The sequence below is a fragment of the Dysidea avara genome, chromosome 11, assembly GCF_963678975.1.
Source record: "Dysidea avara chromosome 11, odDysAvar1.4, whole genome shotgun sequence".
Lineage (NCBI taxonomy): Eukaryota > Metazoa > Porifera > Demospongiae > Dictyoceratida > Dysideidae > Dysidea > Dysidea avara.
In genome coordinates this window covers 19,631,893-19,686,247 of record NC_089282.1, presented here as the reverse complement: position 1 = coordinate 19,686,247, position 54,355 = coordinate 19,631,893, and the positions used below count along the sequence as shown (strand labels likewise).

Here is a 54,355-nt window from a genome sequence, read left to right as displayed (position 1 = left end):
CGATTTACTCAAATAGAGCAGTCAGGATCTAGATACTCTAATAGAGCAGTCACAGTATTCTTCAGAGGAGCAGTGTAGCAAGCTATGTAAATAAGGAGATCCAGTTGGTGAGGGGCAGCTATTGTCATTGTCAGCATGTAATGACCTTTTTTCTTTCTTCAACTTACAATTATAGGTTGAGGTTGTAATTCAGAGTGGAACCCTCCTTGCCCCTGGGGCCCCTCTTTTACTCTTTGCCCTGGGCCCCCTAATTTCTCTGGGCAGCCCTGTTCCTAATGTATAGGCTTGAATCTATTAGCTCCTATAGTTTAAAGTTTATTTTTGCAACATCATACAAATATCTATTTCTAAAACATATACAAGTGTTACATAAAATGCTTCACGTTCATGTATTAAGGTAGATGCTGTTTATGTAGTCATGAATTCATATAGCTACACCATCATTAAACTCTAAAAATCAGAATCGAAGCTTTATAAATCACGATTTTTGAAGAGAAGACATTTAGTATAAAAGTACTGCTTTTGAGCAGTGCCCCTGACAACCATACGTATGTTATTATGTCTTTACATGGATAAAAGTGATTATACAATGATTTAAAATTCACAAATTTCCTTGCTATATATGCATCATTCTCCTATACACTGGTATATTCAATGGTGTGAACAGGTATTAATTGCTGCTCAACAAAATAGCAAATGCAAATAAGATTGGATTTTTGTTAACCTTTAGTTATACCAGTTAGTCTGATGTGTAGTGGTTTGAAACATTTCCTTCAATAACAGGTGAGAGAATGTTGTACGTGTCAAGGTGAGACATTATGTTACTATATATTACATGTTCCATGAGTTTGCTACAAATAGAAGTCAAGAACACAGGTCTGTAATTAGAAGGATTCTTTCTGTCACCTTTCTTGAATATTGGACACACAATTTCATTCTTCCAATCTGTTGGCACAATACCTTGGTGTAAAGAAGCAGAGAACAGGAGTTGAAGGCATGGTGAAACTAATTCAGCTAATAATTTCAATAATTTCGGTGGGATTAGCTATAGCAGTGATGGTCACTATAAAACAGGCACTACTTATAAATCCACTGTGGCAGAAATTAGTTAGTAGTGACCTTCAATATAGTTTGTTAGCTATATATTTTGTGCCTAATATTTAACTGGCAGTTAAAGTTGACAATAAATATACCGCTCAATCTATATTATTTGCGAAAGAATAATATGCGGAGGGTGCTAGGAAATTAATGGATACCGGTAATAGATTCATGAACTATTTCGGTGTCAGTGGAATTTTTGGAATTCCAAACCCAGAGGTTGTAGTGAGTCTGTTCCGGCCAGCCCTTCTAAATCATCATCAAAATGGCAAAACCGCGACGTTTAGAAGGCATTAATGCAACAGGTAAACTTAACTAGCTAAGTTACAATGCTGTATAGCTACAGCATGCAGTGCCGAGCCGGTAGCCGCGGCTATCATGGCAAGTATCACGACATTCATGAGCGTACAGTGAGTCGAGCTACCTACGTATCGGAGGCAGGAGTCATCGTAGTCTCATAGACATAAAAACCCGGCCGAGTAAAAACTATTGCGCTCCCCTCTAATGTCTAGTCTGCCTTAGATCACGTGTGTAATAATGGCGTCTCTCGCTTGTTGACGGTCTGTCTTCGAAACAGATCATTTACTGCAATATCAAAAGTTGCTATAAACCGAAGTAGTCTAAAATTAAATTTTACATAACGTCAAGTTTAATATTAGATCTTATGAGTAGCTAATGTGCTAAAACAGCTTCCATGCCATCATACAGTATGATAGTAACTGCATAGTAGGGACCACAAAGGAGTAGGCGTGGCCCACGAAATAATATCACCCAAAAACAGCCTCAATTTTCCTTGACGACGATGAGGTAGTATTGGTTAGGTAAAACTAAGCCCAAACAAGCTTTCAGATCGACCCAAAATGCTTTCAACAAGTCGCTATGGAATTTGTTAAAAATCTTATTCATCGGAATTTTCTACTGATTGAGTAAGTAACTGACTGATGCCTTCAGACAAGCACAACTCGGTAATGGCTAAGGCTACGGGCTTGATTTTTTCACTGTTCGACATCACTTCTGCCCGACAGGTGCCTTTTGGCATATCACAGTACGTACAATGCATTCTTCATAGACTTACCAGTGTCCTTCTTTGTGTCCCATTCATCTTTGCTGACAGCAAAAGGTGTCGATTTGGCGATAGCACATGATGGCTTCCCTTTGTAATGGAAATTGTCCGTATTTTTCATAGTGGCTATTAGTCTTGTGCAGCCAGACCACTATTTCAGCACTGGGGCTTATCGATTGGAGATTATACGTTCCCGCACTGAAAAGGGTCTGGTATACCTCCAATAGGCCAGTTGTGACAGCACCCTGTAGAAATTTGAGGTGTCGATAGGCTGATTGCTCGACTAGTCTCCAATTATTAGCACTGGTGACTTTAAACGTGTTTGAATCAGTCAAAAGTCTCGAAGTGTTAAATGAGGTGCTGTCACAACTGGCCTATTGGTAGTGTACCAGACCCTTTTCAGAGCAGGCGTTTATAATCTCCAATCGATAAGCCCCAGTGCTGAAATAGTGGTCTGGCTGCGCGAGACTAAGTGGCTATTTGATTGCAGAGGTGCTTTTCAATCAGTTCTTGATTCGTACTGCTGTGTAACGGATTGAATGTAGCCTACAACGATGCGTAATGAATACTTCACTTTTCAGACAATAATATAATTGGGGCCTGCGGCACGATTTCTTTCTTTTGTATGCATGGATTGCAGAGGTGCTTTTCGACAATTCTTGATTCGAAATGCTGTGTACGGGTTGAACATAGCTGACAATGAAGTGTAATGGATACTTCACTTTTCAGATGATAATTGATATTGCTGGGGCACGCGGTGCCATTTCAGATGTGGTATACGTGGGTTCACCAGTCATAATAAAATTATTTACAAAAAAAGTTAACAAACAAGTACACGAAAAACATTTGGAATTTTCAACTAGAGAAGGGACCATGCATAGCACATCGATAAAAAGTACTGAAACAATTAAGTTGGAGTAGTCCATGATAGTAAATCACCGTAAAACAATAAGAAGTGTTATATCCCTACTATGCATTTCCAATAATGTATCTTGAGCACAGTAGGGATATAACACTTCTTATTGTTTTACGGTTATTTAATATCATGGACTACTCCAACTTGTTCCAGTACTTTTTATTGATGTGCTATGTATGGTCCCTACTCTAGTTGAAAATTCCAAATTTTTTCGTGTACTTGTTTTGGTGTAGGTAAACCAGTTGGTTGAAAAACATGTCGATTGCCATCATTTCCTGTCTAGCTATGTAAAATACATGTAGCTATTTTATACAAACCAAAAAGCAGTCATTAACGTAAGTGACCTATTATCGAATGGTACCTATTATGTCAAACATTGGAAATCACGTAACGTATTCAAAAGTTTACGATGTTATATATATGGAGAATTCCACTATTCTTAATGAGTTTTCATCTTAGAATTTATGTGTGGACATCACAGCTGTCTTGATACTTATCACAACCAACAAAAAAAATGAAGGAAAGGAACAAAACATTCACTGTGAAAGAAATACAACTTAAGTGTGACTTTGGCGGCAGAAATGGCTGACTTTTTATCATTTCCCTGAGTGAAATATGTATCCACGAACAGTTACATTGTAAAAGTAACTAGTTACATTGTAAAAGTAACTTCAGTTACGTTGTAAAAGTAACTAGTTATATATTACATATTACTTGTAACTAAACTATTTAGTTACAGTTACATATCATCCACAAAATAAACTAACTATAATGATATTGCATATTATATTACTTTGTGTCCACAGCCTTAAGCTGTCATGCATGAAACTACCACCTTATCACGTGACATGATTGCGTTGTTGAACAATGTGCAAATCTCGGTTATAAGTAAGAAGCTGGTGAATAAGCTTCATTCAGTAGGCTTCATTATTTCGTTGTGGATAGGTATTACTAAGTGGATTACTAACGAGATTAGAAACTTTGTTACTTGTAGTAATAATATTACATAATATTAGACTCGTTACAGTAACTTCATTGCTTTGGTAACAAGTTACATTTGCAAGTAAATAACTTGAGTTATATTACCTGTTTTTGACATCATATTTCATTATAATACTTTATTACCACAAAAGTAAAATTATTGCATAATGCATACTTATGTAATGCGTTACTCCCAACACTGTCCATGAAGACTGTACAGAAGGGATTGTTGTAAACAAGGATGATAAGACTGTGTTATTGTTCATGATGTGCTGATTTTATACTGTATGCATTTCAGTACGTATAATACTAAACAATTCACCGTTGTAACTCACAACTGCATGCTTGTAAAACTATACTCAGTTACAGTATGATGGTACTTCAGTTAACACATTGATTTAATAATTAAGAGTATGTAGGTTGCACTGAGGTCACCAGAGTAGAAAAGGTGCAAAATGTTTGATAATTGATCAATGGAGAAAACTAACAGGCATTCGATAATAGGTACTGGTGTTCAATAATTCGTATTATACAGAGTGCAGAAATCCGCTCATAACACAGACACTAATCGGATACTATTATTGCTCAAACTTACAGGAGGCATTCTATGAGAAAGGCACTACCTCCTGGTGAAAGTTGATGCTAAAGTAAAGTGTACCTCATTCATAATTGGTCACTTACACTACCACCCATAATCTCTATAGCACTTTATACAAAAAATTAAAGCCCTTGAAATGCTTTATACAGTTCCACCCAAAGTAGTGCTTAAACATTATCATAGTAGCATTTATTTACTGCTAATTACAACATAAAATGCACCCCATACAATTCCTGTTGGAGAATTATTACTCTGGTAGGAAAACTCACTAAAAGGCAAGCTGTTAGCCTCAACTGAATTTGCTAAACTTTAGGCCTGCGCTGATTATGCCAGCATAATTTGGGACATAATAGGTAGCCAAAGCATTGAACACCACAATAGGCACAATTTTTGTGTGTAGGTTATCAGAGAAGTTGAAACTCTACATATTTTTGGGATATTGTGCAAACACAGTAAAAATCAGATTTGCAGCTACTTGTGAAGGAAAGATTGATATACTCTAATAGAACAGTCAATGCATGTTGAAATTACTCCAAGATGTATTAGGTACTCTAATAGAGCAGTCAAGGGGAAAATTTATATGAGCATATTTGGAGCACAATTGGAACAAAACAAGGGAAATTTTGGAGTGTTGCTCAAAAGCATAATAGGAAATTTCAAAAGCATAATACAGTAGGCTCAGGCCTACTACACTTGGCATCATTCTACGTGTCAGCACTTGCTGGTTACAAATCCACCCAAAGTAAGTGCCTAACTTGATCATTATACCAACTTGATCATTATACCAAGTTACACAGTAAAACATATGAAAAATGTGGTGTAGTATTTGTGTAAAAAATATACAGTATATTTTCTATGGTGTATGGTGTAATTTTTGGTGAAGGTGAATGTGAGTGAAGCTCAGGTGCTGAAATTATAATGAGTTGCTCAATAGGGGTGGTAAATATTTATGAGGGAAGTGGAATATTTATGAGGTGGCATAAATAAATTAGAACTGCACACTGATAAATTTTTTATATGGCGATGAATATTTGTGAGGGCAGTCTAATGAATTAAAAGGCTGCACGATTAATTTTTGATTAGGTACATTCAATGTTAATTTTGGTGAGGGCTATTAAATTTGGTCCCATGAATGTGGTATATAGCTAATATCTGGCATACATAAAGCAACTGAAGTAGCCTGTGGTGATTGCTTAGTTAGAGAATTTTGTACTGAATGAATCCAGTTTCCAGCACACTTGCTACATGAGACACACATATTTCAAGGATACCGTAGTGATTCGTCACTGATTACGTTTTACTTTGGACTACAATTTTATTATTAGATGCACTTTGTATTCACCTTTAGGTGATGATCGTCCCTCCCTAAAGGATTTGCACAATCATGTAGTACAAGGAGTTGCAAGCAAATGGAGAGATCTTGGTGTTCAACTACTAGATCCTGACAGTGAAAATAGGTTATTATTGAACGAAATCACCCACAAGATGTTATTGAATGTTGCAAATGTGTACTTCGAAAATGGTTGGACACAAAATCAGATGCTAGTTGGAACCAATTACTAGAAGCACTCAGAAGTCCTTCTTTGCAGTTAAACTATTTAAGTGATGAAATTGAGCACAAATTTAAGGAGAAATGTAAGAAAAGTTTTTGAAAGCTTTGTGTATTCTCCCTTGATTAGCACATAAGAAGTTTAGTGTATTAAATATAAATCAAAACAGCCAAGCTGTAAAAAAGAGTGCGGCCCTCAAAAAGGCATGGATTTAAAAAGATGTGAAATCCAAGGTAAATGGCAAAAAATGGCTGTGATGGTAGGTTAATGACAAAAATTTTAATTACAACAATTCAGGTGGATTTGGTGCCAAATCCTAGTGGAGGCAACGCAAATTCACCTGAATTGTCGTAATTAAATTTTTTGCCATTAACCTACCATCACAGCCATTTCTTGGCTGCCACTGCCACCTTTGATTTCACATCTTTGGTCTTTTTGAGGGCCGCACTCTTTTTTTACAGCTTGGCTGTATTGGTCACTTCTTTTTGTGTTGTAATCCACAAGGCCAGCCATAAACTGGCTTTGGCACTGCCTTTTTTTATTTACTGCAGGAATTGTGGAACAAAGGAAGAAATTTTGTGTACAGCTTTTTGTCTGATTAAAAATACTTGTATATTTAATAATGAATGATAATCACATGCTGTAAGTAATAAGGTGACTTATACATAACTGAACTGTAGCTGAAACTCTCAATGTTTGTAGCTGAACTCTTTTCAGTGTTACTTGTTTCTAGCTGAATTCTCTACATGATGATTTGTTTCCAACACACATTTTTACAAGGTGATTTGTTTGTAGCTGATCCCTATAGGGTAACTTGTATGTAGGTGATGCAACAGGTTTGTAGCTGAATTCTCTACAGGGTGATTTGTTTGCAGTTGAACTCTCTACATGGTGGTTTCTTTGTAGCTGAACTCTCTACAAGGTGACTTCTTCTAGTTGAACTCTCTACAGGGTGATCTTTTCGTAGCTGAACTTTCAACAGGGTGATTTGTTTGCAGCTGAACTCTCTACATGATGGTTTCTTTGTAGCTGAACTCTCTACAAGGTAACTTCTTCTAGCTGTAGCTGAACTTTCTACATGATTGTTTCTTTGTAGCTGAACTCTCTACAAGGTAACTTCTTCTAGCTGATCTTTCTACAGGGAAATTTGTTTGTAGCTGAACTATCTGCAGGGTGATTTGTTTGTGCCTAAACTCTCTACAAGGTGATGTCTTCTAGCTGATCTTTCTACTGGATGACTTGTATCTAGCTCATCTATCTACAGGGTGATTTGTTTCTAGATGAAATCTCTAGAGTGCAATCTGTTAAGTTTGTAGCTGAGCTCTCTCTTGTTTCTAGCTGATCTCTCTATACAGTTATAACTTGTTTGTATAGCTGAACTCTTTAAAGCGTGGTTTTTTGATTGGTTGCAGAACTCTCTACACGGTGACTTGTTTGTGGCTGAACTCTTTACAGAGTGACTTACTTGTAGCTGAACATTGTAGTTTATCTCTATAGGGTAGCTAACTTGTTTATTATATGAATTTTCTACTGGATAGTTTCTTTTTAGCTGAACTCTCTACAGGGTGACTTGTTTATAGCTGATCTCTCTTTAGTGTGACTTGTAATGTTCTGAATCTCTACAGTGATATATTTGTAGCTGAATTGTCTATAAGATTAACTGTTTGTAGCTGAACTCCCTACAGAATAACTTGTAATGTAATACAATTCTATAATGGAGTAAGTTATAAATGTAGCTGAATGCTCTATTAGCTTCTATTAGAATATCTCGATCTCACATTTGCTACATGTAGTAAATGTGAGATCGAGAATCATAACTCAGTGGATCATAACTCAGTTGGCTTTGGAATCATAACTCAGTGGTTTGTAATCCGATTCTTCTGTACTACTACAAGGACTTTCTATGATGATTATTCCAGCTACACACCGATTATTAGCTCATTGCTCTAAGCAGTTTGCCTGGTAGGTGTGAAAATTAATTTTTTATTCATAAAAATTGATCGCGTAATTGTGGCACAGGTTGGGTTTTGTGTCATATCTCGATAGCCTTTATCTGGATTCATTTCAACCCACAAAAAGGCACTCCTACGATAGTTACTCCATCTACATAGCATGACAGACCTTCGACCTTATTTTACACAAATAATCGGTTGTAACTCCGTGATGTTCTTTGGATTCCTACCAAACTTCATACTGAGATTTGCCTTAATGAATCCTTTAAGTATACGTAATTTCACCTTGATCGGAGTACGCATTTGCATTTTATGGCAGATTTTGTAAAGTGTGTGAAAAGAAGAAACAGAAGTAGAAGAAAAAACGAAGAAAAAGATCCCAAACTTTGGCCGCTTGCATCTGGGAAATGGCTCGAGCGATTTTCTTCAAATTTGGAATGTGGACTCCCCTACCTAGCCGGCACTTCTATTGCAAATGTGGTTTAAATCGGATAAAAGATCACAGAGCTACAAAGGTATGAAAATTGTGTTTCTTTTTCCTGTTGATATACTCATGGTGTGGTGTGCCGGCTTCTTGGACTGCATGACACACTACTGTGTGTCTTGATCAGAACTCAAAACACATGCATGTTTCTTAATTAAAAAGTAATAGAAATAAGTTGGGGTGCACTGCAAGCCCACAATATTTATTATTGGTTGTAGTGCATGCTAGTTAATGCTACAAGTTATGTTAATTTCAGTCTGCAAAAGTTCGACTTCATTTTCAATGTATTAAGTGTGTTTCATACTAACTATTATCTATTGCTTTGTCCAATTCAAGGATCGAGGGTACTAGCTAGTGTATACTCATTCACCCACTACAGAAATTAAATATTAGATCAAACTGCTTGATATCAACTATTATCATCTTGAATTCTGAAAACCATTACACTCTCATGCATAGTATAATAAGGCCTTGCAGCTGTATGTACCAGATATCTTATTTCCTTCATTATCACTGCTACAGTAGTACCAGTATTTAAAAAAAATTTAAAAATGAAGTAGGGATCTATGCTAAAAAAGTAGTGGAACACTGAAGAGATGATTGATGGTATTACAGCATAGCTTGGTGGGAAAGTCTCTACTTTGGCATTGAGTAAAATTACAGTGTATAGTTAATGTGCCAAAGTAGGGACTTTCCCATCGAGCTATGCTGTAATACCATCATTCATCTCTTCAGTGTGTCACTACTTTTTATTGCATAGATCCCTACTTTATTTTTAAATTAACAATTTTTCTTAAAGTACTAGTTTGTTTAGTTTTTGTTGTTGTAGCACAGCTAGTTGCAGTGTAACTTGTGAGCTAGCTATTAAGTTCCTGTGCAGCTTATTAAAGTACGTACTGTGCCAACATTGGAAGCACATAGGCTTGTAGCAGTGTGCATAGCTTACCTTTAATCATAGTAGCAATGGCGCTCAGATTTAGGACCTGTCTCAGTACGATGGTCCGCGTTCTATTCACCCGGTCTGAAAGTTGTTCGAAGGAACAGGCCCTTTCAGTTGTCTGGAACTTAGTCTCGACTAACAGGTTGAAGTAATACAATTTCCATCGAGTACTATCCAATCACTCACTTGATCTCGCCGTCCAGCATTGAGTGGCTGAGTCAGTGTGTTCAGAGGAGCAAGCCGCCAAGTATCAGTCCGTCTATTAAGTAACAAATCTCTTCGTCAATAGCAGTCCAGGCATTGGCAAAAGTTGAAATGATAACTCAGCAGCCTTAATGTTTCACGTGCAACACTTGAAATATAAGTGCCTCACTCTTTCAGCAGCATACCGTTTAGTAAAAAACTTTGGCAGTAAGAAACTTTGGTGAATTTGGCGAATAGCATTCAATTCGCCAAAGATTTTTTCGCCAATTATTAGATGACCACAAACAATAATAATAATAATTTAGATGATCACATGAGCACATTGAGTATCTAGAGCTTGAGATTAGGGTTAGCTCATACCACCACGCAATAAAGATCGAGTGGACTTTGGAGATCGGGCATATGTCCCACAGTTGTAAGCTTGTACTCCTTTTTCCAGCTGGCTTCCCATTCGCACGTCAGCTAGTTCATTGTCTCGCGATGGCTCGTGATGGATTTGGCCAAATACTTTGATATACGTGATAACCTCTGCTACTGGAGTTCACTGAAAAAGTAAATACAGTCACACTTGGAATCGCAGGACATAGCGAAGCATACCTTTGCTAGCACATCATTAGATTAGTAGCTACAAAGTACTACTAAAACAACAACGCTAGCTACCTATACACTTACTACACTACTTAACTGATGAGTTGACACCTTGTCGTTATCCTTTAATACGCACTGTACAGTAAAAACATTGGCTGTAAAACTTTGGCGAATATTATTTCATTCGCCAAAGTTTTTTCCACCAATTTTTTCAACAGAGGGGTTTCGTCACACTTTTTTACCGCCAAAGTTTTTTACTATATGGTAAGCACTTTCTGAACTAATTTTGTGGTGTCTACAGAAAAGTGTTGATATGGGAAATTAATGCCTCAGTATGGTTTTGATGCTTGAAGAAGAAGACCACCAACCTGATTGAAGATAAAAGGCGTACAGGGCGTACACTTGTTGGAACCCCAAAAGGCACATCCCACCAATGAGTTTGTTATTGTGGCATAAAATGGTGACCATGCACTGCTTTGTTTGGGCTCTAGGCTTGCAACTATGGTCAGTGAGTGAGTGAAGCGAGTGAGGTGAGTGAGTGAGTGAGGTGAGTGAGTGAGAATTTCATGTTTTGGAGTTTTTTTAAAATTTCTATATCCGGTCACCGGTAAGTTTTTTCTTGTCTTTAATACTGTATTTCATGTTAGATGGACTAATATTATTCCGTAAAGGTGATTTTCATGATGTAAGATGTCTCTAGGATGATTTTTTTAAAGGCGGCATTTTAGACGGTGCACATCATTTTCGGGGAGATCCCTACTTAAACAGTACTACTGTATTGTTTGATAATTTTTTTGTCTGAGATTTAAGGACAAGAGAAAGTGCAATGCTCACTTAAGTGTAGGTCAAACACCTATTCTGTTGTTTTACATGCACTGTTTAAAGCAAATGGAAAACAAAATACAACATTGTAACTCTTCAATGCACCACATAAAAAATCACTTGTACATACATAATGTAATATAATTATATACTTTGCTATCTAGTACACAATTGCTAGGAGTATACAAGATACTGTACCTATTCTGCACGTAATGACTATAGTCTTTTTTGTGTGTTCAGCAGCCTCTTCATCTGAGAATAACAAACATGTTGTCGGTAAACTGACAAGTCTGAACAAAATTGAAGCAGAATTTGCAAAGATGACCACTAAAATCAAGCAAGCATTGCAGAAATACAACATAACTGTTGCTTTGCTGATTGAACAGCTTTGTGCTGTTTCTGCTGTTAATAGTAAAAAGGTACCAATATTAGATGAAGAAACTTTAAAAAAAATAAAATCTATTGATGAACTTTGGAGAAAACTAAGAAACTTTTGGAACATTTTTGATTATGATTTATTGATATTAGTCATTGATTTATGTGAATGTTCAGAAGCTCAAGAAATACTTGATAGCTTTCTAGCAAAAATTGATCTTTCTGCATTAGAAGATATTGGTCTAGTGCTTCACTACAAGATATACGAGGAAAAATTAACGCTACCTATTTTGAGGATAAAAGTCAATGCAGAAAAGTGCACACTTGATGTCAAGAAAAAAGTGAAACAAATTGTGTCTAAAAATTTTGATTTGCAGGAGTATGCACTTTATCTCAGAGGTATCAAAGAGGGCTGTTTTCAATTCATTTACCGCCTATCAGAGGAGTTGATGTCGTATTTGTTAGAGTTCAAAGTCACCAGTAGTATCATGTCTGATTTTGCAAGACACAAATATCATCTCCCTTCAGATTGATAATATGATACTAAATGTGCAGCATAAAATATCCAATGAGGTAGGTGATCACTTTCATGGCTTATATGTGTGCTTTAAATCCTATGGTATAAATCACATTGCTTCTGTACAAAGATGCATATTATAGCATGTAGAGAAATATGCACTTATATACCACAGCAGCATTACTATTATCATGTTTACATGTACTGTATATTGAAAATCGACAAAGATACACAAATGCATGCACTAAACTAAATTTTGCTGCATCAATCAAGACTTACTGTAGTGAGTTGCGTGACCAGGAAAACTAAAAAACACACACCCACAATAATGTGCATGACCACTACCATGACTTATTTATGTGTAGGGACTGTATTGTCCAAGCACTAGAATTATAATCAGTTTATTATCAGTCTTATCGCAAGATCTCAAATAAGCATAGGTTCACTTTATCATTCTTATTATCTCGGTGCTATCATCGTCATATTGTCATTGAATATATAACTGCTGTTTGTGGATTACTACTAGCACAGAAATTTTCTAGTACTGGCCTGCCTTCAACCCTAGCGGATTTTATTTACCAAGCAGACTATAACTTAAACATGTGGCCAGAGCACAACAGTACAGTAGTAGTGTCCTGTATAATTATATCTACTCAAAAACAGCCAAGCTGTAAAAAAAGGTGCGGCCCCTAAAAAGGCCAAGGTGAAAAAAGATGTGAAATCCAAGGTGGCGGCCAAGAAATGGCTGTGATGGTAGGTTAATGGTAAAAATTTTAATAACAACAATTCAGGTGAATTTGGTGCCGCTTTAGGGGCCGCACCTTTTTATACAGCTTGGCTGTTTTTGATTAGATATCACTTCTTTTTGTATTTGTATGCCCCAAAGCTGGCCATAGGCTGGCTTTGGGGCTTTTTTAACCTATCCTATTTCTATACCACAGGAAGAATAAAAAGACAGAGCAGATTTTTAATACTTCAACTGTTTTTGATTTTATCAGTAATTATATAAATATATTTATTACATGTCTATTATTCCCTACTGGATAACTTGTTCGCAGCTGATCTTTCTACTAAGGGAATTGAAATGTAGCTAAACTCTCTACAGGTTGATTGTTTGTAGCTGCACTCTCTACAGGGTGATTTGTTTGTAGAAGAACTCTCTACAGGATAGTTTCTTTGTCACTGAACTCTCTACAAGGTGACTTGTTTCTAGCTGGCTCTCTACAAGATGACTTCCTCTAGCTGATTTCTGTACAAGGTGACTTGTATCTAGCTGAACTATCTACAGGATGATCTGTTTGTAACTGAAATCTCTACAGGGTGACTTGCTCCTAGCTGATCTCTCTATAGGGTAACTTATTTCTAGCTGAACTCTCTACAGAGTGGGTTCTTTGTAGCTGAACTATCTACAAGATCACTTCTTCTAGCTGATCTCTCTATAGGGTGAGCTGATCTCTCTGTAGGGTGACTTTTATCTAGCTGAACACTCTACAGGGTGATTTGTTTGTAGCTGAACTCTCTACAGGGTAATTTATTTGCAGCTGAACTCTATGCAGGATGATTTGTTTGTAGCTGAACTCTCTACAGGGTGATCTGATCTCTCTACAGGGGGTGATTTGTTTGTAACTGATATCTCTACGGGTAGATTTGTTTGTAAGTGAACTCTCTACAAGGTGATTTGTTTGTAGCTGATTTCTCTACAGGGTAATTTGTTTGTAGCTTAACTCTCTACAAAGTGATTTGTTTGTAGCTGAACTCTCTACAGGGTGATGTGTTTCTAGCTGATCTCTCTACAGGGTGATTTTTTTTGGTAGCTGATCTCTCTACAGGGTGATTGTTTGTAGCTGATCTCTCTACAGGGTGATTTGGTTGTAGCTGATCTCTCTACAGTGGGTGATTTGTTTGTAGCTGAACTCACTGCAAGGTATTTTGTTTGTAGCTGATCTCTCTACAGGTTAATTTGTTTGTAGCTGAACTCACTGCAAGGTGATTTGTTTGTAGCTGGTCTCTCTACAGGGTGATGTGTTTGTAACTGAAGTCTCTACAGGGTGATTTGCTTGTAACTGAATTCCCTATATTGTGTCTAGTGTCTATATAGCTGATCTCTCTACAGGTTGATTTTTTTGTAGCTGAACTCTCTACTAGTGCTGTGAACCTGCAGAGTTTACTAAAACCGGTTATTGGAAGGTGAATAATTGGATATTGACCGGTTATTGTCCAGAGGCGTAGCTAAGGGGGGGCAAGGGGGGCATTTGCCCCCCCATCACTAGCTAAATGATTTTTTTTAACCTTCGTCACAAGTTTACCAGTATTAAACTGACACGCAAATGACTGTAAATTATGTACACTACTACGCGGTATCACCAGGGGTTGCTAGTGAATGCGCACACACAACATTCAATTCGCTCTTGAATTCATCGAACGAAAATATTAGAGACATACTTCTATATTTAGCCTAGATAACTCGCGTGATAGAACATTTTTGAATCTAAAAAGAGTGACCCGCTTCTCCGCGGCAGGAGTCACAACTCACAAGTGACAAAGGAGACCAGATGACGCTAAGAACCTACTGCCTACGTGATGATAAAGTGTTAGCTAAATAAATGTAGCTACCAAGTTTATTTTATCGAGTCAATCACACTGGACCTTTGTACGTATGGCAGTGCAGTCTGTTTTTACTTTGTCAGTCAGTCAGGTGGATCAGTCAAGCTTACAAGTTCTGATAGCAAGACAGGTGGGATTTCGTGCAATACATGGCTTTTGAATTTCGCCGAGTGAAGTGAGTGAATACGTCATCCTGTCAGCAGAGTGCTGGACTGCAGCACAGGCTGTGGCTAACGTAAAGTAACTTGTATTTGCACTGAAATATTAACTCTACCGGACTGTGGATGAATTTGTTGGAGTACAGTTGTGGCACGTGCAATGATGCTCGACGAATATAGCTACCTCGATTGGAAGCAGTCAGTGCTGAAGTAGTTACGTAGCTAGTTATTTAGGTTGTAATAATACAACACCGTATGTTGGCTAGCCCACCATTGGGTCATTAGCCGTTTTTGCAATCATGAATGAATTTGAGTGTTTTGTGGGGGCATGCCTGCCCCTCCATCACCTTCTGGCTAGCTACGCCCCTGTTATTGTCTGATTGTAAATTAGCAGACATTATGGAACTAAACATGCCTTTTGGAAGCCTTATGGTGGTACCAAAGTGACCATCAACATCCTGCCTTACAATAACAGCTATTACAAGCACATATTTACACATGCTTTGAGGTTATGTTGTGATGTTAACACTTGTCAGCAGGAATAATTTATGGTTTACCAAGTGGGTGGGCAAAACCGGTTAAAAGGCTTCTTAGCCAATAATTGGCTTGACCTAGACAATACCGGTTAATAACCAGTTTTTCCATACCGGTTCACAACACTACTCTCTACAGGGTGATTTGTTTGTAGCTGACCTCTCTACAGGGTGATTTGTTTGTAGCTGAACTCTCTACAGGGTGATTTGTTTGTAGCCAAACTCTCTACAGGGTGATTTGTTTGTAGCTGAACTCTCTACAGGGTGATTTGTTTGCAGCTGAACTCTCTACAGGGTGATTTGTTTGTAGCTGAACTCTCTACAGGGTGATTTGTTTGTAACTGAACTCTCTACAGGGTGATTTGTTTGTAACTGATCTCTCTACAGGGTGATTGTTTGTAGCTGATCTCTCTACAGGGTGATTTGGTTGTAGCTGATCTCTCTACAGTGGGTGATTTGTTTGTAACTGAAATCTCTACAGGTTGATTTGTTTGTAGCTGAAGTCTCTACACGATGTTTTGTTTGTAGCTGATCTCTCTACAGGGTGATTTGGTTGTAGCTGATCTCTCTACAGTTGGTGATTTGTTTGTAACTGAAATCTCTACAGGTTGATTTGTTTGTAACTGAAGTCTCTACACGGTGTTTTGTTTGTAGCTGATCTCTCTACAGGGTAATTTGTTTGTAGCTGAACTCACTGCAAGGTGATTTGTTTGTAGCTGATCTCTTTACAGGGTGATTTGCTTGTAACCGAATTCTCTATACTATGTCTAGTTTCTAGCTGATCTCTCTACAGGTTGATTTATTTGTAGCTGAACTTTCTACAGGGTGATTGGTTTGTAGCTGAACTGTCTACAGGATTGTTTCTTTGTCACTGAACTCTCTACAAGGTGACTTGCTTCTAGCTGATCTCTGTAGACGGTGACTTCTTCTAGCTGATCTCTCTACAAGGTGACTTGTATAGCTGAACTCTCTACAGGGTGATCTGTTCCTAGCTGAACTCTCTACAGGTGATTTGTTTGCAGCTGAACTCTCTTACATGGTGGTTTCTTTGTAGCTGAACTCTCTACAAGGTGACTTCTTCTAGCTGATCTCTCTACAAGATGCCTTGTTTCTAACTGAACTCTCTACAGTGTGATCTGTTCATAGCGGAACTTTCTACTGGGTGATTTGTTTGCAGCTGGACACTTTGCATGATTGTTTCTTTGTAACTGAACTCTCTACAAGGTAACTGCTTCTAGCTGATCTCTCTACAGGGCAATTTGTTTGAGCTGAACTCTCTATATGATGGTTTCCTTGTAGCTGAACTCTCTATTAGGTACCTTCTTCTGGCTGATCTGACTACAGGGTGACTTGTTTGTAGCTGAATTCCCTACAGAATAACTTGCAATGTAATATAATTGAGTAAATTATAAATGCAGCTGAATGCTTTATTATGGTGACTGTTCTATTAGAGTATCTCGATCTCGCATTTGCTACACGTAGTTGCCTTTCGAATCATAACTCAGTGGTTTGTAATCCGATTCTTCTGTACTACTGCAAGGAGTACAGAAGAACCAACGATCCAAACATTGCAGCATAACTTGATGGTTGTTGTCCATGTGTTTAGCAATATCATTAATGGTAATGAATAGTTGAGACTCACAGCAGTGTTTGGATCTGAAACCAAACTGGCTTTCTGATAGGATGTTTTGGTCTTCTAAATGCTTCATAATTTGGCTTACTAAAATATGTTCCATTGTTTTGCAGACTACAGATGTGAGTGAAATAGGACGATAGTTTCTTGGGTCAGATTTTGTGCCTTTTTTAAATATTGGAGTAGCATAGGCATGTTTCCATTCAGATGGAATGGTACCAGACTTTACTGATTGTTTAAAGATGTGAGTTAACATAGGAGAGATTTCGGTTGCTGTAGTTTTCAGTACGTATGGATGAATGGAATCTGGTCCAGGAGATTTGGATGAATCACAGTTGGATAATAAGTTGTAGACTCCTTGCTCAGTAATCTCAAACATTGGCACAGATGGAAATAGTGATGGCCCTTTATCAGGGATGGTGGAAGTATCCTCGGTTGTAAATACAGATTTGAAATGTTGGTTTAAGATGTTGGCTTTATCAAATGGATCTGTCACGGTATGGACACTCTGTGGATCTTTTAAAGTGCTAATGCCACAGTTTCCTTGTTTTCGAGTTTTTAAGTAGTGCCACAATCGCTTTTTATTATTGGATGCTGAAATCAGGTTTGTTACATAAGATTTGTGTTGATGTTTAAGTTTATGATCCACCTCCTTCTGTAATGATTTATATTCTAACCAATCGTTTTCACGATGGTGGCGTCGTGCTTGGTTGTATACTCTTTGCTTTTTTAGTATTAATCGCTTTAAAGTAGTAGACATCCATGGTAAATGAGTCCTTGTGCTTAATACTTTGGTAGGAGTATGATCCTTGATGATTTGTTGTAGGTTTTGTGCAAAGAACATCCAGTTTTCATCTAGGTTTTGAGGTGTAGAGTTATTTAACTCAAAGTAAATATGTGATAGTTCTGACAGTTTTTCTCTGATTGTATCCCAGTCAGCTGACTTGTAGAGGTAGATGGTTCAGGGATGTTGTTTAATCATACGTGTCGGAGTTTGGACAGATAATATGACTGCATCATGATCACTAAAACCAGGAACTGGCTCACAAGACAACACAGAATCTGGGTGAGTGGTGAAGCATAAATCTAATGTATTATTACCTAGAGTTGGAAAAGTGACTAGTTGAGACATCTGGGTATCTTCAGCTAAAGTAATGAGTTTTTCACGGAAGTGACATGACACATATGAGTCTGTTAAAGTACTGTGTTTCCAGTCAATGCCTGGGCAGTTGAAATCACCACCAAGAATGAATCGGATACGAGGGTATTTCTGGTTGATTACATCTACAGAGGATTGCAAGTCCTCAAGTACTGTGTCGGTTGAATGGGGGGACAATAAAAAGAACCAACGATTACATCATTGTTCTTGCCAACATGAACATATGTCCACACAATTTCAATAGGTGAGTTAGTGTCTATTTGTGAGGAGTGAACAGTGTTATTGACTGAAACAAATACACCGCCACCATAGTTGTTTCTGTCTTTCCTGTAAGTGTGAAAGTTGTTTGGAAATATTTCTGAATTTCGAATAGTTTCAGTAAGGTTTGCCTGGTAGGCGTGAAAACTAATAGTTTTTTTTATTCATAAAAGTCGATCGCGTAATTGTGACATAGGTTGGGTTTTGTGTCATATCTCGATGGCCTTTAACTGGATTCCTTTCAAACCACAAAAAGGCACTCCTACGATAGTTACTCCATCTACATAGCAATTTTCAGCTCATTCCTTCAAGCGGTTTACCCTGTGGGTGTGACAGACCTTCGACCTTATTTTACGCAAATAATCGGTCATAACTCTGTGAATGTTCATCAGATTCCTACCAAACTTGGTACTGAGATTCGCCTTAATGAGCCCTTTAAGTGTGCCAAAGTTCAGCCCGATCCAAGCACGCATTCGTGTTTTATTGCAGATTTTGCAAAGTGTGCGAAAAGAAGTAGAAGAATAACACGAAGAAAAAAAACCCAAACTTTGGCCGCTCGTATCTCGGAAATGGCTGGAGTGATTTTCTTCAAATTTGGTATGTGGACTCCCCTACCTAGCCGGCATTTCTGTAGCAACTTTGGTTTCAATTGGATAAGGAATCACGGAGCTACAAAGGTGTGAAAATCGCGTTTACTTTCTTCCTGTAAATATACTCACGGTGTGGCACGCTGGCTTCTTGGGCCGCACGACACACTACCATGTGTCTTGATCATAGAAAGTCCTTGCAGTAGTACAGAAGAACCGGATTACAAACCACTGAGTTATGATTCCAAAGCCAACTACGTGTAGCATATGCGAGATTGAGATACTCTAATAGAACAGTCACCCTAATAGAGCATTCAGCTACGTTTATAATTTACTCCATTATAGAATTACATTACATTGCAAATTATTCTGTAGGGAGTTCAGCTACAAACAAGTCACCCTGTAGTCAGATCAGCTAGAAGAAGGTACCTAATAGAGAGTTCAGCTACAAAGAAACCATCATGTAGAGAGTTCAGCTGCAAACAAATCACACTGTAGATAATTCAGCTACAAACAAATTGCCCTGTAGAGAGATCAGCTAGAAGAAGTTATCTTGTAGAGAGTTCAGCTATAAACAAGTCATCCGGTAGAGAGATCAGCTAGAAGGATCACCTTGTAGAGAGTTCAGCTATAAAGAAATCACCCTGCTTCATCTTTTCTTCTTCCTGTGATAAAGAAAAAAAATGATACGTTAAAAAGCCCTAGCTTTTGGGTATACAAATACAAAAAGAAGTGAAATCTAATCCAAAACAGCCAAGCTTTAAAAAGAGTGCGGCCCTGAGAAAGGCTATGGTGAAAAAAGATGTGAAATCCAAGGTGGTGGCCAAGAATGGCTGTGATGGTAGGTTAATGTTAAAAATTTTAATAATGACAATTCAGGTGAATTTGGTGCCGCTTGGTCTTGGCACAAAATTCACCTGAATTGTCGTTATTAAAATTTTTACCATTAACCTACCATCACAGTCATTTCTTGGCCGCCACCTTGGATTTCACATCGTTTTTCACCATAGCCTTTCTGAGGGCCACACTCTTTTTTTACAGCTTGGCTGTTTTGGATTAGATTATTCTTTCCAGAATTTCCCAAAATTTTCTCCTATTATTCTTCATTTATTCTTGTATCTAGCCTATTATTCCCCAATAATGCTCACTTAGTTTCTGTAGCTATAGTCACTTAATTCTGAAGATGCTGATATCAGTAGTTTTGTGACTTTTGTCAGAATTAATTAATTAATAGCTAGCCATAAATGAAGCATTCTACCTTATACACAATGGTTATGGTTATAGTCATTATAACAGACGTAAAATAGCTATCAGGAGTAATAACAAAAGAGTTTTCAATTGCATAACTGCATGCTAAGTTTAGTGGATGATGATATCAATATGTTTGTTGAAGGACTTAAAGAAGATACACTGGTATAAGATTTACAAATTTCAGAATTGTAGATAATCATGCAGTTAAAACCCTGATGCTGTCTCCAGATTGTTAACATGAAATGATATGACTGATTTGAGCGTTTTGTTAGAGCATATTGATCTTTTAGAGGTTTTTCAGCTCCTTTCAGCCAGCACTCGCATAATAATGCCAGCCATCTATCATTCTTAGTAGTTTAGTACTTTCTTCTAGCTAATCAAGAATAGGCACGCCCCTTAATTCCACTGATTATTCCCGTGGAATTCTGATAATTCTTAAATTATGCCTGTAACCATCCTATTATTCTGGAATTATTCTCATGAAATTGGTGACCTATTATTCTCAAAATTGTGCCGGAATATTAGGCTCAGGCCTAGGCACAGGTAGCAAGAGAGGGATGTGGTCTGTATATCGTATACTCAGCAACAAATAGTCAAGGATGTTCTGCTCAATTGTGAAGAATCAATGGCACAATATTGAGCCGGACTCATTGATAGTATGAGAATAATTGGGACACACATTTCCATTGAGTGGCCTGTAAAACAACAGGTCAGAAATTAAAATTAAAAAAAAACAAAAAAAACAATCAAAAACATGAACAAGCATTTTAAACCACAAACACATCATTGTTGAACAATTATATCACTGATTATGTTGGTATAATCAATTGTAAACACCAAGTACACTGATATCTCAGTTGTAAGAAAGGACAATATTAAGCTATAATTTACAGTAAAACTTGGCTATTCTGGTCACCCCTGGACTAAAAATTGTCCTGACCTGGAGACTACAGCAAGCATGTCACTTTTTACACAAATGAAATATTTGGGGATTTCATAAATTCAGTCATTTAGACCACTGCCAGTCAGTTTGCAGCCATGAATGAGTACCTTTTTCATACAGGCATTACACATTCACTTACCTAAAATGTGTTTTATTTTCCACCTGCAGCCAAAGTTCCTGGGACCTCTGGTGACAGAGGTGGCAAGACAAGATGTATTTGGTCTGTACACCTTGTTAAAAAATCCTGCCATGAGATAAAGATTTTAAAACTTGTGACAATTGCAATTACTTGATTTGGTCATACATCAAATATAGGTCACTTTCACATCATACCAATTGTAAACTATCGCTACAGATTTTTAGAGCTGTACTGATACCACATTTTACGGCCAATACTGATATCTGATAGTTTTTCTATTTCCGATATAGGTTTTCTAATAAACCAATATTAAATATTTAGCTGATACTTGAGAAGTGATATTTATTATTGTGATAATAGGATTACACAGCATAACCACTACGGCTGTGTTGAATTTTCTAAAATTCCTAACCAGTGATTGTTCACAAAGTGTTTTCTTCAAACTTGTCTGTTTTTGGTCAGTGCACGAGGTCAAAGCAGCATCACAGATTGAAAATGTATCACCAAAAAAGTGGTACAAAAACCCTCAAAAAAAATATATATATATATATGACCGCTTTTAGAATTAAAATTCATAGTAGTCAAGAATCTTACCACTTGTCTACAAAGTCACTTGTGCAAGTAAAGTGCTTTTGATAGTACTTAAAGTATTTTTACTAGTACATACACTACTCAAGTGAAGTATCTGTACTATAGGCTTGCAATTGACCAACACTGATACTTGTAATATCGGTACTGATATCGTTATAATATTGGTATCGGTACAGCCCTATAGATTTTACACATAAACCAACAGTCTCGTATATCTCGTTCTTAATACTCTTTGTGGTGTAAATGTTCTGCTGAATACACTAACATTCAACAGGTAAGAATTTAATAGTTTCCTTTCAAAGTTAAAGCAGCATTTATTTAAAAGATACCAGAGGTACCTTATTATGCAGGTGGCTATAGTAGGCATGGTGCATCACTTTTTATACACTTATATACACTGTAAATTCAAATGGGTACAAATGACCCAAATTTTTGGGTTGTTTTACCTGCAATTCAAATGACCGATTTTTTGGTAATAATGACCCAAGGATGTATTGGTTTTTTTTAACTTTGTAAGATACAGTCATATTACCCAGATGCTCTATAGTCTCTTCAACCTCTAGCCAGGTGTTTGAAATAACCTTGCCATCATGGTCATTTTAACCATCTGTGGTAAAATTAACCGATGTCACAAAAGATTTGTTTAATTGTTTGTTTGTTTGCATTAATTAACAAGTCAGTCATCATTAGTAATAACATACATTAATCTATCTTTAACACATATTCACAATAATTGTTACATACTGCATTTTAATGCTTTAAACATACCTGCTCTTATAGAGGTTTCAAATTGTATTTAAAACCTATGTTCTCCATGTTCACTTTTGATTGTGGGATGTAACACAACTGTTATAACGGCCAGTGTACTGTAAATTTAACCATGTAGCTGGTCATCTAAACTTTACTTTAGTAGACTTGACATTTCACACTCAAATCACCAAAATATGTTATTTCAACATCCTAAGTGAACAGTTGTATTGACCTTCCGTGGTTATTTTGACTGATTTAGTTCAAATACCTACTCTGGTTACAACCACTTTTAGATGGTCATTTTAACTACATAAATTCAGTATCTAGTGTGAATGAGTACTTTTTCATACAAACATTAAATACTTCTACCTGCAGCCAAAGTTCCTGGGACTTCTGATGATGCAAGATGTGGTCCATACACTTAGTTGACAATCCTACCATTAGATATTTTTGCTTTATATAGAGGTGCTGTTTAGCAACAAAGTAGTTTTCAGCTTGATCTCACGTTTGCATTGTACAGATCATGTATGTAGTGTAAATGTGGCTGTGGATTAATATTTATCACTTTACATAATGGCTTGATTATAACCTCCACAGCATAAATCATCAAGTATGCCAGTATTCTAGACTCTTAACCATTAAGCTTCATTAGTGGTGCCAGTATGCCATTTCAAATCATGCCACACCACACCAATGAAAGAATATGACAGATGCTTATTACTTGTACTACAGCTTGCCACAGCTTAATTCTATCCCAAGACTTGAACTCCATTTTTAGCAAGTCAATTTAAACCGCATATCAAATGTGTTATTTGAGATGTTGTGGGGACTTTCCAAGAGTTATAATATGGTAATTGTCAGCCAATTGTATCTGTTCCTTAGTTTTTGTTCAACAATGTGATACATGTAACAGCTGATGGTAGGCAAGGAACATGATGGTAGGGCAAATTATCGACTACTGGCTACACCTTTGCCTTACCTAGTTTATTTTATTTATTGTATTAAAATAATGTACAAAAGAGTAGTGTCATACGTGTCTATGTGTGTGTATAGTTAGGTAAAGTACTATAGTTAGTTTGCAGGCTATGTCTAGTAATGTCTGGCATCGCACTTAAAAGTTCAGGGAGGTGATTACAAATCTTTACAGTGTCCGGGCAAAATAAATTCAGATGACAGTTGACTCTAGTAGTACCGACAGTTCCAGGAAGAGGGGAGGAGTACATAGGAGCATGTGCTCCCCTCCCACTCCCCAAATTAAAAGTCTAGATACTCTAATAGAGCAGTCAGTCAAATACTCTAACAGAACAGTTACCACACAAAATGCTATGCCTGTTCTGTGTGGTCAACATAATAAAATTGAAAAGGTACAAAGGCATGTTGCAAGGTTTGTTACAAATAACTACAATGATGCAACTGTTACTTCCATGCTGGAAACTTGGACTGACCTTCCTTTGAGAATAGGTGAAAAGAACTTAGAGTAATAACATTTCAATAGAGGCTCTGGTCTCATCCACTAGTTGGTTTTACTATACTCTGATGCCCTTGTCTAAATAATGGTTATGATATTAATGACTATGTATTTAGCTATTGCACATCCATGGTTAATATTTGCTCGGTATTAAATATTCACTATACTTATTGGGCCTGAGGCTCATGCTCTATACTAAAAATCAGAATCTTGGCATCAATTGTTCTGTACAATGGTAAGATACTACTAGGGAAATGTTCAGGGTGAAGATGTATTGGTTAAAAGTTATTGAATATTATTATATTGATTAGAGTGCTGACTGCTCTATAGGAAATTAGACTTGATTTTTAATGTCTGTGAATTGTGATATCCTTTTGGTTTGCTTCAAATTTCCATCTCCTCTATATACCTTTTTATTGATCCTATGTGACCTAGAAAATTTGCGGGCTTTGTCAATCCAGTGTAGACCTGAGTCAAACATGCTCAAATTTTTACCCAAAATGCTTCCACCTATTATGCTCATCAATGCTCCCATTATGTTTGTACTATGCTCCTAGATTAGCTTTTTGTATGTTTGATTTTGTAGCACTGTGGGTAAAGTGTAAACCAAGTGTAAAGCTAAAGGTGCTAAAAGTGGCCAAGGATACTTGTAGTTTCTTGGACGTGCCTTTTTTACAGCGAATGTGTACATGTTTATGGGGCTGACAGTACTTCCTTATACTGTGTAAGATAAACATTGTAAGAAGTAAACAGAATTCTAGACATTTTACATTTGCTTTGATTTTGTATATATCTAGAGATGGAGATGCTTGCACAGACACAAGATACGAGATACGTAATTGAAGGCTGTGACACAAAATTATATCCACTAGGCCTAATATCCACTGATTATGCTGGCATAATGTTGAGCATAATAGGTGCCTGAAAGCATTGAACATAATAATAAAATAATAAGCAGAACACTTGTGCTATACTATAAGTTGCTTTTCAGATATGGTTTAATAGAATAGTCAGAAACTCTAATGGAACAATCAGACAGCTGACTATTCTATTAGAGTAGTAGACATAGGAACTGAGGCATAAATGTTGAGCATAATAGGCATTGAGCACCACTAAAAAACATACATCACTAAAAGGCATAATTGGCAGGTCCCTAGACACAATGTTAGTGAATGCAAACAATGTTACCTACATGCTACAGCACTGTGGTATTATAATATTGTGAATTTAATTGATTAGCTTATTAATAATCTTACCTTGATGTAATATTGCTTACACAGGATGAAGTGTTTGTGTGGCTTATGCAGCCAAATTTGGATGTAGACTCAGGTGAGCATATTATAATAATTACTTTATTTTTGGATGTAAAAAACGCTTTGCAATATGTGTACAGTGGGAGAAATTAATGTTAACAGCTTCTCACCGTCTAACTAGCTGATTGGCTGGCCAGCCAGTTGAATGGTGCCAGCCAGGAAACTTATAAAAGTGACTTAGTGCATGTCCTGACTCAATAAAACAAACAAACAAACAAACACTACCTTCATTTCAAAGTCCACAGCTTAACTCTGGTTCAACTTCACAAAATATAAACCCACAATTGATCCTGTGAAGTGTCATTATTATAGCAAAGGAGATAACATAGTTTTGTTAAAAATCTGAATAATTTCTGGGAATTCCTGGAAGCAATTAACGAGAAATGAAGGTAATATACTCCCTCCTAGGAGGGATATACTTTGATATACTGTCTCTGTTTTTCGTTAATGCATTCCTGAGCACTGTTAGCAATGGCATTTGTACACCTTTTCTTCCCTTTGAAGTGAGGTGTTGAAGTGGTACATATATACCGTGGATCTGAACCTCAGTTATTAAACACCCTGCTTATCCAATATTACTGCCAAAATGACTGCTCTATTAAAGTATTTTGTCCTTAGTGTGCTCTCTATTAGAGTAAATGACTGTTCTAATAATATAGTTGAATGAAGCTCTGTATATAAATCACTGGACTTCAGTTATCTGCTTATCTGAACACCTTTGTCTAACGATAGGAATGAAAATAACTGAGGATCCACTTTACATAATTAATAGCTAAAATAATAATAAATACAGTGGAACCTCAGTTATTCAAACTCTTTCGGACCAGGGATGGTCCATGAGTCTGTAAAGTCCATATCTCTGAAATTGTACATAAATAACTGTAAAATAGAGTTTTTTTAATATCAGTATTTTCAACTACCCTAATAAAACAATCACTACTCTAATAGAGCAGTCATTTCCATATTTCAGTTAACTGAGAATCCGGATAAGTGGAGTCCGGATAACAGAGGTTCCGCTGTATTTGCCACATTGATGCATCTTACAGTAGTAAAGTCAGCAGCTAAGCACACTTGGACACTTAAGAATTTTGACCAACATTTGTAGCTAGCTATTCATGTAAAGGTTTTTGTGTAAAAATTGTTTAACTTTTTGCGTGCGAAAATTATTTTACAACGGAAAAAGCAGATTACAGCAGATTTGTATTAATTTTGTGTTATTGTTATGTACAGCACATTGTACATATGGCATAGCACTAAAATCTAACTGCTTGTTCCTATATAACTGCATACTACACAGGTATAATTAACGTAGTTGCTTAACCACTGCATGAATACTAGTATATTACATTTTGAAAATGAAGTGGGGATCTAAGGATAAGAAAAGATTATCTAATCCAAAACAGCCAAGATGTAAAAAAAGAGTGTGGCCCTTGAAAAGGCTATGGTGAAAAAAATGTGAAATCCAAGGTGGCGGCCGAGAAATGGCTGTGATGGTAGGTTAATGGTAAAATTTTAATAATGATAATTCAGGTGAATTTGGTGCCACTTGGTCTTGGCACAAAATTCACCTGAATTGTCGTTATTAAAATTTTTACCATTAACCTACCATCACAGCCATTTCTTGGCTGCCACCTTTGATTTCACATCTTTTTTCACCATAGCCTTTTTGAGGGCCGCACTCTTTTTTACAACTTGGCTGTTTTGGATTAGATTTCACTTCTTTTTGTATTTGTATACACCAAAGCCGGCCTATGACCGGCTTTGTGGCTTTTTTAACTCATATTTTTTTCTTTACCACAGGAAAAAGAAAAGATGAAGCAGATGTTAATTACTTTAAATATTTCTAGTTTTATTATTAAATGTTAAATTATATATATATATATATATATCTATAAGAGTTCAACTACAAAGAAACCATCCTGTAGAGAATTCAGCTACAAACATATCATCCTGTAGAAAGATAAGCTAGAAGAAGTTACCTTGTAGAGAGTTCAGCTACAAAGAACCATTCTGTAAAGAGCTCAGCTGCAAACAAATCACTTGTACAGAATTCAGCTACAAAAAAATCATTCTGTAGAGAGATCAGCTAGAAGAAGTTACCTTGTAGATAGTTCAGCTATAAACAAATCACCCTGTGGAGAGGTCAGCTAGAAGAAGTTACTTTGTACATAGTTCAGCTACAAACAATTCAGTAACTTCTTCTAGCTGATCTCTCTACAGAGTGATTTTTTTGTAGCTGGATTCTGTACAAGTGATTTGTTTGCAGCTGAGCTCTTTACAGAATGGTTCTTTGTAGCTGAACTCTCTCTACAAGGTAGCTTCTTCTAGCTGATCGTTCTACAGGGTGATATGTTTGTAGCTGAATTCTCTACAGGGTGCTTTGTTTGCAGCTGAACTATCTACATGGTGGTTTCTTTGTAGCTGAACTCTCTTCAAGGTGACTTCTTGTAGCTGAACTCTCTACAGAATGATCTTTTCGTAGCTGAACTCTCTGCAGATGATTTGTTTGCAGCTGAACTCTCTACATGGTGGTTTCTTTGTAACTGAACTATCTACAAGTTGACTTCTTCTAGTTGATCTCTCTACAGGGTGATTTGTTTGTAGTTAAATTTTGTACAGGTGATTTGTTTGCAGCTGAGCTCTTTACAGAATGGTTTCTCTGTAACTGAACTGACTACAAGGTGACTTCTTCCAGCTGATCTCTCTACAGGGTGATTTGTTTGTAGCTGAACTCTCTTCAAGGTGACTTCTTGTAGCTGAACTCTCTACAGAATGATCTTTTCGTAGCTGAACTCTTTACAGATGATTTGTTTGCAGCTGAACTCTCTACATGGTGGTTTCTTTGTAACTGAACTGTCTACAAGTTGCCTTCTTCTAGTTGATCTCTCCACAGGGTGATGTGTTTGTAGTTGATTTTTGTACAGGTTATTTGTTTGCAGCTGAGCTCTTTACAGAATGGTTTCTTTGTAACTGAACTCTCTACAAGGTGACTTCTTCCAGCTGATCTCTCTACAGGGTGATTTGTTTGCAGCTGAATTCTCTACAAGGTAACTTCTTCTAGCTGATGTCTCTACAGGGTCACTTCTTTTTAGTTAAACTCTCTACATAATGGTTTCTTTGTAGCTGAACTCTCTACATGGTAACCTCTTCTAGCTGATGTCTCTACAGGGTCACTAGTTTGTAGTAGCTGAACTCTGACATGATGGTTTCTTTGTAGCTGAACTCTTTACAAGGTAACTTTTAGCTGATGTCTCCACATGGTCACTAGTTTGTAGTTGAACTCCCTACACGGTGGTTTCTTTGTAACTGAACTCTCTACAAGGTGACTTCTTCTAACTTATCTTTTTACAGAGTGATTTGTTTGTAGCTGAACTCTCTACAAGGTAACTTCTTCTAGCTGATCTCTGTACAGGGTTAATTGTTTGTAGCTGTACTCTCTATAAGGTAACTTCTTTTAGCTGTTCTCTCTGCAGGGTGAATTGTTTGTAGCTGAACTCTCTACAGGGTGATTTGTTTGTAACTGATCTCTATACAGCTTATTTATTTCTAACTGATCTCTTGAATTCTCTTCAAGGTGACTGCTCTATTAAGATAACTGCTTAATTAGAGTATCTCGATCTCGCACTTGCTACACCAAGTTGGATTTTGTGTTATAACTCTGTGGCTTTAAGTCTGATTCTTCTACACCACTGAAGAGCCTTTCTAAGATGATTACTCCATCTGTACAGCGATTTTCAAAGCATTACCCCAAGCAGTTTTTCTGGTAGGCCTGGAAAGTAGTTGTTTTTTTATTAGCTAATCTCAATTGCATAATTGTTAGGTGGGGTCTATTCTATGGAATGGAATGGAACAGAATGAAATGAAGAACTAAACTACAGAATGGAATGCTTTCTCAAATTGAAGCTTGCAACGTGCCATTGCTGAAACTGCCCTTACAAGTTATCAGTGGCACCCCCAGTAAGTGATTAACATAAGATAAAAAGAATTAAATGATTGATTGTGGGTTCATGTTGGTTGTCATTAGTAATGAAGTATTGATTGTGGGATGAGCTGTATCAGGGATGTTCATCCATGGTTCATCTACGGATATATCAAGAAGGGCACTTTATATGAGCTGTTTGCTTGTATTGACTTTAGAAAACAGTCTGGGCCAGCTTTTCAAGTCATATATCAGTGTACAAATAAAGCAAGCAGTAAGACACTGGTAACAGGAAAGAGCCAGCTGAATTAAAACTTGAAGAATTTTGTGCAGTGTGTGAGGAGCAAACATTTTGGCAGATGGCAAGGAGGCTATATTCTGCAAACATCACTGAAGTGTATGTATGGAGTTATTAACAGCCGGTGTAGTGGACTAATGCAGTGTTCAATAGTGAGCTGATTTTTTCTGTTGCACAAATTCAAGGATGTGTCTGACTGCTAGCCTTGAATCAGGCTAAATGCTAAAACCGGCTCCAATATCAACCGGATCTCAATTATAAGCCTTATAAGCATGTGAAATCATGCCCATAGCCACCAGGCAAATGTAATTTGGACCGAGATGTGTGTGTGTGTATGTGTGTGTGTGTAATTTCAATGTATCTAGTCAGACCTGAAATGGAACACTCACATTAATTACATACCATCTAAGAATCTTAGGATTCTTAAGTGTAACATTTCACATGCTTCACTTCGAACAAAACACTGTTTGTGTATTTTCAAGTGATTCCAAGTCTAGCTGGTCCATAGTGTTGGGAGTAACGCGTTACGTAATATTATTACTTTTGTGGTAACAAAGTAATATAACGAAATACGCTATAAAAACAGGTAATATAACGCAAGCTACTTTACTTACAAATGTAACGTGTTACCTAAATAATATAGTTACTGTAACGAGTCTAATATTACGTAATATTATTATACAAGTAACGAAGTTACTCATCTCGTTAGTTATCGTCTGAGTAACGCCTAGCCACAACGAAGTAACGAGGCCTACTGAATGAAGCTTATTCACCAGCTTCTTACTTATAACCAAGATTTGCGCATTGTCCAACAACGCAATCATGTCACGTAGTTTCACACGTGACAGCTTAAGACTGCGGACACAAAGTAATATAATATGTAATATTATTACAGTTACTTTATTTTATGGGTAATATGTAACTGTAACTAAATAGTTCAGTTCCAAGTAATATGTAATATGTAACTAGTTACTTTTACAAAGTTACTTGCCCAACACTGCTGGTCCATGACATTACAATGGGATCACATGTATTTGTTACAGTGCGGGCTGCTCTGTGTTGGATCCACCATAGGGTTGAGATTTCAAGGTAGACTGCCAATGTACTGACACTGTTGTCGCATATTTAAGTGGAGGACAAATGAATACAGTAATGCTAGATTATTTATGTATACAAATGTTTCATAATGAAATTGATATCCCATTTTGATTTGTACCTCCACTTTGAAACATATTCAAGAACAAGAGTTACCACCGTTTAAATCTCCAACCACTGTCGTTAATTAACCAAGATGTCACCAGTCTTTGTTTTTTCCATCTACAGTTTTGCCTTGGAACAATAATTATCTCAAGGCTCTAATTATTATCTGTAATTCACCTTATTGTAGTTGTACTAATTTTATCGATTTGTCTGTATGTTTTCTTCATTTTCCTTTGAAGTTGTACAGTATAATTAGGTAAACAAAGATAAATTTTCTCTCCCGTCTTATTCTAGGATTTGTACTAAGAAAAATTTAATTATTTGTTTACAGGCTCAAAATTGAGAAAATATAAAGAAAGTCAATTAATATTATCCAGTCAGTTTGCTTTTGAATATTTAACGTCTCTAACTGCAACAAAAATTCGATAAATCCATGCATCTCATTGCTGGTCATCTAAACATTGTGAAAGTGATACCTCACCCAATCAACCATATATTCTGTTTATTAGACTGAATAAAGTCATGATCACCTAGCTGTTTCCTGTCACCAGTAACTTTCTAGTTAATTTCTATGTGGATATTATGCTCCGAAACTGAAGAAATTGAGTGGTCTTCTAAACTATTTATCTTGTCAAGATCAGCAGAAACAACTGACATCCAATCCACAGCTACTGTATTGTAGTAACAAAATTTGCCTTGGTCATGCAATAAATGAATTGAAGAAACCTGCTTTATATATCAGGTAGTAGAACAATCACTGCATGAGACAGCTATTAATATTAATTATTATCCTATTCCATTTTCCTGGGGGCTCCACTGATAAAATGCAATTTCAGCAATGATAACGGCTAGCCAAGCTGCAAGTTTTGATTCAGAAACATTCCATTCTGTAAAATAGACCCCATCCCGGATTCAACTCACTACTCAGGCTGAGATATCTAGCTTTAGTCCACTACTCTGTTAATGAATCATTGATGTTCACACAATATAGCCTCCTTGAGGTATCTGAGTGTTTGCTCCTCACACACTGTACAAAATTCCTTTAGATTCTGCTTAGACTGAGTTGATTCAGCTTATCACCATACTCGTTTCCTGGCGTACTGTAGCTACATACTGACTTATGCTGATTAGAAAGGCTGAGCCCTAGACTGTACATTCTAAAGCAAAAACAACTCACGTACTAGTAAAAACAAGTCATGCGTTAAGTTCCCTACTTGATACATCTGAAGATGAACACACTGAGTTGGCTATTCCCACAATTAGTGCTTCGTTACTAATGACAACCAACAAGAACCCACAATTGATCCTTAAATTTGTTTTATCTTTCTTGGGGTGCATTTGATTACCTGCTGGAAGTGCCACCGATAACTTGTACAGCAATGGTAAGCTGCAAGCTTCAATTTGAAAAAGAATTCCGTTCCGTGGTTTAGTCTATCATTCCATTCCGTTCTGTTCCGTAGAATAGATCCCACCTAATTGTTATGCACTGTTGGTTTTTCATTGTATCTTTGTGGTTCTAAGCTCGATTTCTTTCAAACCACAAAAGGTTTTAGGTTCAATAGTTAACCTATTCACCCACCAATTTTCAGCTGCTTCCCATAAGCGGTTTACCCTGAAGGCGTGACAACATATTGTTATTTTTCGTGAATAATCGTTAATAACACTTTGCGACTTTGTCTGTTTATCGTATTCCAGCCAAAGTTAGTACTGAGATGTGCCTTTATACCCAGGGGCGTATCTAGCCCAAACATGATGCCTGGACAAGCCCATTTACCTGTACACCTAGTCCAGTGAACAATTTGTGTGGGTTCATACGTACATTCATCAAATTGTTGTTTTCAAGTGCATGGCATGGCATGGCATGACTAGCTACAGTTATTAACTCTTATCTGTATGCATATATAATAGCTCATCAGTCTGTAATCACTCCATACTAGTCTCTAGCTATGATGCATGTAATCGATTATGGGACTGCAGCATCACGTGCCACACAAAAGGATACTTCCAACTCATAATGAACGATGCTACTGAACTGATAGATTTCTTGCACTGACTTGTACTTATGCAGATCACAAAACCGTCATGACACCGGTGCATCCACGTACTCACTAGGGGCATCCATCCCTGCAACCACCCGCCAACTCTACCACGCCCTGCTGAGTGGTCCTACAAAGTATCGTCAGCAGTTCTCTCATGTTATTCCCTTGACATTCCTTCATCGTAGTTGTATCACAATAAATCCGGGCGCTGATTAGCTATTCAAATATCCTCGAAAATGTATGATTAGACCGCTACCTGCTGAAATCAAGTAGCCAAACAGCTAGTCGTTTTCCACTTCACGCGGTCTATATACAGGCAAACTCCAAACTATCATTACTTAGATCAGACATGGGGTCAAGTACATTTAAAAGTACTTAAGTAAAGTACAAGTACTTTTGAATTTTCCAAGTACAAGTACAAGTACTCCAGCAGCAATCAAGAGAGTACTTAAGTAAAGTACAAGTACATGTTGGAAGTACTTAAGTAAAGTACAAGTACATTTTGCTGTAGTAAAATATATGCTGTATTCAGTGTACTGTAGTATGTAAGTGTGCCTAGGGGGGTTGGTTTTTGTCAACTATTCTCTCTATTAAACTCTTAAAACGCACTGACTTGAACAACAGCATTGGCGACATCGTTAATCATGGCAACATTATACACAGTAAGGTTGGGGAAGGCATTAGAAGAATCGCAAGAAGTTGTAAACTGCACCTTCATACAATTTTGATATTCTTATTGTACACCCACTGTGTACAAACTATGTACAATGTTTGCAGTACTTACAAGTACTTTAAGTACTCAAGTACATATACAAGTACTTAGCAAAGTACTTGAGTATAAATACAAGTACATTGGGGAATTTAAGAAAGTATTTAAGTAAAGTACAAGTACTTTCAAATCTGTACTTAAGTGTACTTAAGTATAAGTACTCATGTACTTGGCCCCATGTCTGACTTAGATGAGACTACAAATTGGCACTATTCACTAGAGTTTGGGCAAGCACATCTCCGTTTTTCAGATTTAAATACAGTAACTCGTAATCTACGGGGCTATTATTAGAAGTCAGACTCTTAATTAAACGCGCAGTGCTTATGTTCCATGCAAGAATTCGCTGCAAACGTTTGCTACAGTCAATGGTGGATAGAATTGTAATTACTGAATTATGAGCAGTGTATTTTCATGCGTGGCTGCCACGCCAGAAGATTTTCTGATGCCCGGGCAAGGTGAGCTGATGCCTGGGAAAATGTCCGGGTATGCCCAGGTGTAGATACACCACTGTTTATACTCGCCTCCTGTGTGCCAAATTTCAAGGCAATTGGATAAGGCATTCGCGTTTTATAGCAGTTTTTGTAAGTGTGCAAAAAGAGGAAGAAAAATAGTTCTGTGGAGAAAATCCCTACATTGTCAAGAATTATTTTGTTCAATGCTAAAGTAAGGATTTTCCCACAGAGCTATGTATAATCTTGTCTCACTATAGTTCCATTTTAAATTAATATATTAGGGTGACTACTTTATTAGAGTATATTGATCAATGGTGGTCCAACTACATAGATTGTAAAGGGGTGTATCGCTCGATTGTTATTGGTCCAGCTACCATGTATGTATATTCTAAGCATGCTTGCATGCCTCATTATTAAGTAGTTGACTATTATATAACTTCAGTGAATCTATTTACTACAGGCAGTACCATTCACTCTGCATTGGTATATTTATGTGACAAACTTGTACCACTAGTATCCACAAAGTGGTATGACCTTGGACTAATGTTACTGGATCCGGTACAGTTAAGACTATTGCAAGAAACTGAAGAACAGAATAAGCAATTTGCATTTCCATACTGTCAAATGATGCTCAGTAAATGGTTACACATGTTTAATGCTGCTACTTGGTACCAGTTAATAAAAGCTGCTAGAAGTATAAAACTTAAGGACATAGCTGATAGTATAGAATTCCTGTTACTACAAGGTGAGTAGATTTGACAAACTAAGAGTGTACACAAGCACCACTGTAATGATAATGTAATGTGTAGTATTGTAGTTGTTATTTGTGCCAACCTTTGCTGCATGCACAGATATAGTAGTACTGTATATTACAGATCATGAAGGTTTGGGTTTTCTGGCCAATAAACTAGCTTCACAATGCCATCCTGGTGTCTTGGCAGTATTGGCTAGGTATAACCAAGCCCAAAAGTACCTTCAGTATGGCCCTAGATGCTTCCAATAGGTATGTAGCTACAATTTAAAAAAAATTATTCAATAGAAATTTCTACTGACTAACTAATTGCCTACATGCCTGATGCTTATGCTTTCAGGCAAGTGTAACTCAATAACGGCTATGGTTACAGGCTTGATTTTTTCACTGTTCAACATCACTTCATCCATACGGTAGATGTACCTTTGGCATACCACAGTATGTAAAATGCACTCATCACGGACTTAACGTTGTCATTCTTTGTGTCCCATTTCTTTTTGCTGACAGTCCGAGGTGTCGATTTGCGGTAGTGTGATGCTTGTAAACTGGAATCATCCATACTTTCTATGGTGAATGGATTTATTGCAGAGGTGTCTCATTTGAAAATGCTGTGTAATGTACTGAAAATGGGTAAAAGCAAAGCATCAAAGGCCACTTTACTTTTGAATCAGTAATTGGCACACAAATCATCTATATATTTTGTGGTGGCCTGATTGATTGTAGAGGCGCTTCTCCTGCTGTTCTTTGTTTGTAATGCTGTCTAATGGGCTGAACTTAACTGAAAGCAAAGCGTAATGTTCACTTCATTTTTGAGTCAATTATTGATAGCTGGGATGCGCATATAGACAAAAACATTACCTCTGGCACTTTCCTTTATTTTGATGCAGTATTCATGGGTTCACCAATCATAATAATGTTACAAAAAGTAAACAAACAAGTATAAGGAAAAATCAGGAATTTTAAGTTTGATTAGGAATCATTGAAAAAACTTGGGAAACAAGGGAGGTCGCCTATACCTACAGATATACTAGTGAACATTTAATCCCTAATTCATTCATAGGTATATACAGACTGAAGTAGGGATTAAATGTATAAGTATATCTATAGGTGAAAATTATATCATGTAAGTGTATCCACAAAGCACGGTATATCACTTATACCACAGTTTGCCGTGGTATATCAGTTATATACCACAACAGCACTTTTGATCCCAACCGCAGGTGTGGTATATATTATATGTTTTTCTTACCAATTATTGGTATTATAGTGGCTTCTGATTTAAAGTAAAAGTTTGTTTTCTACATGTCAAATCACTAGAGCCGAATATGTATAGAAATATTCTTTGACTCATCACAACAGCATTGATTTCTATATGTACACTGTAGGTGTTGTTGGATCCAAGGATGTGACGACAAGCTGTAAAGCTAGAATATCAAGTATGTACATTCCTGTATCATGTGGTTTATTTTTCCACAATAATTATTTCTTGTGACTGTCAGTTAACCAAATAGCCAACCAGCTACTGTCACAAATTCAATTGTCATGCGGTTAATAACCACATACCAGTTAACTGATTTGTAACATACACAAATGTATGTTTTGGGTATTCTCTTCTCAAGTTCTCATTCTTTAGTATTGGTATCACACTTGTGGTAGGATTCATTATACATACCCCTGCAGGGGCGGATCCAGGAGCTGGCAAGGGGAGGGGCACAAACAGGTTAAGTTGTAGGTGGTTGGGGAGAGCAAATTCTCTTGCATTATAGAAGCAGCAAATAATCACCTCTTAGTATTGTAATATCTCTTATTTTTGCTATTTTGGCCTTTGTGCTTAAAAGGTTAGAATTTCTTTAGAACCAGCAATACGATAATTATTATTAGAGGCGCTTAGTACGCACAAAGGTGCTGGGTGACAGTTTGACAGTTGCTTTAAGTTTTGTTTTAAGTATATAGTAGTAATATATGGATATTATATAAGTTATATAGATACTATTGACCATGGACTGACCAAATGCCTCATCCTGGATTCGCCATTGCCCTGTAGTTATTGTTACTACTGTACTACAAATTTTAAAATGCACATGCATAGTTTACATATTATCATTGCTATGTCAAGGAGTCTTACAAACTCCCAATAAAACTGAAGCTTAAACTTTCAATATAACATAAGATTTAGACATGCTGGCATTTTCCAGTATAATAACACTGTAGCACCAACAGCTATTTCGTCTGTATAATTGTTTTTTACATAATGTACTTTAGAAAGGAAACTTGTATTGTATTATCAATATATGTTATTGACATTAATGTTTGTTACAAAATATTGGTGGACAATTTGGTTATAGGTCCTACAATGAAAGAATTAGATAGATATGTTGTCCCATTAATTGGTACAAAATGGTATCATATTGGACTAGTGTTACTGGATGCAAAACATGCATTGGACCAGTTGGAAAAGCAATATAAACATTACACACAGCACTACTGCCAGTTGCTATTCAGTACATGGTTGTGCATATCTGACAATGCCACCTAGTACCATTTAATAGAGGCTATTAGAAGTATCAAGTTGAAGGATACATCTTATTACATAGAATCAATGTACATGTATTTATAAGGTAAGTACCTATAGCTGTGTGTTTACTAAGCATCAAAGTTTAAGCATTTGAAGTACCTAATCGCTGCCACTTTCATGTCTAAACACGTACCGTAGTGCACTTACCAAAACAAACAGTGATATGTGTATGTGATCAGATTTGACAAAATTGATCCAAATTGCACATCAGGCAAAATCAAACTAACACCACGCTCCACTATTGTACTACTAGTTTTAACCCTCAGTACTACTTTACTACTCGAGACTGGTTTTAACAGACATCTTTTCCGGGTGGTGTGGAGAGCTCAAATGGCAGTTTCTGGCCTTGTGAACCTAGCTTGGCAAGAATCAGTGGTTTACTGGTGGATGGCCTGATAATGTTGGCCAGACGTTTTTTCTGTTGCTGTATATCGGCCACTAAGAAGCCAGCACAGTCCTGTTTGGACTTCTCATGGTCTGCCTCCATTTTGAAGTCTATCTCTTGCCCACCCTGCAGGCTGCCACCCCCACCCTCCTTCCTTTTGTGAGCACTCCTGATACTACTTCACTTGTTCGTTCAACTGTTCAGATTTTCTATCTTATTTGCAGGAAACTCTACCACAGCTACAAGTACTGGAAATGGTCTAAAAGATAGTAGACTGTTGCAACTCTTGTGTAAATTTCATATGCATGCTTGCTCTTCTGGCAAGTTACATATGCTGTCTCGAATTCTTTGAAATCATTTAAATTATCTAATATGCAATTTGGATCTTGTTTCCAAAATCCAGTCACATATAAAACTTTGATTAGTTGCTGCATGCATACAGTAGCTTTTTAACCCTACAAACTTCATAACTTTACATTTATGCAATGCTTAGAAAATTACCTTGCTAAATCTTATGTTTATGTGGTGATTATGGTTAATAAAAGCATTCATTTTTTTAATACTTTCTCACTCTTGTTAAATTCATGTAACTGTGAATTTGGGGTATCATGATACTGCTTTTGCTCTCTTTGCTTTTCTATGCCAAGTTTTCTGAATTAGCAAGAGCTTGGGCTTTGGTTTCAAGAACAGTGATACAGGCATCTCTCCAGCAAGGCTGCCAACTGGAGGGGGGGGGGGGGGGGGGACTGGGGAGTTTTTCCCAGGGTTCCACTTTGTAAGGGGCCCCAAGGGGGCTCCAGGGGCCTCATACAGTATATAGCTGTCCCCTAGCTATTTATCCAAACATAGCTACAATAAAATGAACGTACAACTGTGTAAATGTACCCTGTAGACTCAAAGATACATAAGAAGCCCCAGTGTAAGATATACCATCCAAGCCCAATGAGATCCATAGCAATGCAGTCCAGCAGTGGCAGCAAATCATAATTCATAATATATCTTATAAGGTGCCTAATAGTATGTAGACAGTGTGACTTCCACATAAGATCGAGATTCTCTAATAGAACAGTCACCTTATTATAGCAGTCAGGCAAATATCAGTCATAGTAACTGTTAAAAATCAGTCTAGCAGAGGGTACAATAATTTCGTAGGTGGTATGTTTTTGGCAGATAGCTGGCTGTAAAATTCAAACTTGAGATGTCCTATATAATACACTAATACAATGGTCCAATACATCAAGACACACGGTAGTGTGTCGTGCGGCCCAAGAAGCCGGCGCGTAACACCCGTGAGTATATTGACAGGAAGAAAGAAAACGCAATTTTCGCACCTCCGTAGCTCTGTGCTTCCTTGATGAAACAAGACGATTTTTGCTGTGGACATGCCCTCCAACTTCAGCACTCCACATTCCTAATTTGAGCGAAATCGCTTCGCGCGTTCCCGAGATATGCGACTTCAACAATTGGCTCAGTTTCTTCGGGTTTTTTTTTCTTCTTATTTTTCTTTTTCTTGTCGCACACTTATAATAACTGCTATAAAACGCGAACGCCACATCCGATTGCCTTGAAATTTGGCACACAGAAGGGGGATATAAAGGCGCATCTCGGTACCAACTTTGGCTGGATTACAATAAACATGCAAAGAGTTATGAGCGATTATTAACGAAAAATAACACCAATATGTTGTCACGCCTACAGGGTAAACCGCGTATGGGAAGAAGCTGAAAATCGGTGGGTGAATAGGTTAACTATTGAACCTCAAACCTTTTGTGGTTTGAAAGAAATCGAGCTAAAAAACAGAAAGATACAACGAAAAAACCAACAGTGTGTAACAATTATGCAATCGAGATTAGCTAATTAAAAAAATGACTGCTTGCCACGCCTACCAGATAAACCGCTTGGGGTAATGCTTTGAAAATCGTTGTACAGATGGAGTAATCATCTTAGAAAGGCTCATCAATGGTGTAGAAGAATCAGACTTAAAGCCACGGAGTTATAACACGAAATCCAACTTGATGCAGCAAGTGCGAGATCGAGATACTCTAATAGAGCAGTCATCCTAATAGAGCAGTCACCCTGAAGAGAATTCAAGAGATCAGCTAGAAACAAGAAACCTGTATAGAGATCAGCTACACACAAGTCACCCTGTAGAGAGATCAGCTAGAAGAAGTTACCTTGTAGGGAGTTCATGCAACTATGGAAAGAGATAGTTCAGCTAGAAGAAATCACCTTGTAGAGTTCAGCTACAAAGAAACCACCATGTATAGAGTTCAGCTACAAACAAATCGCCCTGTGGAGAGATCAATAGAAGAAGTTACCTTGCAGAGAGTTCAGCTACAAAGAAACCATCATGTAGAGAGTTCAGCTACAAACAAATCTCCCTGTAGAGAGATCAGCTAGAAGAAGTTACCTTGTAGAGAGTACAGCTACAAAGAAATCATCATGTAGAGAGTTCAGCTACAAACAAATCTCCCTGTAGAGAGATCAGCTAGAAGAAGTTACCTTGTAGAGAGTTCAGCTACAAAGAAACCATTCTGTAAAGAGCTCAGCTGCAAACAAATCACCTGTACAGAATTCAGCTACAAACAAATCACCCTGTAGAGAGATCAGCTACAAGAAGTTACCTTGTAGATTGTTCAGCTACAAACAATTCACCCTGTAGAGAGAGCATCTAGAAGAAGTCACCTTGTAGAGTGTTCAATTACTGTTCAAAGAAACCACCATGGAGATTTCTGTAATCAATATATGTATTATATTATATATATAATTTGTACATTTACTGATAAAATATTTAATTCAAAGTACATCTACTTCATCTTTTCTTCTTCCTGTGGTAAAAAAAAAAGACAGGTTAAAAAAGTCCCAAAGCCGGCCATAGGCAGGCTTTGGGTCTGTATACAAATACAAAATGAAATGAGATCTAATCCAAAACAGCCAAGCTGTAAAAAAAAGTGTGCGGCCCTCAAAAAGGCTATGGTGAAAAAAGATGTGAAATCCAAGGTGGCGGCCAAGAAATGGCTGTAATGGTAGGTTAATGGTAAAAAATTTAATAATGACAATTCAGGGGAATTTTGTGCCAAGACCAAGCGGCACAAAAATTCACCTGAATTGTCGTTATTAAAATTTTACCATTAACCTACCATCACAGCCATTTCTTGGCCGCCACCTTGGATTTCACATCTTTTTTCACCATAGCCTTTTTGAGGGCCACACACTTTTTTTACAGCTTGGCTGTTTTGGATTAGATTTTAATTATACTGAATTATTAAAATTGCTGTCATATTTAATCTCAGAGAGTCTAGTTTCTCAAAAATTTCCTGTGAGGCATTCCCCCAGATCATGCTTCACATGCTAAAACCGTCATGAGCTTGTAAGTTAGTAGCTAGTGGCTTGATTTTAGTTGTAGTCAGCTTGTTCTTGTAAAATCACTCTCATATTTGATCTCAGAGAGTCTAATTTCCTGGAGGGGTATGCCCCCAGACCCCCTCCTAGGTTGGCATGCTTTGCATGCTAAAACTGTTAATCAGCTTATCAGTTAGTAGCTTGTAGTCTAAATAGCTAGTTAGCTAAGCTTGTATACCTGCAAAATTGCTCTCATATTCAGTCTCAGAGATAGGCCTCAGGGAATTATGCTCCAAATTTTCATCATTATGCTATTCCAAAATTTTCAAAAAAAGTTATCATTATGCTTTTATTATTCCCAAAATGTATTCATTATTCTCAAAATTATTTCAAAATTTTATAAAATATTTGATTTTTAAAAATTTATCGTACAGTACGATAGTAATCATACAGTACGATAGTAACTGTAATAATAGTTTTTTTTATTTATTTTTTATTTTTTTTATTTTTTTACTCGGGCTTGATGGACTGCCCTTGCCTACCACCCCCAGCACATAAATGGCCTGTGCTGGACAAACCGGGACTTTCTTAGTCCACGGCAAACTGAGACTCTGCCCGAATCAGCTCCACAATTGGGGGAGTCTTAACATAGTGACCGATGGATGAGCGGGCTCCGCGGATGCATTGTATGGAGGACCGCAAGAGAGAAAAAGATAGACAGCACCTTAACCACCCCATGACAACAGAGTAATCATCGCCCCACTTGTTTGAAAGTTGATGAGCCAAGCGTTGATAAAAAACAGAAGCCTCATGAGCCAGACCACCAGAGGCAGACATTACCAGGGGGGTAAAAGAGGCATGCTCCTCCTCACGAATTCTCTGAGCATACGCACGTTTCTTAATGTTCTCGTGCCTCCGATAACAGGAGGCCAGTGATGAGGACGCATTAGAAGCAGCCAGAGGGTTGAACACCCGCACATCCACAAAACATCTTTCACTTCTTCCACCCCAAAAACCATTCATGGCGATGTCAAGACGGGCACCATCTTGGATATTGGCAGAAGCAGGGTAGTCCTGCTGTGAAACCGGCTGGAGCTCTGGTTCAACAGCTACCTGAGAGCATACTTCAGTCAACAGGGTAGCAGTCAGATCTCTGATCTCATTGTGTCGGATAGAAGGTAAGCCACCCTTGGGACAGGATAAAGCATGCTCCACTGAAAAGGAAGTCCCACATGCACAGTGAGCAGGAGTCCGCTGAGGAGACCACCCATAACGTAGTGCCACGGCATCGTGAAACGCGGACTTATGCAGTGCAAAGCCATGTTCCTGTAGGGGCCGGGTGGTAAGCCAGTTGGAGGCCCCTTTGGCTGAGGCTAGATCTAAAGCGCGTTGAGAGGAGGGATCTAAGTGGGTATGCAAACTGGAAGATCTATCCGAATAGTTGGAAGATTTGGAATTGCGGATTGCGGACTTGCGAGATAGCTGTTCTGTTTTAACAATAGCCGAATTGATACCCCGGTCCAGAATGAATTGTGAAAGAGGCTCAGCAATGTGACACGAGGCTGAATACTCCTCAGCTGCAATAAGAGTTGGGTTTATGATACCCAAACCACCATATCGAGGTGGAAGGGCAAATAATTTACGGATTGTGTCATTTGGTGGAGAGCAACCCATCAAAGTAGGGATAAGTACCAGCCGGATGTTGTCCTCAAGGGGTTGTAAAGCCTCTGATATGTTTGGAGTAGTGCGACAAAGGTAGAGCCAATGGCTTGACAAGCCATGAGTGAGAGCGGAATAAGCAGCATGCGGCTGAACTTGTGCGAACTTGGCAAGCCGTGTAATCTCTGCTGACCAACCAACAACCTTGTCCCTCACAAATTCCTGGACATAAGCGTTTGAACCAATGGCAGCCCCAAGGTAGGGACGGCCCGCGGAAGTAATTTGAACATCAGTATCTGAAAACAGAGTAGTAGCAATTGAATGGAACCTTTCCTTAGAAACTAACCAAGTTTTAGGAGCATTCACAAAATAGCCAAAAGCAGGTCCCTTAATACAGAGCTGGTTCCACCAGATGAGCAAGTCCTGTATACTGCCACAAGCACAAGCATCATCAGCATACCAGACCTGGTCCACTGTCCCATGAAGTTGATTGATTAAAGGCACTGTAGCAAGGGCATACATAGGCATAGCTAGTGGGTCTCCCTGTGTAGTACCCTCCTCTGATAACATAACCTCCCCAGAAACAAGCAAAGAGGCTGGAGACCTATAAATATTGATCAGAATAGTGGAAAGTGGCGGGCACAGTTGTCTGATGTTGTGTAGAGCCACCAAACGGTTCAGCGAGTTAAAGGCATTGGAGGCGTCCACCAGCAACACAGCCTCAGTGCTTCCTTCCTCAAAAACCTTTCGGACAGCATGAACCGCAGCCTCCGCCCCAGAAAGTTGCCCCGCACAAAGTTGGTGTGAACCAGCTGCCTCCTGAATGTCATCCCGCAGGATGACCAGCACAGCCTTAGCAACAATACGTCTCATAACCTCGCACACACCAATAGGCCGCACCCCAGGATTTTTATCCAAAGCAATGAGGCGACACACCAAAAAAGGCGAGAGCAAATCTGGGGAGAGGAAAACAGTACATAAACGACGAGCAAATGAGGACATTGCAACACACAATTCACCTGAAGCAGAGTGGAATGAGGTACAAAGTCGACGCCAACCACGAGCGTCAATCCCAGAGGGTCCAGCCGCACCAGATGTTCGCAAAGCAGCAGACCTGATAACAGCAGCATTAAGAGAAGAGAATATAACAGGGTGTACGGATGGTGGGTCAGCCCAATGCTGTAGAAGACACTTAGGATCCAAAGGCTGAGCTGGAGGATGTTTAGCCCGCAGAACATCGCGAACACAATGGCCGGGAGAAGCAGAATCAGCTATCTCATCCAAGTTTAGAACTCCACCACGTTGGTAACCTGAGACTAATCGTAAAGCAGCCTTGGTTTTACCCTCAAACATTAGCTTAGAAAAGTTACGTACAAGTTGTGCCTCACTTAGTTTTGGTAAATGGCTCTTGAGACGACCCTGTATAGCTCCTCCCTCAGTAACCAGTTCAAGTAGATTCCCATCCTTCCACTGTTTCAGCCGCTGCTCCAATAGGAGAGTGTGATCCTTGTCCTTAGATGTGCGGCTTGGCTTCTGGAGCAGTAATATACAAACCACAACAATTGCCTTAAGGGCGACAGATTCCAGGGAAGAACCCTCACCTACAGCACGAAACAAACGAGCCAGTTCAAGTACAAAAGCCTTACCAGCTGAACCCCGTGGAACTGCAAAACTGTTCTTCTTCCAATGTATCACTTCCAAATAAACTTTATCCAATTCTGAGATAAAACAGCTTCCATCAAGATCCCCCCACTGAAAGTTAGGCTGAACTACAGGTTGAAAATCAGGTAGGTCAACACCTGACGAATTGTTCAATAGAATGTCGTTGGAGTTGTTAGAAGTCAAGCAGGGGGCGTTAGGTTCTTCCTCCTCGTCAACCTGCGCGACGGATGAGGGACTTTCCTCCCGGAGAATTGAACTCTGCGGATCCAAGCTGGCCCTCGAGCTGGCCTGGAGTGTCGCATTTGGTTCAAAACGGCAACGACGCCTGCCCATCTCATCACGATAAGACACCAAAAACTTCAATATGGGCTGATCTTGGTAGCGAATGGTTGTCTTCCAGTTCTTAGAAGAAGCTTTACCCGCTTTGCGTTGAAGGTCACATGGAGTCAAAAGGTCCCCATTGAGCCGAACACAACGACTGGTGCCACTGGACAGTTCCTTGGTTATCAACTTCGCTTGCAAAGTCCCACATACTATGTCGACGGCCTCCAGAGTTGAGCGACTCTCCGGAAAACCAGGGAGAGAATCGACCATTACGATTCCCACAATCGAGTTTAGTAGGGACCACAAAGGAGTAGGCGTGGCCCACGGAATAATATCACCTAAAAACCAGCCTTGATTTTCCATTACGACGATGAGGCAGTATTGGTGAGGTAAAACTAAGCCCAAACAAGCTTTCAGATCGACCCGAAACGCTTTCAACAAATTGCTACGGAATTTTAAAAATTTTTTATTCAACAGAATTTTCTACTGACTGACTGAGTAACTGACTGACTGAGTAACTGACTGACTGACTGATGCCTTCAGACAAGCGTACCGCGATAACGGCTAAGGCTACGGGGTTGATTTTTTCACTGTTCGACGTTGCTTCGGCCCAACAGGTGCCTTTTGGCATACCGCAGTACGTGCAATGCATTCTTTATGGACTTACCAGTGTCCTCCTTTGTGTCCCATTCATCTTTGCTGACAGGGAAAGGTGTCGATTTGGCACGAGCACCTGATGGCTTCCCTTCGAAACGGAAATTGTCCGTATTTTTCATCGTGGCTATTTCGATTGCAGAGGTGCTTTTCAAACAGTTCTTGATTCGTACTGCTGTGTAACGAGTTGAACATAGCCTACAGCGAAGCGTAATGGATACTTTACTTTTCAGACGATAATTAATATGATTGGGGCGCGCGGCACGATTTCTTTCTTTTGGTATATGTGGATTGTAGAGGTGCTTTTCGAACAGTTCTTGATTCGAAATGCTGTGTAACGGGTTGAACATAGCTGACAACGAAGCGTAATGGATACTTCACTTTTGAGACGATAATTGATATAGTCGGGGCGCGCGGGGCCTTTTTAGATGCGGTATGCGTGGGTTCACCAATCATAATAAAATTATTTACAAAAAAAGGTAACAAACAAGTACACGAAAAATGAGGAATTTTCAACTAGAGTAGGGACCATAGCACATCGATAAAAAGTACCGAAACAAGTTGGAGTAGTCCATAATATTAAATCACTGTAAAACAATAAGAAGTGTTATATCCCTACTGTGCTCAAGATACCGTAATGGAAATGCACAGTAGGGATATAACACTTCTTATTGTTTTACAGTGATTTAATATCATGGACTACTCCAACTTGTTTCAGTACTTTTTATTGATGTGCTATGGTCCCTACTCTAGTTAATTTTTTCGTGCACTTGTTATAATAATGTTTAGCAAGATTTGAGAGCAGTAATCATACTCTTCTATTAGACAGAAAAGCTAGCTTTTAGCTGGTAAGTCACTTAGTTGCTGTTGCAACAGACTAAACATCATTTTTGCTGACTGCTCTATTAGAGTAGGTGACTGCTCTATGTAACTGCCCTATTAGAGTATACTGATCTTCACTTACGTTGAATTGTATATTATGCCAACTATGCTCTTAAATTGCTTCAAAATGCTGTAATACTTCCCAATTTTTTACCTCATCATTATGCTCACAATTATGTAGGCATAATTCCCTGAGGCTCAAAATTTTCCTGGGGGGCATGCGGTTTACATACTAAAACTGTTAATAAGCTTATCATTTAGTAGCTAGTTTGTGTTTGGTTGTAGTTAGCTAGTTAGCTAAGGTTGTTCTTGTAATGTCCTTTTGTCTGTTTTTCTTCTTTGAAAATTATGGGTTATAGGGCCCCATATTCTAAATACCCTGGGCCCCCTAAATCCCCCAGTCACTGTGTTGTGTATTTCTGTAGGCAAACAAAGAGTTTGCTAATCGGTTCAGATTTCCTCCATTTTGTAACACTTGTTTCTTTTTAATAGTAGTTTTAACAGCACAATTAGATGCTGGATAGTATGAAGGTACCAAAGCCTATTTGTACTGAAGTTTCTGAACACTGAAGCAGTGAACTGGAGACCATTGTTATTTACTGGAGACCATTGTCACTTACTGGAGACCAAAATTAACATGACATGTGTCCAGCATCCAATAAATGGAACATGTCTCCAATAAACGACATAAACATGTCTCCAACAAATGTCATGAACACTGTCCATGTCTCCAATAAATGACATAAACATGTCTCCAACAAATGTCATGAACACTGTCCATGTCTCCAATAAATGACATACATGTCATTGTGTCCTCCTATGGCTTCTGTAACCAGATACCCAATTTTTTTGTATACATGTAAGTATCAATACCATTTAAATTTTGGAATCGCTCTCAGCATCCAACTCTGGTTTTAAGTCTTATTATCAGATTTGCACACTCTCTTGTGTGACATTTTTTGCTATGTGGATATCTCCCACATTTTCTGCATTTTTCTGATGTGAATCTGCAGGCCTCTACTCTCTGTATCCCTCCAACAGCTGTTGGCTTGTCTTCCTATCTGTGATTCATCATTTGCGCAGTATACAAATGTTTCTTAGGTTTGCTATCACTCACTGCTTGTACCTCACTCTCTGAGTTCTATAGTTGACTAGCATTTCTTTCCACCTATTCCATTACTTTAAACAATTTCACAATCCCTTTTAAATATTAAATTCTCTTCTCTCAGTAAATTCCTTTGGGCTGATTGTTGACAGAGTCTGCAAACTAACTGAATCCACCAAACTCACGGTATGTCAAAAATTGTTTCAGTGCTGTGATGTAATCTGCCACACTTTTGTCTTCCTGTTGTGTTTGCTTGTAGAACTGATAACAGTCTGCTATGACAACCTTTAAATAAGAATGAAGCATCGTCACTAACTCTTTGAATCATTGTTCTCGGGTGGGTCCAGTGCTAACAAGTTCCATAACAATGTATAGACTCTCGCTCCAAAACAGACAAAAAACAGTTAACTGCCTTCTTAGCATTTGGAATGTCATTTGCCATGGACAATTGTGCCATTCTTTGAAGTAACAACCAAAACCATCGTTTTCTATGTCAAGTTCATTGAGATGGCCAATAGTGATTGTAGTCAACAGACAATAAATGACACACATGTCTATCTCTTTAATCAATGTACACTTATATAACACAATGTACTCATGATTATTATATGTTGCACTGTAAATATGCAGGCTTTCTTAAGTGAAATTAACAACTTTTTATAATTGTTCTCAGCAATGAAAAATAATATTTTGACAATGCAAGGTTGCAGTTACATTTGCATGCATGTTGTTAGGCCTTCTGAACATTTATGTTTGTACAGTTTAAATAACTATGGCTAATTTTGTTTTTGTAGGTGGGATGCAGAAGAGAGCTCACAATCACCATTTTAACTCAAAGCAGCAGATCAGAGCTACATTTGTTGATTGTTTAAGAAATAGAAATATTGTATACAAATGAAGAAGTGTCACCAAGTTATTAAACAAATGAATGTCCAAAGTACTGAGCAATATGAATTTGTACCATGACTTGAGTAGTAGCCACTTTCACATTCTCTTTCTCTCTGTCCCAAAGTGCTTGGTAGTATTATCCATGGGGAACCAGGAGCTGCCTGTAGTCAAATAATAGGTATTCACCCATGAAATACATGCCTTAAGGATGTTATAGTAAGAGTTTATACACCAAACAAGTCAGTTTGCGTGAAGAGAAAAATTGGTTTTCTTGATGTAGGCCAAAGAACCACTGACCACCACAAGGACATGCCAATGGAAGAAATAGAAGTTTTGAGTCTTGACTTACGTAGTAGTATATATATAGCACCTAGCCTATACTGAGTACTCTCAAGCTATAGAGATAAGGCTTAGTTGACTTAGTTTAAACCATTAAATATAAAATCTGGTATAAAGGTTGGAAGAGGAACAAAGAATGGGTAGAGAGTAATTATTAGCATTCAGAAGTGAAATTAAAAAGCGAAGGTACACAAGTGTGAACAAGGGTGTGCATGGGTATATACAAGGGCATTACCCCTTGTTTACCCATGTACATGCACCCATGTTTATCTATGCCCAGGTATAGTTCTAGGATTTTACCAATTTCCAGAAACCAGCCAGCCTTGTATAGTTGTGAAAATAACAGTAGCTGGTAAACTGTTCCACATTTTAAGAGTTGAAGGAAAAAGGAGTGCAAATAAACATCAAGGTGAGCTTGCAATTGTTGGAATCTTTGTGAATGACCTCTTTTACTCGAGTTAGTCATTGTAGGAATGTGATGGCTAGGTATACCGACTACATTATATAAAGTCTTATATAACATGGTGAGATGCAAGATTTCACAACAGTGTTACAAGGAAAAGTGATTGTAACTTTTCTGTAACACTAGATGTTAGTCCAAACTTCCAGTCACAAATCGTGCAGCTCTTCGCTGTACTGCTTCAATCAAGTTGACGTTTGTATGACTATAATATTATATACATACTAGAGATTAAATGCCTTCTATAGTATATATAGCTGCAGGTGTAGGTGACCTCTCTTGTTTATTGCTATTTATATGATCCCTACACAAATTTAAAAGTCCTAAACTTGTTGTTTACTTATAAACATGAATTCATTACTGGTGGACCATTGCATACATCAAATGAAGGTATGGAATTAGACACAAAATAAAAATTAATTGCATGACTGAACATGTGCCCTGGCTATCAAGCACTGAAATGCAAGCTATTAACATGTTCCAGATAACAGACAGTTAGGCCTGAGTCACGTACGCTCAAAATTTTGCCCAAAATGTAGATCCTAGTCGATTATGCTGGTGTAATTTAAAGCATAACAGGTGACCAAAAGCATCAAGCATATAATGCTAGCATAATAGGGATGAAATTTAAAAATTTAATGAAATTGTGCAATGCATGCATCTGAAACAAAGCAAAATAATTACCTCCAATATGCATTATTACTGTATTTCATATTTAGAATAACTTACTTAGCCATTTTTGGTTGGTTATTCACACTTTATGAATTAAGATTGAGATACTCTAATAGAGTGGTCACTTGCTCTAATACAGCAGTCAGGAAACACTATAATATATTTGTTAACGTACAAACTCAGTCATGAGTATATTCATACATATGTAGCTAGCTACTTACAAATTTATATAATTATTAAATAAATCAAGAGATGGAGCTTGGATAATAGGATTATCTAGTTGGTTCTATAATTTTATTATAAAAGGAAAGGAGTTCTTATAAGCATCTACCCTTGTTGGCAACTGCAGAAATCTTTGATGGTGGCCTCTAGTTATGGTGTTGCTTGGTCTGAACTGTTGGTGCACATTAATATCTACCATGTCATTAATAATTTTATACATTAGTGAGGCTCTCAAATTATTTCTTCGCTTCTCCAATGTGTGCCATTGCAACATTTCTGTAACACTAGCTGTTCTATTATAGTTATTCATCACAAACCTTACTGCTCTTCTCTGTACAATTTCTAATTTATACACTGTGAAAAAGATGGGATATAAAATGGTATTTCCAGTGGCTTATTGAATACAAATAAGCCTTAATATAAACCCTGTATTATACTCATGTTATACTTTAGTATAATGCATACTATACTATTACATATATGGTTTCAGTTTATTTACCACATTACCTGAAATAGCTTGCCCACACTATACCACCACATATGTGGTTTCAGTATGTTTAACACATTAACTAAAGCCTTACTTGTGATTGTTAGTATACTACAGGTTATATCAAGTTTTTTTGTATTCAATAAGCCACTGGAAATACCATCTTATATCCCTCTTTTTTTTCACAGTGATAGATGTTATGTTCATGGTATGTAGACCACACTGTACAGGAATATTCTAGAATGGGCAAACAAATGTATTATAGCAGTAGCATTTAACTGTTGCAGGACACTTTGCCAGATTCCATTGTAAAAGACTTCTTACTGAGGTTACTTTTGTGGTGATCATGTTCACATGTTGTGTCCGTTTAAAATTTTTGTCGGTAATGAAACCCAGATACTTTGTATGACTTACTGATGGTATTAAGGTATTAGATAGGTAATAGGATGATTAAACATATTTAATTTTATTGGTAATTCTCAAAAATTCAGTCTTTGAAGGATTAAATGACATCTGCCAAACATCAGGCCATTGTGATAAAGTATCCAAATCATTCTGAAGGGCTACCACATCTTGTTCAGAATGATTACTTCTGTAAAGTATCATCTGCATATAACCAAATTTTTGATGAAATAGTGTGTACAGTATTGTTAATGTAACATAGAAACAAGAGTGGTCCCAACACTGACCCCTGTGGCACTCCTGAAGTTACTTTACACAGATGGTTACATTCGGCCATTCACAACAGCTTGTTGGGATCTGTTCATCGGAAAGCTTTTAATCCATCTTAATACATTTCCACAAATACCATAGTGACTAAGTTTGCTGCAGAGTCTGTTTATAGGTACGGTATATTAAAGGCTTTGGACATATCTAAGAAAATTGCATCAATTTGTCCTGATAGGTTGAGAGAACTTAATCATCAGAAATAATTTATCTACCATGGCAGGGGCGAATACAGGGGGGAGGGGGGGTAAAAGGGGGCTCTTGACCCCCTCCAAAAAGTTTTAGTATACCAAGATCAAGATACTCTAATAGAACAGTCACTCTAATAAAGCAATCACAGTATTAGAACAGTGTGTAGTGAGCTATTTAAGGATTTTTATGTACTTTATCAACCATAAATGCATGGTTGGTGAGGTGGGCAGCTATTGTCAGCTGGCTGTGACCTTTTTTTTTTTGGTCTCACCTTATCAAACCAGAGACAATGTAGTGCCTCAGTTCATTTTTGACCCCACTTTCCATAAGTCTGGATCCGCCCCTGCAGAGGACATCCAAATAGCTAGATTCAAGCAACCATTTACAAGAGTTAGTTAATTTAAATTAGAGATTTCCAACTAAATTAAACAATTAACATTCCATACATTCATTGGTATGACAAATATTGTGCATTTTGTCAGGGTCATTTCAGTACAAACCCCACCTCAATCAGTGGTTCCTATCAAAAGATATAAGGAAAAGAAGTTGAAAGTGTGATGATTTTTGTGTACAGCATTTCAATGCATTTTATGTACATTGCACGACACCAAACACAATACACAAAGTGTCATAAATCTAGATAGGAAACTAATAACAACATGAAATTTTTACCACATATCTATTTTATGAAGAACAGCATATGAACTAAGTAAAACCTCTCAAAAGTGACCACTTCTTTGTAGACTGACCACTCAGAATATTACAAGTGATTCACAAATAAAACTGTGTGTATTGTGTAATACTAAGTATACACAGGTACTTAATGCAATTTCAAGGATAACTAACTAGACAAATCAGTAATATTTTATAAATGGCAAGTACTGGCATCACAAGTCACAATTAACACGTACTTCGGAAACATAACAATCAGATAACACACTGTAAGAGCAACATTATTTTTAAAATAGATTTGTTTGGACACTGCTCAACTTTATTTGTCACATTGTAAGCACTAAGGATGATAATTATTATATAACACAATGACATCACTATACTACAAAGAGAAATTAAAAATAGTTTCTGATCAAAATTACAATCACTGAAGCTGCTATAAAATGTATCAAAACAGCAGTAAATACACCAGAATATAACAACAGGCACGTGTGAAGCCATGTAAGGTTGGTATCACATGCCAGTCTCCACTTTTGAAAAGATTATGCTCAACCTTGAACCTTATTTTGCAATTCCGCGCAAGACAACAAACTGCTCACCTTCAAACTATACTTGCATCGATGCAGTGGGATGCCTTGAAGTCCAGGGTGATTGTAATGCTGAATTCTGAGCACTGTTAGATGGCGATTTACCTTTAAAAGGGCCATATTTCCATCGTAATCCAACATCAATCGTCCTCCAATCAAAAAACACATGACAAAATCGAAATCAGCATATACGGTTTGCCCAGAACCACTTTCTTCGTCCTCATCAGCAGCAGATTCACGCGGAAACACTCAGAAACTTCGGCTATCACAGGTGCCACATTCTTCCAATTAGAATTACGTACGCAATTATTTGTATGGGCTCCCTATGGGGATTTTTTTTTCTCAAACTTTGATTTGCTGTATTTCAATAAATACCGCATGGATTTTAATCCAGTAAAGTGCAATACAAAGTACGAAGCATTGGCCACTATTTACTGGAACGGCAACTTGTGAAACGTTTATTGAAGGTGTATAATTTAAGAAGCAAAAATATGTGTGAAAAATTGGTAGGTTGGAAATCGCTATTTAAATATTCCTTTTTACCCAGATGCAATTAAATTAAATTGTGGAACAAATTACAGTACCACTAGATAGCTACTATTGTACAGCATTATAAAGCTTTAAGGATCAAGACACACGGTAGTGTGTCGTGCTGCCCAAGAAGCCGGCGCGTAACACCCGTGAGTATATTGACAGGAAGAAAGAAAACGCAATTTTCGCACCTCCGTAGCTCTGTGCTTCCTTGATGAAACAAGACGATTTTTGCTGTGGACATGCCCCCCAACTGCAGCACTCCACATTCCAAATTTGAGCGAAATCGCTTCGCGCGTTCCCGAGATATGCGACTTCAAAAATTGGCTCAGTTTCTTCGTTTTTTTTTTTTTCTTCTTCTTCTTCTTCTTCTTCTTCTTATTTTTCTTTTTCTTGTCGCACACTTACAAAAACTGCTATAAAACTCGCACGCCATATCCGATTGCCTTGAAATTTGGCACACAGAAGGGGGATATAAAGGCGCATCTCGGTACCAACGTTGGCTGGAATACGATAAACAGGCAAAGAGTTATGAGCGATTATTCACGAAAATTAACACCAATATGTTGTCACGCCTACAGGGTAAACCGCGTATGGGAAGAAGCTGAAAATCGGTGGGTGAATAGGTTAACTATTGAACCTCAAACCTTTTGTGGTTTGAAAGAAATCGAGCTAAAAACCAGGAAGATACAACGAAAAAACCAACAGTGTGTAACAATTACGCAATCGAGATTAGCTAATAAAAAACGACTGCTTGCCACGCCTACCAGGTAAACCGCTTGGGGTAATGCTTTGAAAATCGCTGTACAGATGGAGTTATCATCTTAGAAAGGCTCTTCAATGGTGTAGAAGAATCAGACTTAAAACCACGGAGTTATAACACGAAATCCAACTTAGTGTAGCAAGTGTGAGATCGAGATACTCTAATAGAGCAGTCATCCTAATAGAGCAGTCATCCTAATAGAGCAGTCACCCGAAGAGAATTCAAGAGATCAGCTAGAAACAAGTAACCTGTATAGAGACCAGCTACAAACAAGCCACCCTGTAGAGAGATCAGCCACAAACAATTCACCCTGTAGAGAGATCAG

General features: G+C 37.8%; 2 protein-coding genes across 2 annotated transcripts; one reads left to right on the top strand and one right to left on the bottom strand.

The window, feature by feature from the left end:
• The first annotated feature begins 11,812 nt into the window (after positions 1 to 11,812).
• On the top strand, positions 11,813 to 48,430 carry LOC136237947 (uncharacterized). The gene is made up of 6 exons (XM_066028234.1): positions 11,813 to 12,144; positions 25,443 to 25,491; positions 34,613 to 34,897; positions 36,289 to 36,339; positions 37,249 to 37,521; positions 48,286 to 48,430. The coding sequence occupies exons 1-5, from the start codon at positions 12,109 to 12,111 to the stop codon at positions 37,437 to 37,439; spliced, it is 612 nt and encodes a 203-aa protein (XP_065884306.1). The 5' UTR covers positions 11,813 to 12,108; the 3' UTR covers positions 37,440 to 37,521; positions 48,286 to 48,430.
• Positions 41,725 to 45,136, bottom strand: LOC136237946 (uncharacterized). Its single transcript, XM_066028233.1, has 2 exons — positions 44,253 to 45,136; positions 41,725 to 44,180 (listed from the first exon to the last, which is right to left on the bottom strand). Exons 1-2 carry the CDS (start codon positions 45,118 to 45,120, stop codon positions 41,794 to 41,796), a joined length of 3,255 nt encoding a protein of 1,084 aa, XP_065884305.1. The 5' UTR covers positions 45,121 to 45,136; the 3' UTR covers positions 41,725 to 41,793.
• Positions 48,431 to 54,355: the final 5,925 nt, after the last annotated feature.

Coding starts and splice junctions, on each gene's coding strand:
- LOC136237946 (XM_066028233.1), bottom strand. CDS start 45,120: ATGGTCGATTCTCTCCCTGGTTTTCCGGAGAGTCGCTCAACTCTGGAG. Junction 44,181..44,252: donor GAGCCATTTACCAAAACTAA/GTGAGGCACAAC, acceptor CTTTACGATTAG/TCTCAGGTTACCAACGTGGT.
- LOC136237947 (XM_066028234.1), top strand. CDS start 12,109: ATGATACTAAATGTGCAGCATAAAATATCCAATGAG. Junction 12,145..25,442: donor AGCATAAAATATCCAATGAG/GTAGGTGATCAC, acceptor TTGCTTACACAG/GATGAAGTGTTTGTGTGGCT. Junction 36,340..37,248: donor CTGTAAAGCTAGAATATCAA/GTATGTACATTC, acceptor ATTTGGTTATAG/GTCCTACAATGAAAGAATTA.